The following is a 65,664-nucleotide window of genomic DNA, read 5'->3' as shown; positions in this document are numbered from 1 at the left end:
TGCTACCCTATCCTTACCGGGACCGCTCAATAATTCCTGCACGCTTGCGTCCTGATCTGCGCGCAATTTTCGCCCGCTTGGACTCGATTTTTTATAGCGATCTGCATAGGGCTGGTTTTACGTTTGTCTACTGCTATGCAGGGCTTGTAACGTACGCTACGCGAGTGGTATCCATCAGCGTGCCTCTACACACAGATCTCACCGACACTTTGGATGAAACACTGATTACCCGCACTATGCTACATGAAATGATTCACATTCATATCTTTCGCACATATCCCAATGACATTGACGGTCACAATCCACACGGTCCTGTATTTAGGCAGGAAATGCGCCGAGTAAATCGCTTAGGTCGACCGCACAGAATCTACACTACCCTTGTCCAGTACTTCAACAACATCGTTTTTATTCGCAATCATCCCTATCGCTGGTTGTGTCTCGTTTGCGGATTCGAAGTTCAGCTCGCCCTAAGCCAGCCTCCTGGTTTTCTTCGCGGTGCTCATGCCTATCCACATCCACGCTGGGCTCGCTTGTTTGCCCCATAAGTCATTTATTTGACTTCGCCTTTTCCAATTTCCAGAATTCTTTATTTAGTTTTTGCCACTTTTATTTAAAAGAAATATGACCTACTTCATCTATCTTCGGGATAAACGTTTCTTGCTGGTTTCAGGAATTCTTTAGTTATATATCTTCCTTGGTTATTTATCTTCACATACCCTTATCTTTGTTTCACTGCAATTTATTATTTCTTTGTTTTCTAGTTTTTCTTTATATTTTTACCCACGAATTAAATCTGATTTTTATTTAAAAGAAACATGACATACTAAGCTGTTTTAAGGCGACACTTTAAAACAGCATGCACCAATTTCCACGTCCGGAGTTTTCCACGTGTATGTCGGTAACGCTTAATTGAACTGTCAATTGCGGCTAAGCGAAATTGGTTTTCCTCGTTATTAGTCCTTTGTGTTCTCTAACTCTCTAATCTTATCTTCCTGCTCCTTCAACTGTAACACTACATGGGCAAAGCTTTCAAATGCTTTGATGTTTTTGCCTTTAACCACCTCCTCTTTAATGTGTATGCATCCTACACCTGCATTAACTTTCATCTCCTCTACCAGTTTATTCCTCTCAGCATTCCATTTCGAGCATTCCAACAGCACATGCATACCCGTGTAGAAATTTCGCTGGGGCCCTGATCAGGGCCGGATAGGGCCGACTTATCAGGGAATGAAACGCCGCGCCCGATGTGGCCCTGATCAGGAAATCCACATTTTCTTGTCGCCCCGATCTGGCCCTGATCGGGCGCGGCGTTTCATTCCTTACTATGGCCCTAGTAGGGCAATTTCTACACGGGTACTGTTTTCCTCCATTCCGCAACTACACAAAGGATCCTCTCGTAGTCCAAAACTGTGCAACTTCTCAGCAAAGTTACCATGCCCTGTCAAAAACTGGGAGGTATAGTGATTAGGTACAAGTTTCTCCAACTGCATTCTACGTTTGACATCCGGAAAGAACATTTTTGTCACTTTACCCTTATTAAAGTCTTCCCACGATTTTTGCCACAGTTCCTCAATCACATTACTTATTGTAATTTTAGTTTTGACTCCAATCTTTCCATCCTCCTTCGTTTGTAGATCCCTTTCTCGCCATCGTAGCCCACCCTCCTTCCGAAGTCTATACATAACCCATTTCCTTTCCGCTTCAATTCTTATAGGAACTTCTCCACATAATATCTGCGATGCTTCCGTGGAAACTGTGCCATACGATCTAGATACTCCTATCAACGCAAACCTTTGTTAGCGAGGACAGGCCTCGTGCACTTCCAGCGGGGACCACGCGGAGGTTCTGCTTCCAGACCGAAGTCTCACCCAACCCGTACGAAACAATCGGTATCTCCTCCCTCTCGCGGACAGTCGCCCTATCCACGCGAGGGAAGAAATCATCCATTAACAAATTTGCACTTTCTTCCCATGTTCTCGTATATCTTCCATTCTTAACCAATCCAGCCAATCCATACCTATCTAATTTCCCCATACAAAACTTATAAACCTGATTCCACGGATTACGCGACCCTTCCTTACTAACAAATTCTATCCAATCGCTTTCTTTCGCATCTTTCATCATTCTCTTATACTCTCTCATACTACTTTTCCATTCTTTCCACTTAGATCTATCACCATCAGCAGTTCTTCTTCTCTCATTCTGATAACATTTTCTCTTCTTTCTTACCTCCTTCCTCTTTTCATCCAATTCCGCATTCCACCACAACACTTTCTTTCTACTCCTTTTCACACACCTTTTCATACATTCATCATTCGCGTTTTCAATCCATTCATACATTTTCTTAACCTTGTCCCCTGCCCCGAGTTTCAGGTACCTTTCGTACCCAAAAGTCGAGGCGTAGGACTCCAACAAAAATTCATACCTTCCCCAATCGCATTTCTTATCGTTCCATCTCTTCAATTCGACAACCTGTGTTTCCACCACCGCCGCATTAACGATCATATTTATCCTAATCATATTATGGTCACTCAATCCTTCTTCGTCCAACACCTCCCACTCAAATATACATTCTTCCCCCTTATAAAGAGATACATCTATGTCGCTCTCGCCCTGCGGCCCACTAAAAGTATAGATGGGAGAAGGCTCATTCAACACAGATACATCTCTCCACAATATCCAATGAGCTAATCTCTCACCCCGGTTCAACGTTCGCCCACTCCGACCCTGGACCTTACTATGCCATAGGTCGGAGGAGGCATTCGCATCCATACCGATCAACACACGCTTCCCCCCAATCATACGTAACACCCTACTTAAATATTCTAAACATTCATCCATTTCACCATTTGGCCTACAATACAATGAAACAAGATACACTTCACCAATTTCCCCTTTTAGCCATACACACACCCCATCCCTAAACTTGCAATTCACTCGCAAAGACTCTAGAATCAGACAAGCCACATACTCTCCCAAAATTCACGTACGGTTCCTGCAGAAGGCATACTTGTATACCCTCTGCAAGAACGTACCTCAGCAAGTCACTCATCACCCCATACGCCAAATTACAGTTAAGCTGTAATATGCTAAAATTTACACATCGATTATTATTCCCGTTATTTGATGTACTATCATCCATTATTGCATCTTTGTCTCAACATATTAACCCGCCAAACATACTCCGGACACTCGACTGACATCGCATTATGTCCTACCGACGGAAGCTTTTTCGCGCGACAATTATTACAATCTTGCGGCTCACGGCACGATGCCGCCATATGTCCACTTTTACCACACTTATAACAAAGCTTTTCACTCTTACATTCAAACACTCTATGCCCGAATCCCATGCATCCGAAACAACGCGGTACATGTTCCCATTCCTTCACCTTAAACGAAGTCCAATTCACGTAGACTCTTCCATCCTTCAACAACCTATCACGACAATTTAATGGCAACTGCACAACCACATTACCAAGCTTCGCACCATCCTTACTAAACCGCCTGACTATTCTCGCCCGTTTCTTGAACTCAGCCAAACTGATCAGATCTTTAACGCTCTTCTCATGCACGTTACCCAAAAGTTCAGCCTCCGACATATCATTCGGAACATCAAACACCAAAACCCGAGGGTCCATGGTCCTAGGCTTATCAACCTTTAGACCTGCATGTCCGAAGTTTGGACAGGACGAGAGAACTCCCCTGTCACGATCTGTCGCCATCTCGACAATCACTCCATCCTTAGCTGGTCGAACCTTCCTCACACAAACATCTACCTCATCCACAATCGCCTCATTCATACGTCGCTTGACTTCTCTGGCCGTTAGATCCTCATTGGCTCCCCTTACAATTACTGCAAAACTCTTCGGTTTATCCATGCTCTTCCCTACACTCGCAGCATTCACACTATCACACTCTTTCACTTTTTCCGCTATTTCACGCATCACACTCACACCATCAGAAACTTTACCTACACATTCATCTATCCTCTCTCTTTCAAACAACCTACCCCTTAACGTTGCATTCTCCATTGACACTCTTCTCACCAATTCCTCAAGTCTTCTCACCTCTTTCATAATAACACTCGATTCCTCGCGACCCACATTCTCACATTCATCCAACACTTCCTTAACATCATTCACAATCTCATTTGCTTCCTTCATAATCCGCTTTCTTTCCTTTCGTTCCTTCTCCCTTCGCTCCTTCTCCTTTCGCTCACTCTCAATTCGTTCTTTATTCAGTCTCTCACCCTCCAATTTCTCCTGCTCTTTCGCATCAATCTGCTTCTTCTTCTCTCTTTTCAATTTGGCATTGGCCCTCCTCCTTTCAGAAGTGAGCACCTGCCACCCTTCACCATCACTCTCTACGCAGTCCTTTCCACTCGCAGTCATTTTCTTCTCATCATTCCTTCGAATGGGAGAGCGGGAGTGTGATCTTTCACCAGAGGAAGAAACACTCTCACTCTCCCAGATCACATCTTCCCGCGACAAGCAGACACATACTCTCCTGTAACAAACGCCACACCCATCACCACCACCACCCATTTTGCTTTTGCTTTCCGAGGCTTTTTTATTAGTTTGCATATCATCTGGTCCGTACCCCCCACCCATCAGGCAGTGTTGAAATGCCGACAGACAATATGCACCACTGATCCGGCTTAAAAAGAAATAAAAATAAAATAAATGAGGATGAATGAAATGAAATGAAGATGAAAAGCCGAACCCGCAACACACACCATCTACCGACCACCACCCTTAAGTGAGGGAAGAAAAAATTCATACATTTTAGTTTTAAATACACAGCATTCGTGCTTAAGATTGGTACCCCCAACCATACATCCCATCACCGCACGGCTCAAGTTTAGGATTAGGAAGAGCCTTATAGAGGGCTCTCGTTCTCGTAGCCAGGCGATAAAACCAAGCCCCCGGTTTACAAATACACAACGTTCCTCTATCACGCCTTACAGCGGTCGCTGAAGTGCATCCGCAAATTACGGTATTTAGATATGAGCAGCGCATACTCACACCTAGCTAGGTAGTACTGGGAACGCCAAACCCATTAGATAATATTTCTATTATTGTTTATACTCCTGCCCTATTGGCCTTACGCACTTCGACAAGAGTCCCCGAGAAATACTTTTTTGGATTAAGCATAACCATTCTACTTTAGAAATTTTCTATATATTAACCTAATTTGCGTCTACAGCCGACTTTATTAGGAGTACTCGCATTGCGCCTGGACCACCCGTCAATGGGTTTTCTCGCCAGAGAAGAGGGAAACTGTAGAAAACCTCTCCTGAGTACAACCGGTTTATCGACAGTCGAGTTCTAATGGTGTGTACCGGACAATAATCGACGGTGCACATCATTATACCTCGACGTCAAACCTCCCGCTCAGATTGTCTCACGTGCCGGAAAAATACCAAGCCAAGTGGGCGCGAACCAAGGGTACTTATACCCTTGGTCCTTAAACGACCACCAACGCCAGGCATCTATCCGACTGAGCCAATCTGTCGGTTGATAATATTTCTATTACCTAGACCCTGATACCCCTCCTCCTCCCCCACCGAAATGGGGTCCCGGGCTTGGGACCGGCATAGCGGAGTTAGTAGATAGGGACAGCGAAATTTCAGCGAAATTGGTTTGCCATATTATTCCAAAAGTTTTTGGGACTTGTTGCAAGTGAAATCCGTCGTTCCTACCTTTCGGCTTACCAACGGTTTGACTCTAAACAAGGTTATTTCAAATCTATTTAAAAATGACTCTAAGATTACATTGAATTTTCGGCGCATTGTTTCATGCCTCATATTTACTCATTGCTAACGACATTAACATCGGTTCTGATTTTACTCTTCAGTTATCTCTTTTTAAACTTTAATTATCAGTCCAAGATGTCCACGAACATCTTTTACTACTTTCTAGCTGCACCACCAACGGAAACGCCATTGCAGGAATGGAGAAATTTGACAAACAGAATTCTCTTCTTTCGAGATTTACAGGTTTTAGTTCACCTAGTGTGATCCAGGGAAACCGCGTGGAGGTACCTGCCCTGGAGATAAATCTCCAGGCCCTGCCGCCGTGACTCGACCCGGGATTGCTCCCTATGTCTTTATGTCATACGACTCGCATCCGTTGATATCCGAAGATATGCCGGAGCTGTTAAGTTTCGCCCGCAAAACTTCTCATCTCCCAGGCGACTGGGTTTTGCCATTTTAGTCACCTCTTACGACATGCATGGCTACATTTGTCCTATTCTTCCTCCGGGTAACAGCACGGAGTAGTAGATAGGGACAGCGGGAATCTCGTTAATCCATTCATGCGCGTCACTAATTAGATGACGAGGCATTTGGCTTTTTTTTTTTCTAACTGCCAGCTCATCACCCATAAACAAAAATAATAAAATTAAGCCAGGGTGAAGGCTGGTCCCTAAAAAATATTACGCCTGTATGGCAGGCGGTACCATGAATCGACAACGGCCTCCTCTTCTGTCACCCGATTCCTCTGCGAATTCCAGGGCCAGTCAAATAATAATATTGTAATTCCTCCTGCTAATACAGGTAATGATAATAATAACAGAATAGTTGTTAAAAAAATTGCTCAAACAAATAATGTAATTTTATCTATTGATATTAAATAAGGACGTATATTAATAATTGTTGAAATAAAATTAATAGACCCTAAAATTGAAGATACCCCCCTTAAATGTAATGAAAAAATTACTAAATCAGTTGAAACCCCAGGATGTCTATCTCTAAGAGATAAAGGAGGATAAACAGTTCATCCTGTACCTGCCCCTTGATCAATTATTATTCTTGCTAATATTAAAATCATAGAAGGAAATAAAAGTCATAAACTTATATTATTTAAACGTGGAAATGCTATATCAGGAACTGTAAGTATTAATGGAACTAAATAATTTCCAAACCCTCTAACTATAATTGGTATAACTATAAAAAAAATTATAATAAATGCATGAGCAGTAACAATAGAGTTATAAATTTGATCATTATTAATTAATTGCCCTGGTATTCCTAACTCTATCCGAACAATCAACCTTAAACCTGCCCCCACTATCCCTGATCAAATTCCAAATATAAAATATATAATACCAATATCTTTATGATTAGAAGAAAAAAATCACTTATTAATATAATGACACAATTAATTTTAATTAAAAAATTATTTTTTCAATGTAAATGAAATATTTTTAATTAAATTAAAAATTAAAGTAATACACCTAATTTAAATATTATCTAATTTAAATATTATCTAATTTAAGTAATATGTCTGAGTTAAGTAATAAACTGTAAATTTATTCAAAAATATAAAACTATTTTATTACTAAGAATAATATTACTAAAAATAATATTACTAAAAATAATATTAATAAAATAATACTAATAAAATAATATTAATAAATATTAATTTAACTTTATTTTTTCCTACACTTAATTTAAGAATTCTTTTAGGAGCAAGAACCAATATACTTCTATTTCTTTGAGTAATAATTGAAATAAATATAATCTCATTTATCCCAATTTTATATTTTTTAAACACCCCTTCCAATAAAGATATTTTTATAAAATATTTTCTAATCCAAAGATTTAGATCCTCTTTAATATTAATATCTATATTCTTTTATTCTTTAATAAACTATTCAACCTTATTTTTAATAATAATTTTATTATCCATTTTAATAAAAATAGGAACTTGACCATTTTTATGATGATATATACATTTATTAATTAATATAGATTGATCAAGAAATTTTTTATTAATAACTTTACAAAAAATTTTACCTTTCTATCTATTTCATAATATTAATTCATTTAAAGAAACTCCTTATATAATTAATTTAATTTACTTAATTTTAATTTTTAACTTAATTTCCAGATTCTTTATAATTATAAATACTAATTTGTTAAAACTTATTATTAGATCCTCATCTATAAATCAAATAACTTGATTTCTAAATTTGTTAATTTGAGACTATTCAATATGATCTTATTACTTTATAATTTACTTTATTATTTTATTTATCACTACACTTTTATTTAATTTTTTTAATTTAACTTTTATTCATGATATTCATTTTATTCCATTTTATAACAAAAATTTAATTTTAATTTTAATAATCTTTTTTACCATATTACCTCCAACAATTAATTTTTATTTAAAAGTTTTATTAATTAAAATTTTTACTTTAAATTCATACTTTTTTATTTCATTTATTATACTATGCTTATCGACAATTTTTGCTTTCTTTTATTTAAAAATTTCATTCCCCTCAATTTTATTTTTTAAAACTTCTAATTATTTTTATTTCAACAATTTTATCAAAATTGATAAAATACTTTTAATTTATTTAATAACTATTTACCTTACATTATTTTATTGAATATTTTAAATTCAAATGAATAATAGTTAAAATATTATAACATTTAATTTGCACTTAAAAATTATTTTTATTAAAAAATTTATTTTTAATTAAAACCAAATAGAGGTAAATTAATGTTAATAATTTTATTGAAATTAAATTTCTAATTAATTAAAATGTAGTTTAAAAAAATCATTATAATTTCATTATAAAAATTTATAATTATAATATTTTAAATGCCACAATATTGTCACATGCCACGTGTGTGACCTCTAAGTAACCTTAGACCAGACCTGTTACCAAGCAAACTTGACAAACACCCATCGATGAGCAATCTTTTTACAACCCTATTACGTCGATACACGGATGTGATCTGGGTATATAAGGCCCTAAATTTGGATCCAAAAATCAGTATCTAATTTAAATCAAACCGATCGACATCATCTCTGTACCAGTAGTCAGTGCGAATCTTTACTCGTTACCTACGATTATCCCAGTCTAAGTAATACCCATCTCGTGTGAGACCAAGCCGTTGTCAAATCTCCAAGCAGTAAAAATTGGAAAGGCGGTGCATCTGAACTGACTGTGGACGCACGAGCGGAGAACGGGTTTTCAACTTCACAAAGAAGCAATAAAGGTAATTAACTAAATCTTTTCATCATATTCTTTCGATACAATTTCTATATCTAATAAACGCCTATTTGTTAAAGGTGTTTATTGGAACTGGTCTTCTCTCGGCAACATACAAATAAAGAACTTCAAGAAATCATTATATACTATTTTATAATAAATTTCATTTTAACTAATTCTTAACTTTTATTCATTGATTCTTTTTCCTCATTCCCAAATAAGATTTCTTCGGAATTTCTTATTTAAAACGAGGATAACAAATGTTAAGAGGTGAGTTACTTTTCACGTAACATACCCTCTTTTCTTGGTGCATCGGCCGGGAAAGCCATAAAGAATCAATGATATTATTTTTTCTAATTCTTATTTTTTCCAAAAATTTATTTTGAGATATAAAAAATATACATGTTTTTAACAATTCTAAAATTTTCTATTAAAATTTGAAACATTTAAAATCAATTTTTAACTCTTATTTTTAACAATTCTAAAATTTAATAAAAAATTGAAACACAAACCGAGAGAGAATCAATTCCAATGATTAAATCATTTCTTTTAAAAATTAATGTCTACTTCTAAGGAAAATATTACACAAGATAAACATACAACTCGATCAAAAATCAAAGAAAACCCTACTTTAAAACTTAACCCAGGAATTCCCTATTTTAAACCTTTAGCTACTGGTACACCTAGATACTCTAACGAAAATCCAAACCCTTTTTGCAAATCCGAATTAGATTCAGGAATTTGTCATTCATTATTTGATAACTCTTTCAAAACTGACGAAGAAAGTGACAATACAATTTTAGAAAATAACGGTTCTTTAAATTCTACATTACGAAATAGCTTTAAACAAAGACTCGAAAATTCCATAATTAGCACACACGACAGTGACGACGAAAACAGTCACGACGAGAACAGTGATAGTGAAAATTTTACAGAAAATAACGAAATGGCTCTACCAACAAATCAACAAGTATCTTTACGTGACGCTTTAGAAATAGTTCCTTTGTTTGACGGGACTAACATTCCAATCTCACATTTTATTGAAGGGTGTTTAGAAGCAGAGCAAATGCTTCCAGAAGGAGTAGCTCGAAATAATTTAGCAAAATTATTAAGAGCAAAATTAAGTGGGGATGCGCGAAAATGTATTTACGGAACTCAAATAGCAAATGTAGGCGAATTAATAAATAAATTAAAACGCGTATATTTGCCAGCTAAAACAGTGTACCAATTACAGGGAGAATTAGGAAATATATATATGTGGGAAAAGGAAAATATTACATCTTATGCTGCGCGAATAAAAGAAATTGCTGATAAAATTGAAGATGTTCACAGGTTAGGTAATAACAATGCAGTTGACGATGTTTTTAAAGAAAATCTAGAAAAAGACGTGAAGCATTGCTTTGTGCGCGGATTAAGACCCGAAATAGAAATTCGTTTGAAAGAAAAACCCACATTCCGAGAGATAGTAAACGACGCGATTGATATAGAAAGGAATTTAAGTGCTAGTTCAGATCTTCGAAAAAGCAAAATTAATGAGGATCATAAAGCTATAAAAATACACTCCTTACAAGATTCTGTTTTACCTTGCTCAATTTGTAAGAGACGAAATCATAAAACAGAAAACTGTTTCTTTTCAAAACAACAAAATAAAACATACAGTCCACCAAGACAAACACAAGGATTTTCAAAACCCAATTTTAATAATCAAAATTTCTCAAAAAATAGAAATCCCTTTAACAATGGTAACAATTTTTACAGAAATAAAAATAATAACTCTAACAATTTTATGAATAAACTTTCTAGAAACTTTCAAACTTCACGATACAATAACAATAACGATTATAATAATAATAATTATAATAATAAAAACTATAATAATAATAATAATCAGAGATTTTTCAAAAAAGATATAACTTGCAATTATTGTAAAAAATCAGGTCATTATATTAATGAATGTAAAATTAGACCTCCTAGAAGAGAAGAATCATACAACAAACAACAATATTCTAAACAACAATCACAATCTCAATCACACCATATTCAAAAATCACAAGAACTACAACCTCATTTTTCGGGAAACTTGAATTCAACCCCCAGCAAGGGTGGACTGAGGGTAGAATAAATTTAAAAACACCCGTTTCAAAAGAACAAATTACTTTAAACAATTCGCAAACAAATACAATTCCCTCAATTATTATCTCTGCCGACGGTTTAAAATTTCCAGCTCGAATGATGATAGATACTGGAGTTGGAAGAAATTTATTAAAATTAAAAGCAATTGATCCAAGAATTCCAATTGACACAGAAAATATTTTAAAATTAATCGGAATAAATGATTTACCTCTTTACACTTTAGGGCAAATAAAATTAAATATTTTTGGTCATCAAACAATATTTAATATTATCCCAGATGCAGTTCCAGTAGACGAAGACGGTGTTTTAGGGACAGAATTTTTTCGAGACAACAACGTAAACATTAATTACACTTCAAAATGTTTAGAGATAGATAATAATCTTTATCCTTTTGTTTCCACAAAAATTTTAACAATACCAGCACGAACGATAATAACAACTACAGTTTTTCTTGACGAAACTAATAAAAATGAAGGTTACATACCAAGATTGAATTTAGGTTCAGGAATTTATGCCGGAGACGCAGTAGTAAAAAATTACGATAATAAAACATTTTTAAAATTTGCAAACACTAATGAAACTTCAGTAACTATTTCAATTCCTACAATCAAATTAGAAGAATTTGAAGAAATCAACCCTTATACATCTATCACACAAACTCAAAAATTTGATAACAATGACATGACTAATAATTTACTAAATAATTTTTTAATATCAGAAAATTTTTGTACTTTTAATAAAATGACAATTGAAGACAGAATAGAAGAAATAAAACGACTTCTTCGTTTAGACCATTTAAACCAAGACGAATACGATCATGTAGAAAATCTTATAAAAAATAACGCTGACAGATTTCAAATGCCTGAAGAACCTTTAGAAGCAACTAATATTTTAAGACATTCAATACCAACTACAGATGACTGCCCAATATTTTCAAGACAATACCGTTTTCCTCAAATTCACAAAGACGAAATAACTAAACAAGTAAATGAACTTTTAAAAAATAAAATAATTAAACCTTCTCAATCACCTTATAACACACCGGTATGGATCGTACCTAAAAAACCTGACTCAAGCGGAAATTTAAAATGGCGAATGGTATTAGATTTTCGAAAACTAAACGAAAAAACTATAGGTGACTCATATCCATTACCTCATATAAATGATATACTTGACTCAATTTCTTCCGCAAAATACTTTTCTGTTTTCGACCTAGCAACCGGATTTCATCATATAAGAATGAATCCCAATGACTCACACAAGACAGCTTTTTCAACACCTCATGGTCATTATGAATTTGATAGAATGCCATTTGGTTTAAAAACAGCACCCGCGACATTCCAAAGACTTATGGACTTAACATTAACTGGACTAATTGGAACAGTAACTTTTTGTTTACCTTGATGACATTGTTATTTACGCAGACACACTCGAAGAACATGAAAGAAAATTTAATAATTTAGCTGAACGACTTAGAAACGCAAATCTTCATTTACAACCAGACAAATGCGAATTCTTACGACCGGAAGTAGGATATTTAGGACACATTATCGATAAAAATGGTGTTCGACCCGATCCAAGGAAAATTATTGCGATTAAAAATTTTCCTATACCGAAAACAACAAAGAACATTAAACAATTTTTAGGATTAGCAGGATATTATAGAAGATTTATTGAAAATTTTTCTAAAATTGCACATCCACTAAACCAACTTTTAAAAAAGGATACACCTTTTATTTGGTCAGACAAACAACAATTAGCTTTTGACACATTAAAACAACATTTATGCGAAGAACCTCTTTTACAAAGACCAGATTTTTCCCAACCCTTCGTGCTTACAACAGACGCATCAGGTTACGCGATTGGAGGAATACTTTCACAAGGGAAAATAGGAAAAGACAAGCCTATTGCATATGCATCTCGAAGCTTAAGCGATACGGAAAAGAAATATGACACTTACGAGAAGGAAGCATTAGCTATTATTTTTTGCGTATCTCATTTTCGACCATATTTATACGGTAGAAAATTTACTTTAGTAACTGATCATAAACCATTAGTATGGTTTCAAAATTCGAAGGATCCTTGTTCACGTGTTTCGCGTTGGAGATTAAAATTAGCAGAATATAACTATGAAGTAGTGTACAAGGCAGGTAAAATGAACGTGAATGCAGACGCTCTTTCAAGAAATCCAATTCCTAACGAAGAAGAATTATTTAGAAATCAAAAGGTGCTCGACGATGATACATTTTTAACATTCGGGGATAATAAAAAATCAAGTGAAAATATTCGCGATAGTGATAATAATACGTCTACATTATTACTCTTATTAACTACTCTTCTTAACCCAATACTTAGTGATTACATTACAAACACACAATGGAAAACCATTCTCACTAGGGCACAACGAAAATTAGAAGAAACGGGAATTCAAGAAAAACTTACGGAAAACGTAGAAAAAATATTGCAGCCCATTATCAAGAGGTCAAGAGGTCGTCCTAAAAAATTAAAAAATAAACTTCCCATACAAGAAGACAAGGTTGGTACCAAAAGAAGAGGAAGGCCGAGGAAAGACAAGAAGCCAATCTCAAAAGCTGAAGAAGAAACTGATCCAGAATACTTTGATGAATTAAGAAGAAATAAACGACTTAAAAAGACAAAGGGGAAGAAGAGAAACAAAATCGTAATTCAAGAAAAACCAAATGAAGACAATGAAACTTACTTTTCATCAACAGAAGATGATAGTTCAGAAGAAGATGACGACATATTCGAAGAATCCCTCGATGAAGAATTTTATGAAGAAGAAAATGAAATCTTTCAAGACGCCATGGATAACGAAGAAATTTTTGAAGAAAAAGATAAAATACAAGAAAGTGAAATTGAAGAAAATAACAAAGACAAAGGGCGTAATCTAAGAAGAAAAGAAGAAATTACTCAAGCACCTCCTGTTCAAGAAAAACAATCTACGAGTAATAAAATTTTGATAGAATGTCGTGACCAATTAACAATGCGAAAAGACAATTATTTATATTTTGTAAGTACTAACGGTACCCCTCTCGACAATGGATCTAAAAGTTTAACAAAAAAATCAATTCTACCCAAATTTAATAATTTACAAAAAGGTTTAGTAAAAGAATTTAAAAAGGGAAAATATTATCATTTTGCACTTCCAATTCAAGAAAATGTCAAAGAAAACTTAACTGATACTCTAAATACAATCAAATCATGTTTTAACTCTTTACTTTCAATTAGTGATAAACTAAACATTCGCAGTATTAGTATAGCAAAAACATCTCAAATTAATCACATTCCTTGGGAAGATATTAAAATTTTAATTCAAGATATTTTTTCAAAATCTAAAACAAAATTTATAATTTGTAATGGGATTACGCAATACCCTAATAAAGAAATTAGACAACAGATATTAGAAGAAAATCATTCATCGGCAATCGGAGGCCATAAGGGAGTAACAAAAACTTTAGCTAGAATTCGTCAAAAATATTATTGGGAAAATTTAAAAATAGATATTCAAAAATACATAAACGGATGTTTACAATGTCAATTAAAGAAATTAGTTCGCGTAAAAACTAAAAATCCAATGATTATCACAGACACACCTACAACTGCTTTTGAAAAAATTTCTATGGATATTGTAGGACCTTTTAACCCTCCAACTAAATCTGGCAACACGTACATTTTAACAATTCAAGATAACTTTACAAAATACTCTTTAGCAATCCCTTTACCTAATCATCAAGCTGCTACAATAGCAGACGCATTCGTGAAAAAATTCATTTGCATATTCGGTTCACCTAAAGGCGTACTAACAGACCAGGGAAGAGACTTTTGAGCAATTTATTAAAAAGATTAGCAAAACGTTTTAGAATTAAACAATTTCGTACAACAGCTTTTCACCCTCAATCTAATGGATCACTCGAACGTTCGCATCATGTTTTAGCAGAATACTTAAAACAATTTATTGAGAAAAATTCTGAATGGGACGATTGGTTAGAATTAGCAATGTTTTCTTACAATACTAGCATACACGAAGGAACAAAATGCACACCATACGAACTTGTCTTTGGAAAATTAGCTCGTGAACCCTCTAGCGAATCTCCTTCTCAAAACGAAAAATTACAAACATACGATGAATATTTAACTACCTTTGTTACACAATTACACGAAATGAGAGCACAAGCAAGGGAAAATTTAATTTCGGCAAAGGAAAAATCGAAATTTTATCATGATAGAAAAATTAATCCCCTAGAAATAAAAAATGGCGACTTTGTATTTTTATTAAACGGAGGAAAAATTAAAAAACTAGAAAACCAATACTCAGGTCCTTATGAAATTTTAGAAATATTAGGAAAAGGTAATGTAAAAATTAACTTTAAAGGAAAACCTTTAATAGTCCATATTAATAGATTAAAGAAATCAAAAATTAATTCTGAGCCTAACAATTGACGTACGAAAATATTTTTTACAGACAAAATTATATGTAATAAAAGGAAAACAATACTGATGACTTATGTAACACTAAAGGCAGATGAATTTAAGGGAGGACTTTTAGACTTCTATCTACTTCCAAGTACACAAAAGAACTTCATATTTGCAGAAGATTTGAATTGTAATTTCTGGAGATATGCTAATAACATCGTATTTTTTTTAAATGAAGAGCCCATAGTATCAATCGGAAGAAAAATGGCCAAAATAGAAGGAAAAAATTTTAATTTCGAGGTAATACTTTCCGACAGTACACTATTTCTTACGGGAATATTAGGTTCAGGGGCAATTTCATATCTAAATTTAGGCAAATTTTACAACCATAATGAGTACATTTATAAGTGCATTTCGCCCGTGTGTGAATTATAAACCAAGAGAACTTCGACAACTCGAATTCCCCTTCATGATAAAGAGAATATTACAAACCCTTGAAAATCCAATGAGAAATCCACAAACGCTATCAAACCTCGCGTACAATGCAATATTAAATGATTGCTTATACATTTCCAACACAATTGAAAATGAAAGAACCCAAGAACGAACAATGATAGTCTTCGACGAAAATGACCACGAAATCAAGGGAAGTATAACAGTAGAAACACCACAGGGACGAAGAAAAATTTTTCTTTTAAAATCTGGAATGGTATGTTTGTACCCAGGATTATTTTCATACCTTAAGGCACTGCGTTTAATTAAAACTGACAACATTTTTTATAACTTTACAATATATTACGTGTTAAGCACTAGAGCAAGAGTAATGAAACAAGACCTCAATTCTGGATTTTATGACTCACTATATTATATAATAAACTACATGAATTGCTGTAAACGACTATTAAAATTTCTCCCAGACGGAAAATGTATGTATGTAACAATACCAATGGGACCAACAAAGCTTCCCCAACGGAACCCTATCACAAAATCAACCTTAATAGAATTAATCAACTTTCATGCTGAACCAATAAGAGTTAGATATACAAGCAGTCTATGTTACTGTTATGACTTTCCACCACTATATAAGGAGGCTGAAGAATCCCAATACCAATTGATAAACTTAATATACCCATGGACTAATTACGATACGTATAAAAATGTGGACATTTGCATTACAGACAACGAACATGATTGGCATAACAGTGTTGTATGTAACTTATTTGAGACACAGTTCCAACGTAAACTTATTATAGGCGGTGAAGATAGAACTATCAATTATTATAAAAAGGCATTTTGTACAATTGACAATGATACCAACGAACAATAAAAAAAATTCTTCTTTAACATATATATTATAATTTACTTATCTTTATTTACCTAAATTCCCAATTTATAATTAACCGGAACCATTTTCTTACAGAAATGGAATTCCGAGGATTAGTTTGGTTAATATTAGTATCAATCTATTCACCAACTGTTTTTGGCATCGTCGGATATGATTGTGGAGCGGCCCAATCTAATATAACAACATTATCGTTATTAAAGGTAGGAGATTGCGATCTACCCATACCTAAACTAAAAATAGATCAGATTCACATACAACTTTTACAATTAAGTGAATTTACACACACAGATATAATCCAATGCAAGGTGGAAGTTCTTAGAACTATACACTATTGTGGAATGTTTTCACACATTTCAGCTGTAACAAACGGTCTTAGTTCATACCTTCATGAAATATCAAAAGATCAGTGTGAAACATTACACGCCACAGGAGCCATTTCAATCAGCCCTAATCTCCAAATAACACAAATAGCAAGAAACGGAACGACACAACGTAGTGTAACACTAGCAGGGGGAATAAAAAATAACGGTGGTTGTTCAGGTACACAATATTCAGATTCCTATGGAACATGGGAAAACGTAGTAGTTCAAGCCGCGTTCACAATAACATTACAAAAATACGAAGCGTCAATAAGCCTTAATTCAGATAAAATACATTTAAATTCAGGCACAGTTTGTACTTTTTCACAAGGTAAATGCACAGATATAGAAGGAGGACAAACATTTTGGAACACATTACCCGAAGACATGTGCGACACTAAAAAATACGGAGTTCTTTACGAAGGTCCAGCAAATAAAACCTTCGATCAATCAACAAAAAATTCTGAAACAATTTATTCACTAACAACAGAAGAAATAGTATTTTCCCTAACCGAAAAAAGTAAAACACCTGTTTGCGGATACATGTTTACACAAACAGAACACCCAAAACTTTTAATTTTAGAAACAACACCCACAAATACATTTATAAAAAGAGAAAAATTAAAGGTACAAAACATGGATATATTCACATATGTAAATTCAAAATTTGTATACACAGAAAGGCACACAAGAAAAGAAATGAAAAATCTTTATCATGACATTCTTCAACACAAATGCAAATTAGAACAAAAGGTACTAACAAATTCTTTAGCTTTAGCAACACAAGCTCCAGATGAATTCGCGTTTCATCTAATGAAAGAACCAGGTCACATGGCTGTAATCGCTGGAGAAGTAGTTCATATCGTAAAATGCGTCCCAATAGATGTCAAAATAAGAAAAACAAAAAATTGCTACTAACAACTTCCAGTAACTTGGAAAAACGAATCATATTTCCTATCACCTAGAACCCATCTTTTATTATCCAAAGGAACACAAACACATTGTAACACCTTCCTACCCCAAATGTACCTTTTAGGTGATTCATGGTATAAACTATTCCCTTCACCAACAAAAACAAGAGAACCTCATATAATGAAACCAGAAACAAAAGAAACCTGGGAATACACGAACCCAGCATCATTAGCAACAGCAGGTATTTATTCCCAAAGTGATATTGATAAACTAAGGTACCATATTATGTTTCCAGCTGAGAAACCTCTGATTTTAAATACAATAGCTAGAGGAATAGTGGGAGAACCTATAAATAAAAAGGGAATATCTTTAATAAATTTTCTTGACGACGAAACTTTAGATAAAATTGCAAAATCAGCGTGGGGTAGATTTTGGGTCATTTTCTCTAATTTTGGAAATACTAGCGCGGGTTTAATCGGAATATTTATAATAATAAGGGGAATAAAACTAATAGCGGATACAATTATACACGGTTACGCATTACATAACTTATTCGGATGGTCTATTCATCTTATAGGTGCCCTCTGGGACTCAGTAACGAATCTCCTATTACATTTGGCATCACAGAAGGCACAAGAAGAAAAAATCGTAAAATTACAAGAATCAAAAACAACAGAAACCGTAAACCAATCAGAGGAAAAAATTCCTTTTAAAGAAATAAATCAAGGTAACGAAGAAAATATTACAATTAACAACACGTGCCCATACTCACAATTAAACCAAAAACTAACAAATCACTATACAGTAAACATTTAAAATGGCATACATAGACTACAAAAAACTTGTAGACCAATATGCACACACACAAAATATTCCTCCCGTACAATACAAAGAAACAATGACTCTTGACAGGAACAACGAATATCAATTTTTTACAGAAATATTCTATAACCAAATTCAAGTAAATTGCTTAGGTAAAAATGAGTTTAGAACTAGAGACAGTGCTGCTCGCGCTTTATACGAAATACTTACTAATGACATACCAGAAAGTCCATACCCTGTTAAACAATTAGAGTTATTTCACCAATGTATTAATGAAAACATTCCTGTCCCTTTTTATATGATAACAACATTACAAACAAAACCTAAAACTTGGATAGTAACCTGCAAGGTTAATGATATAACAGAAGTAGGAATCTCAAATGATGAAAAAACCTCAAAAAATATAGCAGCCTCTAAGGTAATAAAATCACTAGATCGAGCTAGATCTCTGGAAAATCTTGATGCTTTCTTACGAAATTTGCAAATATCTTCCATGAGCTCAGCCTCACCTAACCCCTCTACCTCATCTATGCCCTCTACCTCATCTAAACAAAAAACAAAAAAAAACAAAATCGCGAAGAAAAACCCCCCAAAATAAAATATAAATATACATATATATATATAAAAAAAAAAAAAAAAAAATTTCTAAATAAATTTTTTTTTTTATTAAAAACAGGGGAATGGAAAACGCTTATGCAAATCCACTCAACGACCAAAAGGTTAGAAAAACAAGAAAAAACACATTAGAAATATTAAACCACATGAAAATTTTACAGGACTTTACAATAAGATATGGTCTTCCACCACCCCAAAAATACTCATACGAAAATAAATATTATAATACAAAACAATTTTTTGCAACCCAACTTGTATTATTAGAACATATGGTAATCCAAACAGCAGAATCAAAAGAACTATCAGAAAATAAGGCAGCGCTAAATTTATTAAAATTATTAATGAGACATTACGACTTATGCGATGACGATTATTATACTTACCCGAGTGCAAGTAAGAAAAAAGACCAAGAAGTACAAACTGACCCAAGACAAAAACTAGTAGAATGGCAAAATTCTTGTAAATTTTGTAAAACTATTTCCATAACTATCAGAAAATAAGGCAGCGCTAAATTTATTAAAATTATTAATGAGACATTACGACTTATGCGATGACGATTATTATACTTACCCGAGTGCAAGTAAGAAAAAAGACCAAGAAGTACAAACTGACCCAAGACAAAAACTAGTAGAATGGCAAAATTCTTGTAAATTTTGTAAAACTATTTCCCATAAAACATCAGAATGTAGAAAAAACAAAAAGAGAATAGTAAAAAACCAAAACAAAAGTACTCAAACCCCAAATAAAACATTTTCTCTTTTTCCTAGCTTTCTTAAAACCAAAACTAGACCAAAATCATTACCATTATGAAAAAGTAACAACTATCTAATACTTTTTTTTCTTGTTACAGATCTGAGAAGCGCTATGTATATTCTACTTTCAACAGGAGTACTAATCATATATTTTTTCAATTTTATTCAAACCCTATTTAGCAATATCCCTTTTTCTCATCTCGGAGGAATGTATTTCGAAAACGATATTCAATTCCAAGTAATCTCTGATAAATTCAACTTCATATCATTTTTTGAAATTAATAAATTATATGAAACCCAAGCTAAGATAATTGACACTTATGAAAATTCACTAATACCCTGTTCAAATTGCAAATATGCCCATAATAAACAATTAGAATTTTATACAAACATGAAAATCATAAACAAAGAAATAGAAAAAATTCTAACTTTTATACCACATAAAACAAATAACGCAATATCTAAGAAAATTGATGAATTATTTTCTAGAGTAGGAATTAATGAAGACTTAATTTATGCAAAAGAAATCAGTTCTTTAATTTATAAAAATAACATATTTTCAAAAATCCCAGAACTAATACCATTGAAATTTTATACAAAAAACAATGAAACAAAAAACGAAATAACTATCCAAAATAGTATCACAAACTGGTTTGAAAACACCATCGAAATACAAAACTCATATCTTAAACTTCTTCTTGACATCACACATGGACTAATACATATCTCAAACGGATTATGGGATCCAATATTTTTCCCCAATTATTTATTATCACCTCTAATTTACAATGCCACATTTAATATCGAAAATACATTCCTCCATATATCAGAAATTCTACCATTTTCAAAAATCGAAATGGATATTTACAAAAAATATGTAATTTTTTACCTTATTACATATATACCTAGCTCAGAATTATTCCAACTATACAATATTCATAACTTACCAAATTTCTATGAATATTCTACAAATAAAAGCCTATCAATTTTTATAAAACCAAAATTTCATAAATTTGCAATTTCTAAAAACAATAAAACTTATTTCGAAATACAAAATAACAATTTTAAGAAATCCTGTTATAAAACTACAAAAGGAATATTTTGCAACATAGATCAACCAAATTTAACAATTTTTAAAAATCCAACTTGTGAATTAGAAATGTTTCTATACTCAAGCAGTAAAAAATGTAATTATTATATAAAATTCGATGTTGAAAACACATGGATTTCATTACAAAAACATAATACATGGATTTATTCAATTCCTTCAGTGGAAAAAATCCATTTATTATGTCAAAATATAAAAAATTATACTTTATATCTTACAAGAACAGGATTATTAACCATTAATCCTTTATGCAAAATAACTCCTAAAAAACCATTAAGCATTCAAAGTAAGAAAATTGAAGATAAACCACTTCTATTAAATTCCTCTTATGTTACAAATAATTTAACGAAAACACTAACAATAAATTACATAAAAGAATTTCCAGAAATCTCAAACACAATATTTAAACAATATAAAAAAGGAGAAGAAATTCAATTTCAAAATATAAAATTTCAAATATTTATGTTGAAAAAATTAATTACAAATAATATTAAAAAATCAGAAATATCATACATAATTTTGTTAACATTATTAACACTAATCATTATAGGACTATTTATAAATTTAATGAAAATAAAAAATATTTTAAAGAAAGGTATCAAATCACGAAAAATAGATAGAGAAAAAATACCACTACACACCATTAACGAACCACTAGAGATAAATTTTCAATTCTATACAGAATAAAATAAAAAAAAAACAATGTCATTTATACACAGAGAAAACCTTTATAATGCTAAATAGGAAAATTATGAAAACGGTCGATCTCTCAAACCTCTCTAATTAAATACAAAATCACGAAAAGACCTTCTTTTCTATAATTCTCTTAACAAGCAATACAATAAAATAGAAAACGTTATAATGACACAAATTTCGGCTATATAAGAAATTTTTTTTAGATACATATTACACTCTTCAACAAACTATTAGTGAACAAACACAAAAAAAATAAATATATATATATCATGATTCCCGAAACTAAACCAATGCTTGAGGGAGATGTAATTATCACAACCAATACTGCTCTAGATGACGAATGTTATAGCGAACTATTACAGCACATATGTTGTAAAAAAATAACCGAAAAAGAAGTTATTATGAGTGATAGCTTCATCTTATTCTGTGAGGATTGCTGGATAGACAGCAGGCGAATATATGGCTATCGACAAGGTGACCATATAACTTTACGCATGCAATGAATACCCGAATGCGTAAGATGTAAAACATTATTGTATAGAATTATAGGTAGAGCAGATGATTGTGAACAATGCGGGGAAAACATAAAAACTGTAATTTTACGATCACGACAAGAAGACGATTAAAAAAAAATATATATATATATATATATATAAATAAATAAATAAAAAAATAAATAAATAAATAAAAATAAAAAAAAAAATTTAATAATAATAATAAAAAAAAAATAAATAATAATAATAATAATAATAATAATAATAATAATAATAATAATAATAATAATAATAATAATAAATAAAAACAAAAAAACAAAAAAAAACTCATATACTTATTAATTAGTATCACTTTTAAGCAATTATGCCTCATGAATTACTAATCAATTAATACTAAACAACCTTATTTTTAATATATTCCACGGTATACCGAATACTTAATTACCTACGACATGTTTAATGAAAACTATATACATTAAACAATTACGATAATGTATTATTATATTAACAAATAATCGTCAAAATAAAATAAAAAAAAAAAAATGCACTACAAATAAATTGTCAAAATATTAACAAAAATATATAACAAGTTAATAAACTGTTAACACTACAAATAATTTTCAAAAACATTAACAAATAATGTACTTTTTTTTTAAAACAAATAATGTTCTACGAATAATTTAAAAATATTAACAAATATTATTAAACAAATTATTTTTAATTAACAATTACTAAACAAAACTTTTCTTTTTTCTACGATTATTGTTCTACGATTTAAACAAAACTTTTCTTTTTCTACGATTATTGTTCTACGATTTAAACAAAACTTTTTTCTACGATTATTGTTCTACGATTTAAACAAAACTTTTCTTTTTCTACGATTATTGTTCTACGATTTAAACAAAACTTTTCTTTTTCTACGATTATTGTTCTACGATTTAAACAAAACTTTTCTTTTTCTACGATTATTGTTCTACGATTTAAACAAAACTTTTCTTTTTCTACGATTATTGTTCTACGATTTAAACAAAACTTTTCTTTGTCTACGATTATTGTTCTACGATTTAAACAAAACTTTTTTCTACGATTATTGTTCTACGATTTAAACAAAACTTTTCTTTTTCTACGATTATTGTTCTACGATTTAAACAAAACTTTTCTTTTTCTACGATTATTGTTCTACGATTTAAACAAAACTTTTCTTTTTCTACGATTATTGTTCTACGATTTAAACAAAACTTTTCTTTTTCTACGATTATTGTTCTACGATTTAAACAAAACTTTTTTCTACGATTATTTTTCTACGATTTAAACAAAATTTTTCTTTTATACAAAAATTTTTTTTTTCTCTTCAAAAAATTGTTCTACGACTTACACAAATTTTCAAAATAATTTTTATTGTCTTACAATTAATTTTCTAACAAATAACATTAAACAAAATTTGTTTTTTACTACGATCTACTAAAATACTTTGTTAACACTTCATGTTTTCTTGAAATTCTTTTCTACGATTTTGCAAGATTGTTAACTTTGCGACGAGAATTCTAGTCAATCTTCTGCCGAAGCTTCAAACGCAAATTTTCAATTGTGCGATTGAATTAAGAGGGGAGGTGTCACATGCCACGTGTGTGACCTCTAAGTAACCTTAGACCAGACCTGTTACCAAGCAAACTTGACAAACACCCATCGATGAGCAATCTTTTTACAACCCTATTACGTCGATACACGGATGTGATCTGGGTATATAAGGCCCTAAATTTGGATCCAAAAATCAGTATCTAATTTAAATAAAAGCGATCGACATCATCTCTGTACCAGTAGTCAGTGCGAATCTATACTCGTTACCTACGATTATCCCAGTCTAAGTAATACCCATCTCGTGTGAGACCGAGCCGTTGTCAAATCTCCAAGCAGTAAAATTGGAAAGGCGGTGCATCTGAACTGACTGTGGACGCACGAGCGGAGAACGGGTTTTCAGCTTCACAAAGAAGCAATAAAGGTGTTTATTAGAAAAGGAACTGGTGTTCTCTCGGCAACATACAAATAACGAACTTCAAGAAATCATTATATACAATTTTATAATAAATTTCATTTTTACTAATTCTTAACTTTTATTCATTGATTCTTTTTTCCTCATTCCCAAATAAGATTTCTTCGGAATTTCTTATTTAAAACGAGGATAACAAATGTTAAGAGGTAAGTTACTTTTCACGTAACATATTATTTTGAGTATGTTTACATAATAATCTATTTATACAAGTAAATTAGCTCATTTTTAACAAATATCAATCAAGAAATTTGTATTATCTAAATTATTTCCATGCTTTTTTATTAAATTTACATAACTGTCAATCTAACCTTTTTTCTGTGCAACTCAACTTAAAAATTAAAATTCTAAGTTAAATTCAAAAAATTTTATAAAATAATTCTCAAAAATGAATTTTATGGATATTAAACATCATTTTTACAAATTATGAGATTTTTTTAAAAATAGGCCGCAACGGCTTCAAGTGAAATATAATGGACTGACCCAATTAATGTAATTGAATTTTGTAGATAAAAAAGTATAATTCTGTTAAATTTAAAAGTATAGGAAATTCAAAATAATACTCAATTGAGTACAAATGTACTGAAATAAACACCTAAATATGAAAAAGGCTCGGCTGACTCAAGGCCAAGGTTATGAAAGAAAAGAGAAAATTTAATATTTGAAAAGTATAAAAATTGTTTAGAAATTTGAATAAATATTAAAAAGATAAATTATAAAAAATTTACACAATGTTAATTTTCTATTTAAAGTGTATATTTAATTTTTTATAAATAATATTAATTTTATTAATTAAATTATTTAATTATATTATGTTAGAATGAATAAAGTTATAGTAAAATTTGTATCAATAAAAAGATAAAAATTGATAGATATTGTTAGCAACATTTAAAATCATTATAAGTTTATTATTTAAAGAATTATTTAAAGAACGATGCTGAAAAATGGTCAAAATTTGCCCCCTAAGGGGATTGTAAAAGAAGTATATGTTTTTATAGATTTTAACCTGCTGAATCCGAAAATCAACCTAAGAAAGTTCTAAACCTTGGGGAAAGGGTTGAAAAACCACCCTTAACTCAGAGACACAATTTTCAATAAAAAATAGTAAAATATGATAAAATTATTAAATAAGAAATGTTTACACTATAATTTAATAAACTAAGGTAACAGTAATAATAACCGCATAATTTAAATCACGATTACGGCCCTTGCAGTTTAAAAAACTACCCCCTCATACATCAACACTTATGCCAAACCCCCAAAAAGGTATATAACGTCAATATATTGATACATAACAAAGCAATATTTAATCCTTTAAGAATAAACAACGTTTACCACTACTGCAGGAATATCGGCCACCCTAAATATGTTAAAAAACCACCCCTAAACAACCAAAATCGAAAAAAAACTTAAAATGTTAGGACTAAGTTTCTAATGTTTTTGTTAAAGAGTTATCCCTACCAATAACAAATAAGCAACTATTGTTACATCTACCATTAACTCAACAACCCTTAATCATGATCAGAAACTACCCCTATATCATCCTTAAAAAATAACCTCCTAAGTTACAAATTAAGAACCAAATTATTTTGCTATTTATGACTCTTTAAATATATATTTGATATGGTGATAATCAATTTATTGCAATTAATAAAGAAAACACATAAAATATTCAAACCTTGAAGGTACAGTCTTTAGTGGTCCAATCAATAATAATCAGGGCTATTGGATCCAACCATTGAAGGTAAGAAACATTGTGGACCACTCAATGAAGATCAATGTTATCAGGTCCAACCACTGAAGGTAAGAAATATTGTTGACCACTCAATGATGATCAGTGTTAACAGGACCAACCACTGAAGGTAACAAACATTGTTGACCAATCAATGAAGATTAGATTTATTAGGTCCAACCACTGAAGGTAAGAAACATTGTTGACCACTCAATGAAGATCAGTGTTATCAGGTCCAACGACTGGAGGTGAGAAACATTGTTGTCTAATCAATGAAGATCAGGGTTATCAGGTCCACCCACTGAAGGTAAGAAACATTGTTGTCCAATCAATGGAGATCAGGGTTATTAGGTTAAACCACTGAAGGTAAGAAACATTGTTGAACAATCAATGAAGATAAGGTTTATCAGGTCCAAGCACTGAAGGTAAGAAACATTGTTGTCCAATCAATCAGTGGTTGGACCTGATAACCCTGATCTTCATTAATTAGTTAACAATGTTTCTTACCTTCAGTTGTTGGATCCCATAACCCTGATCTTCATTGATTGGACAACAATGTTTCTTATCTTCAGTGGTTGGACTGATCTTCATTGAGTGGTCAACAATATTTCTTACCTTCAGTGGTTGGACCTGATAACTCTGATCTTTATTGATTGGACAACAATGTATCTTACCTTCAGTGGTTTGACCTGATAACCCTTATATTTATTGATTGGACTACAATGTTTCTTACCTTAAGTGGTTTTATCTGATAAACTCTGATCTTTATTAATTGGACCACCAAAGACTGTACCTTCAAGGTTTAAATATTTTATGTGTTTTCTTTATTGATTGCAATAAATTGATTATCACCATATCAAATATTTATTTAAAGTGTCATAAATAGCAAAATAATTTGGTTTTTAATTTGTAACTTCGGAGGTAATTTTTTAGGGATGATATAGGGATAGTTTCTGATCATGATTAAGGGTTATTTGTTATTGGTAGGGATAACTCTTTAACAAAAACATTAGAATCTTAGTCCATGACATTTTAAGTTTTTTTTCGTTTTTGGTTGTTTAGGGGTGGTTTTTTAACATATTTAGGGGTGGCCGATATTTCTACAGTAGTGGTAAACGTTGTTTATTTTTAAAGGATTAATTATTGCTTTGTTATGTATCAATATATTGACGTTTTATAACTTTTTGGGGTTTTGGCATAAGTGTTGATGTATGATGGGGTAGTTTTTTAAACTGCAAGGGTCGTAATCGTGATTTAAATTATGCGGTTGTTATGACTGTTACCTTAATTTATTAAATTATAGTGTAAACGTTTCTTATTTACATAATTTTATCATATTTTACTGTTGTTTATTGAAAACGGTGTCTCTGAGTTAAGGGTGGTTTTTCAACCCTTTCCCAAAGGTTTAGAACTTTCTAAGGGTGATTTTCGGATTCAGCAGGTCAAAATCTATAAAAACATATACTTCTTTTACAATCCCCTTCGGGGGCAAATTTTGACCATTTTTCAGCATCGTTCTTTGAAAGAAATAAAATAACTTCCTGGAGAAAAGTGATTGACAGCTATACAATGGCATTGTTCTCGGGAAAACGTTAGACATTTTGGAGACCAAAGAGAGAGAAAATATATTGCTTTTCTTACTGGTGAAGTTTAAATTGTATTGGTCAAACAAAGATGACGCGTTATGAATTTCCATAAGTAGGGAGAACGATAGCTTCGCGAAACGGAAGTCACGCGGATTTTCATACTAACCGGAAGGAAATAAGGGCGAATATAAATTCTAGAAGGTTCTAGAAGGTTCGATAGCGTCTTTTGCAGGGTATATAAACAGTGAAATCAAAGGCTTCGCTCTCTCATTTCTATTCTGACACTTGAAAGGGTAAGCATGTACACTTATCATACAAAAACACTTAAGAATATTATATACTTGTAATATTCAGGAGTTCGTTGTTTTTCAACTTCCAACCTGTTATTATAGGTTGTAATTATTACAATTACAAATACAATATTATAATCTGGAGATATTCAAGAGTTCGTTGTTTTTCAACTTCCAACCTGTTATTGAAAGTTATAATTATTAACATTTAATATAAATACACTACAAATCGTAAAAATTAACAAGAATTTGTTGTTTTACAACTTATATCTTGTTTATTATAAAATAATCTTCAAAGTCAAGCCCTGGAATTAAAATTTGAGGAGCTCGTTAAATTCTTTTTAACTGTCAACCTCTGTTTTAATTTCTAAAGGGGTAACAAAAGCAAATCGTAAGTTTATTGAATATTCTTATGAGCTGTGTTCATATAGTAATAGGCTATATCGATGTGGCAGTTTGAAAGATTCAATAAATATTGATCCCAGACCACCAAAAATATTATTTACAATAGGAAATAATTAATTTACTTAAAATTAATTATTTAGTTAATTTTTCAGAGAAATAAATAGATTTTATTATATAAATTGAATAAGTTTTGATCATTTTTCGATATTTTAATTTTATCATATCCAAATTAAATTAGAATTTAGTAAAATTTATAATTTTAAAGAATATTTATTTATTAATAGAATAGTTAATTAAGGGTTTAGGGAAAACTTAACCTTTTGTAGGCAGGTAAATTGTGTTGTAAATTTTTTAATAAAATTTTATTATTAAATTTTATTTAATTTTTGGTTGTAGATTTTTCAAATTGTGAGTATTTACATATTGAAATTGTTAAGGTTATTGAGCGAAGGAAGAATACTTACAAAAGTGAATGAACATTATTATTTATTTTTGTTTTGTTTATTACTGGGTCGGTTCGTATAGATTATTGCAAATGATCTCACAAAATTATTTATATATAAAAACTATATCATAAGAAAAGATTTCTATATAGTTTAAAAATTGTGTTAATTATTATAATTCAACTTTAATTTATTATTTAATATATTTATCCTACGAACAGAAGATAAAAAATTGTCTTATTTAGTAGTGGCTAAATTACCGAATAATTATTGGAGCAGATTCCTTTAATTTGGTTACAAAGCGACAAATTTTCTCAAAAATAAAATATAATATTAAATTAAAGAGAAATACAGATTACATAATTTCATTTATAAAATATATTACTATATGTTGTCAAAACAAGATCTTATCAGTTGATATAGTTTGACACGTACCTCATTGTTAGAGGATCTTTAAATTTGGGAAACAATATCCTTTTAAATTAAACAGTAAAATTCTTTCTATTATATCATTCACATGATATAAGAATGAGAATTATCAAATACGTATGTGTGAGATAGTTTTCATGTTTTGAAACACTTGGGTTTACAGATTATCACCGTGCAGTGGGCTTTTAAATAAAAAATAAAGGAAAAATATATAGATATACACTTCCCTCGGTCTGTTAACCAATACACATATGTTTCACTTTCTAAAACAGATTCTTCATCTATGGGAGATAATACAGAAATTGTTCAAAATCATAAACTTTTAAGCATTGGATATTATCTCAAATGTAGTGAACAAAAAAGTAATAATACAAAATCTATATACAAAGCATCTCCCATTGATGAAGAAAATGCAGCGAAATAGTTTGCTCATGAATTGAAGCAAGTTGCTGAGACACTTGAACCTGTATTTAAAACTATCATTCCGATGGGAGTTTTAAGTGATAAGCAAGAGCATCTTTTTCAAAAAATTAATAAGTGACACATTTGTAGGAAAGTGATTAATCAGGGTGAGATTAAGGTAAGGGATCATTGTCACCTAACTGGTAAATACAGAGGTGTAGCTCATCAATATTGCAACCTAAATTATCAGGAATTGCATACTATTCCTGTTGTTTTCCATAATTTGAGTGGTTATGATGCTCACTTCATTATAGAAGCTATTGCGAATGAGTTTGAAGGTAAAATTGATCTCCTTCCTATTACTAAAGAAAAATATATTAGCTTGACAAAACACCTCCCAGAAAATAGTATAAAATTTAAATTCATTGATTTATTTCGTTTCATGACATCGTCTTTGGATAAATTGGCTTCATATCTGTCAAAATATACAATAGTACATTCCGAATTTAAGTCTTATGATGTTAATAAGATTTAGTTATTAACACGCAAAATAATTTTTCCATATGAGTATTTAGACAATAGATTGAAATTAAATGAGACACAACTACCTCCAAAAGAGAAATTTTACAGTACCCTAAATGATGCTCATGTAAGCGATGAAGATTATCGTCACAGGTCTCCTCAGAGATGGGCAGGTTATTCTAAAATGTAACGCTACAAACTTGGTGGGGAGTTGTTCCAAATTACTTCCAGATTTCAAATTTTCAAACCAATAAATCGTACCTGATCCTCTTTTCGAATTATCTCTTATACAGATAGTCGGAAACTTGAAAAATTTATTATCTTAATGTGGAAGCTTTGATTCAGAAGACTGCTGATTTGTCGTTACTAAAAATTTTTTAGACAAAGATTTTATAGATAATTATGGTTCCGAATTGTCTCTTCTTCAAGAAACTTTTTGGTTTTTTGAATTTAAACACGTCTGTCACATGTTAAAATGCTACATATATGAATATATATATATATATATATATATATATATAATTTCAGAAGCCTGCAAAATATATATATATATATAATTTCAGAAGCCTGCAAAATAATAAAAATTTCCGTTGTCTGAGATCGAGAAGTCATTTACCGTAGCTTTTGCTGCAGTAAATCCGAATTAATATTTAACAAAAACCTCCCATCACGTCAGGATTTTGGGAAAATTGGGGGTAAAATACCCAAAAATCATTTCTTAGTAGTTTTTGAAAATTTCTAGTGGGTAAATCCGACGTGGTAGAGACTTGTCATATGAGTTAAATTAAAGCTTAAACCCTCTACTTTACGAAAATATAGCGATATTGCCAACAACAAACTAAATTAACTGTCAACATTGATTTTTCAACAGTTGTCCTGCATACAAATTAACCTAAATACAACAATTTAAAAAAATGATTGAATTCGCTAAGAATTTGTTACTCGGGGGTTTTCGGGATCGTTGATTACGAATATGACGTCAGATTTTTAAAACTCAAAATGTTGGATCCAATATGGCGATCGACTTTTAAAAATCGATTCAATTTGCCTGAAACTCGTTACTCGAGGGGTTTCGGGGTCGCTGATTAGGAATCCGTCCACAGATTTTTTTATTTTGACATCATATTCGCAATCAGCGACCCCGAAACCCCTGATTAACAAATTTTAAACCAATTCAATCATTTTTTAAAACAGTTGTATTTACAAAAACTAAAAAGTGATTTTTGGGACTTATAGGGGAGTGTGGGGCAAGACGGGGTACCGGCCCTATTTGACAAACGAATTAACCAATCGCGATTATATTTTACATAATACTGCACCGAGACGATAGCTTCTTGTTTACAAAACCTAAAAGCCATGAGAACAAATTTTTTATCTGTTTTACTAAAAAAACTGTTTTCGACGATTTTCTTGTGAATTTTTCACTTTTTTTATGAGGTGTTTATTATTTAATAATAACAGTTAATGAACTATATAAAATTTTTTATAACTGGCAAGGGTTACAGAAGAAGGGAAGCATATGTTTTTTTCTTTGTTGAATCGTAAATTGTAGTAATTAATCATTTTATTCAATTTCGTAGGTGCGGGCAAGTTAGGGTAGGGAAGAGTGGGTGAAGACGGGGTACACAAATGAAGCAAAAGAAAAGAGAAATAAGGGAAGTTAAGAAAACTACTTAAATCAAGACTGAATAAAAAAGAGTGACCAAAAGGAAAAAAGGTTGTCAGGTTAAATCAATAATTAGCGATGGTAAAGTGGAAAATACACTTTGTCTCTATAAATTGTAATGGTTATTATTTAGACTCAAATGAATGCTGGGCTGCTTGTTCTGTCTGCGGCCAATGGGCTTTGTGCAGTTGTGCTGGTGTCTATGACGAAGATGAAGATGCAACCTTTACTTGTAAAATTTGTCGACAGAAAAAGGTTGCTTTTTTAGTACCGCGCCGATGGGGCAAGATGGGGAGATTTACAATTTTTTCCATATTATTAATTTTATGATTTTTTAAGAAACAGATGGCCTTTGTACGCCTTTATTACTAAAGACTGATTCTCAAAGATGGTTATTAAATAAAATAATAAAATATATATTCGATAATTTTCGTTTTTTTTTGCGCTTTAAACCTTAAGTACCCAGTCTTGCCCCACTCACCCCTACCCCCACTTTTCTCAAAATCATGAAAATAATTATCTATAAAACCTTTGTCTAAAAAATTTTTTAATAACGAAAAATCAGCCGTCTTCTGAATCAAAGCTTCCACATTAAGATAATACATTTTTAAGTTTCCGACTATCTGTAAAAGAGATAATTTGAAAAGACGATCAGGTACGATTTATCGGTTTGAAAATTTGGAATCTGGAAGTCATTTGGAACAACTCCCCACCAAGTTTGTAGCGTTACATTTTAGAATAACCTGCCCATCTCTGAGGAGACCTGTGTCGTCATGCACAAACGGTTTAGTCTACTTTTAATTGTCAATATCTCTACGAGTATGTATATTTGTATATAAAAACTGACATTTTACTACTCGCAGATGTTTTTGAGAATTTCAGAGACTAATGTCTTGATGCATATGCTTTAGATCCAGCTTATTATTACACAACACCTGGACTTAGTTAGGATGCCATGTTAAAATATACAGGTGTAGAGTTGGAACTTCTTACAGATATTGATATGGTTATGTTTGTTGAAAGTGATATTAGAGGGGAGATTAGCCAATGTTCAAACAGATATGCTTATGCCAATAATCCGTACATGAAAAATTATAATGAAAATGAAGATTCATCTTACATTGTATATTTGGATGCTAATAACCTTTATTGTTGGGCTATGATTCAAGCACTTCCCTATGGTGGTTTTGAGTGGGTAAAAGATGTAGATAGGTCTTTTAACTTTAATACCGGTAATGATTCAGATTTTGGTTATATATTAGAAGTTGATTTAGAATATCCACATGATCTATATAAAAGTTATAGTGACTTATCATTTTGTCCAGAACACTCAAAGCCACCTGGATCAAAACAAGAGATATTGCTCACTACCCTCCTACCAAAACAAAAGTATATTCTTTATTATCGTGCGCTTCAACAAGCAATAGAGAGTGGTCTTAAACTCACTCAAATTCATCGAGTTTTAAGATTTAAACAATCTGCATGGTTGAAGCGTTATATCGATTTTAATACCGACATGCGAACAAATGCAAAAAATGAGTTTGAAAAAAATCTCTTCAAACTTATGAACAATGCAGTTTATGGCAAGACAATGGAGAATGTACGAAAACGTGTAGATGTAAAACTTGTAACAAAATGGGAGGGTAGGTATGGAGCAGAGGCTCTTACTTCAAAACCGAACTTCCACATACGAGCTATTTTCAATGAAAACTTGGTTGCTGTGAAACTTAACAAAACTGAAGTGCTTATGAATAAACCAATCTATATTAGACTTAGCGTTTTGGATATATCTAAAACATTGATGTATGATTTTCATTATAAATATATGAGAAACAAGTATGGTAAAAATTGTAAATTGCTCTACACTGATACTGACAGCCTTATTTATAAAATTAAATGTACATATATCTACTCTGATATGAAAGCAGATATTTGTAAATTTGATACATCTGATTATCATGCTAATAATATATATGGAATTCCGCAAGCTAACAAAAAAGTCTTAGGACTCATGAAAGATGAGTGTAATGGACGAATAATAACAGAATTTATTGGCTTACGAAGTAAAATGTATAGTATTCGTGTGGACGAAGAAGATTTTTTTAAAAAAGCAAAAGGTGTTAAGACGGTAGTTGTGAAAAAATCTATTACTTTCAATGATTATGTATACTGCTTAAAGAACATTAAAATACAAACTAGAGTACAATATTCTATACGATCAAAACTCCACAATGTACATACACTGAAACAGACAAAAATAGCGTTGAGTCCTTATGATGATAAAAGATATTTATTAGAAAACAGTACAGACACTCTTGCTTGGGGACATTATAAAATCAAAAACGATGAAAATGATTGTGATAATAATAATGTTGTGATGTTAGAAGTTTAAATATTTATTGTTTCATATATTCTACGTATTTATATATTAGATGTTATATTTATTTATAGTGGAGTATTATATATATTGTAAAAGATTGGATTGGTGAAATATGAAGATTATTAATAAACCAAAAAATTTATTACCAATTTTATGTCTACTTTATTTAATAAAACCTTGTACAATTAGCTTACATATTATTCAATATTATATTAACTTAATATTAAAATAAATTTAAATAGTAATACCGATTTTATAACTTACATAAGTAAAAATAAATTCTTAAACCATTTCTAACTTTTTTCTATCTTCAAATCAAGTTAAAACCTGTTTAAAAGTTTCTTAAAAAATGTCTTTGTTCTCATCTGCAGTCAGGTTAAAACCTGTCTAAAAGTTTTTTAGACAATATCTTTATTCTATTCAAGATTCAGGTTGAAGCATGCTTTAAGATTTTCAAACAATACTATTGTTATCTTGGAAAAAGTCAAGTTGAAACTTACTTACAAATTTTTAGACAATACGTTTGTCACCCTTCAAAATCAAGTTGTAACCTGCTAAGTCACGGTCCGTAGTAAGTATACATTCATTTCAATGTAAAAAATATTTAAATAAGAAAAAGTTAACTTTAACTTTTCAAAAAGTTAACTTTGACTTTTTAAAAAATTAACTTCAATTTGACTGGTATCATAGTTTGCTTAATATAAAGATTGTAGTAAAAAGTATAATCTTTGTATTAAAAAAAACAATGATACCAGCAAATTAACTTTAACTTTTCAGAAAGTTAACTTTAACTTTTCAAAAAGTTAATAAACTATTACATGTCTGATTTTTTTATCCAACTATTAAGTGAATTATCAAAACCTAACCATTTTACAAAAACTTTATCACGACGATTCTTGAGAACTTTTTCTATGATATATATATCTGGATATTTTACTTTAGATATTTCTTCTTCATAGAAACCACTTTCGATGGGTTGATCCTGATAATCTTTCAACTTATATGTTACTGGTTTTGTTGATTTAATTTGAGAGATGGTAAATATTTCAGTTGTCCAATTTCGTGTATATCCTTTTTCAAAAATATGTTTATTCTTGCTCACTCGAACTCTATCGCCAACTTTGAATTTTGCTCTTTTAGTTAAAATTTTCCTCTGTTTAGAGATGTGTTTCAATAATTTTTCTTCATCTTGTTTCCTAACATCCTTAGGTTTCATACCAATAGTTCGATGTTTCTGGTTGTTATACTTTGAAATTAGAGATGGTAATATATCTTCCCATTTATAATTTCCTCTTAAATTGAACTGTGGCCACATCATATTTTTAAGTGTTCGGTTAAATCTTTCAATTATTGAAGCCTTTAAATTACTATATGTTGAATACAATTTAATTTTATATGATTTCATTAAATTCTCGAATATTAAATTATAAAATTCTTTGCCTCTATCAGTATGTAAATTTTTAGGTATACGTCCATCTTTGAGTATAGATTTCATAGCAGTAGAAACATCTTTCCCAGATTTACTTTTTACAGGTACTGCCCATGCATACTTGGAAAATATATCTATAACAGTAAGCATATATTTGAATCCTTTGTTAACTTTCGAATATGGTATCATTTCAACCAAATCTGCTTGCCATGTTTCATCCCCACCACGCATTTGTACTTTACGACGTGGATAATTTCTTCTAGCTTGTCTATGTAATTCTGTGACAACTGTTAACTTTTTGTTATCCATTTTTAAGGTATATATGAATACATCAATACTCAACACAATACTGATTCAAAGTTTATATACACATACTTAATATATAATTTTACTTTCACGTAATTCTTCAATAATACTCATAATTTCGTCGTTACGACTTGGATTTCTAGTTTCCCGTGATGCTATAAGTAATCGTAAACGATCAACAAGTTCATTTGGATCATCCCAGTAGATGTAGTCTGAATATGATTCTTTTTTCACTAACATATATTGCGGTAATAAATTCTTTTTCTGTAAAGATTCTCCAGTTTTCTGATAAAGCTTTGCAATAACATTTGTGTATTTAAAACTGTTGTTTGTACGATTAGGTTTATTTGGAATGCTGTTTGAAAATAGACATCTATGACGTTTTACACCATCATCCTTGTTTGGAAGAAGGTTATCAACATTCACAATTGGGAGCTGAACATCTTGTACATTAAACCGCATCTTGAAATCGACTGAAGGTATAGGTATAAATATAGCGTTTATATAGCTGTATCCAATCAGTTGGTTGTGAACCACAGTCGAGTGAGGAATGATTACTCATGATAAAGTGAAAAAGAATAAGAATAATAAAAAAATTTCTTGTTGTGGTCAAGGCTTTCTCAATACTATAATCAATAAATTACCATTCGAGTTTCATTTCCCAGGTTATCAATATTGTGGACCTGGTACGAAGTTGGCAAAACGTCTTGCACGTGGTGATTCTGGTATAAACCCTTTAGATGCAGCTTGTAAAAATCATGATATAGCTTATACAAAAGATAAAGACGTGGCTGTAAGAAATTCTGCAGATAAAATACTTGCTGAGAAGGCGTGGGAACGGGTTGTTTCTAAAGACGCTAAATTAAGCGAAAAAGCAGTTGCATTAGCTGTAACTAATATAATGAAAGCCAAGTCTAAATTTGGGATGTGGAGAAAAGTTGATAAAAAATATAAAAATATTAAAACAAAGAAATCAAAGAAGAAGAAGAGAAAGAAGGTTGTTTCTAAAAAACATGTTATTTTAAAGAAAATTGTTAATGCTGCTAAAAAGTCTATTAAATCTAATAACAACTCTTTAGATACAATTAGAACTGCTATGATTGGTGCAACAAAGGCTATAAAACAGTATGGCGGTAAATCCTCTTGTTCCAATTTTTGCTGGACTGAGTGATTTAGGGGCGCTTAGTGGTGGAATTAGCGGTATAGTGAAAGCTGTAAATGAAGCTAATGTTGCTAAGAAAGAACTTTCAGAAGTTCAACGATATAATCATACCATGGAATCCATTGCTTTAGGAAAAGGTTTATACATGAAACCATATCAACAAGGACTTGGCCTTTATATGCAACCTTACAAAGATAAAGGATTATATAATAAGAAAAAAATATCAAAAAACTAATATTGAAGCTACCTCACCGTGTACTAAGTGATTATAATCTTCTAAAATATTCTAAAAGTTTAAAAATATCATATTTTAGAGGAGTCTTTATGAGAAATGAATTACCCATAGGAGGGCCATTTCAATATGAATCAGCAATAATAAATCTAGATAATAAAGAAGGTCCTGGAACTCATTGGGTTGCATATAAAAAGGTAAACAATGAAACCGAATATTTTGACAGCTTTGGCAATCTTTCACCGCCATTGGATCTAACTGTTTACCTAGGTGTTGGTAGCTGTACAAAATATAATCATAATAGATATCAAGACTTTGATACATTTTTATGTGGACATTTATGTCTTAAATTTCTGTGTAATCAACTTATAGTGAAGAATAACTTTATTCTATATAAGAATGTGTAAAAAATTTCAAGCTTCAGTATACAACTAGACGCTCAACATGAATTATTCTATTACTCTCACGTTTTCGGGGGATACTTCAACCCTTGAGGCTTCATACTTTCCACCAATTGAACTATCACCTAACAAAAATTATGTACTTGGCCTTGTTGAACTTCTTACAAAAATTATGTACTTGGTCTTGTTGAACTTCTTACATATAACTCAATACCCAACGTTGATGAAGGTTGTAATAAGTTTTATATAAGTGATTACGTTATGACAATACCTACAGGTAGTTATGAAATTGAAGATATTGTAAATCATATTAATTCTAGAGTAGGTAAAGAAATTTTTTTAAAAGTGATTGTTGATAAAAATACATTACGTTGTAAGTTTATAAGTAATACTTATATTGACTTCACAAAATATGGTACTATGGAAGATATATTTAAATTTTCTGACAGATTTTTTGAAGGACCTGGACGTCTTGGAGGACCTGCACAACATAATTCTGATTCACTTTTATCTATAATAAGAGTGAATGCTATACGTGTTGAGTGTAATATTACCACAGGATAATATATTAATGAAGAGAATAGTACATTGCGTAACAAGTGTGAACTAGCGGCCTTTTTGGAACGAGCGCTAAGTTTTCGTAACGAGTCGTAGGTGAGAGCGCCGAAGGCGCCCTCACCGGAGACGAGTTACGAAAAAGAAGCGCGAGTTCCAAAATGCCGCCACACGTGTTGCGCACGATACTTTTCATAACAACATCATAAAAAGGCATTGACACTTAAAAACAATTCAGATTATAACAATTCAAATATAACTGAAAAGAATGTTGAGAAACGCATACATAAGATTCGGAAAGCAGAACCACTGTCAAGCGTACTTACTAGCTGATCGCGCGCCCCCCGACCACAAAAAAACCAACTCAAAAGAATAATAATAATGATTTTCGACATTTCAAAGAATCGCATTTTATAATACCTCAAGCAACCGGTCGCGTCGGGGGGCGAAGCCCCCCGAAACCTAGTCGTATACTTCGACGTATTAATAAAAATAATATCATTAAAGAATAAAAACAGAATTTTTCACACAAGCGATCTCGACATAAATCAAAATAGTAATAATCAACTAGGTATTTCTTTAGTGTGCACTAAAAAATTAAGGGAAAATGTTGGTTATTTATATATTAATAAACATTTTTTTTTATTAAATTAGAACAGTTTATTTTATCACATGTTTCAGACTTAACGCAATATTGTATCTTGATATTATTCTAATCTCTTATTTTACTTAATTTAGTAAATTACTCGAATACTTTATCACATTTTTCAGTCTTAAAATAATATATTTTAAATTAGAGAAAGTGTTTTTTATTTATGGTAATTAATTGTAACGTTGCTGTAATTATTGAAGACAATAGATTTTTTAGGCGACGATTCTTTTACAGTAATATTTTGAGACGTAGTAATTTTGACTTTCTTTGCGGGAGTCATTTCAAATGCAGACGATTTTTCAATTACAGGTCCGACTATTGCAGTAGAAATCCTTTTCGCTGTCATTTTTTTGAATTCGGTCGATTCTTCGACATAGCTTTGGGCGACTGTTGCTGACTTCCAGCCCCCAAGCCGTTGTAGGTCCATCGTACTAGCTCCTGCATCCGCGTAAACTGTGGCAGAGGAGCGCCGAAATGAATGGCCGGTATACTCCTCGGGATTATCTAGTTTCAAAAATTGCGCAATTTTCTTTGGCACGCTTCCGATAGTGTTTATTCCAATAACTTGGACGCTACATTTTCCTCGATGAAACTGTAGAAAAAAGTTTTCTCTATCCGCTTTCGGAGGACGAAGGGCTTGGTATTTTTCCACAATAGGGACGAATTGCGGATCAATTACAAATCTCCTCTGAACTTTGTTTTTTGTGTCTGGCACAATTACTTCAAATTACTTTTTAAATGATTTACTTTAACTGAATGTAGCTCACACTTACGACAACAACCGCTGATCCCAAAAACCAAAATGACCTAAAAATAGAAACATATTCGTATATTTTAATTCAAAAAATTATTTAAATTATTTAGAAAAATCGAATTATTTTCACTCTTTTAATAAAATTTTAACAAGAATATTTTATTACTTTATAATAATATTAATAAGATTCAATAATCAAAATGTTTAATTAAAATTATTAACAAACACGATTGCTTTAAAAACTTTAAAAAAAATTCGTCATAAGATTCAGTTATTTAAAAAAAAATTTCAATTAAATATTATTAAAGAAACCATTATTTTAAAAGAAATTTCAAAATAATTCAATTATTTTCAAAAATTTTAATAACATTCTTGACAAGAATTCAATTTTTTCATAAATAATAAAATTCTTCATGAGAATTCAATAATTTTCAATATAATTATAATAAAATTTCTCGAAAGAATTCAATTATTTTCATGTTTTGTTTTACATTCTCAAACAGTAAATCGTTTCTTACCTTCATCGCCAAGTAAGTCTCATCGGGAGCAGTTTGTGAAAATGTGTTAATCTCATCTGATGTAAAGACCTTGGCTTTTTTTCCCTTGTATCCCCGTGAATTTTGGCTTAAAAGTGCACTTAACTCTTTATATTCGGCTATTGAAATTTTTTCCTTTATTTGAATTGTGCTCTTGAGTTTCGAATATATTGACCATACGATAGTTGGCTTGAATTTTTGCATGAGATCTTTAAAATAAACCTTCAAGCAGTTCTCCGATGTAATGGCGTTTTTTTCGGTTTTCCACTCAACGAACTTTCGATAAGTTTCCAAGTAGACATCTTTCGATTGTTTCGGCAATAAATCAGATGAAATTTCTTCAGCCTTTTCTCTCAATTCTGGCGGCGTACACATTTCTTCTTCATCACTCGACATTTTTTCAAAACACTTTATATACTTTAATAATAACAAATTAAAATTCAGATTCAACAATTTTCAACACGAGCGAGCGATCTCGAAAAAGAAGGTTAGAAACTCTCGGGATTTGAGAGACGCTGCGTTGCAGCTGTAAGTCACAGTAAACATAGATAACTGAACGAATACTTAATTACGCCTCTACTGGACGGAATTGCAACTACACGAGCGTTACGAAAATACTCGAACAAGGACAAACAAAGCTCTTTTTTGAACTGAACTGTCATTCGCAGTATTTTCGTAACTACGTACTAAAAACACTCACTTTACGTTCACCTACAGAGGGACAAATAACGCCATTTTTATGATTGCGTTATGAAAAGTACATACCATACATCAATTTTTTCCTTCTGTTCCTACAGGATATAAGATTATAGAAGTTCCAAATAATGTAATTTAGCTTCCAGTCACCGTAAAGACAAAACATAATCTTCAGCTGCGTTTAGTTGATCAGAATGGTAAATTAGTTAATTTTAGAGGAGAGACAATAACAATACATTTACATATAAAATCAGTATAATAGGAATTATTTACAATAAAAAAAGAAAAATTGGGGGTATTTATAAAAGTCAAGCAACATGTGTGAAGAAGAACAGTATGAATATAACTCGCAAGGTGTTAACACCTCAGAATCAAATATTTCTAAAGAAACTTGGTCTACGGATCAGACATCAAAAATAAAGAAAAAGAGAGGTGATAAATTCTTTATATTCATTTGTGTCGTTGTTATAAGAAAAATGGACGAAATTCTCAGCATTCCAGCTCCAGTGAACTTTGATGAATCTATAGCTAGTTATGAAAATCATAGTCATCAACCATATGCATCATCATCTTTTAACAATAGTGATGAAATTCGGATTATGGTTCAAAATCAAGATTTATCTATTTTACCAGCAGTAGTTCTTTACATATATTTGGACGTATGACGAAGAATAATGGAGAGACTTTAACAGAAAATGTTGCTCTTATTAATAATGCTATAGCTCACTTATTTGATGAAATTCGTTATGAATTAAATGGTATCGAGATTGATAGATGCAAATATGTCGGTCATACTTCAACAATAAAAAACTTGCTTTCCCTAACTCCTTCTCAACTTATGCGTGTTGGAAATGCAGGTGTCTTTGAATATTCTGCTTTGGATTTAAAAATGAATATAGAAAATGGTTATTTTAATGTGACAATTTCACTCAGTATGATTTTCGGTTTTGCAGAAGATTATAAGAAAATTGTTGTAAATGCTAAACATGAACTCATTTTGATAAGATCAAGAAGTGATTTAAATGCTGTTATTCAAACAGGAAATCTTGACAATAATGAAGAATTTAAAATCACAATTAATAAAATTGAATGGTTAGTACCATATATTTTACCATCTGACGGTAATAAAATTAAATTATTAAAATTTATTGAGAAGGATCCATTAATTTCTATGAGTTTCCGATCGTGGGAAATGTATGAGTATCCTTTAACAAGCTTAACAAGCTTGTAAAATTTTGAAAGCATTAATATCTTTTTCGTCCCACTGAAATTTCGCATCTTTACGTAATAAATTACTCAAGGGTTTTGCAATTTGTGAAAAGTTAGGAATAAACCGACTTTAATATCATCCTGCTAGACCTAAAAATTGTCAAACATTCTTAACTGATTTAGGAGTCGGAAATTTCATGACAGATTCTACATACTTTACGCGGATCTGACATTATTCCATTTTTACTAATTAAATGTCCCAAATAGCTGAGATTGTTTTTAAGGAATTCGCATTTATCTAGATTTAATTACAAATTTGATTTTTTTAAACATTCCACAACTAAAGTGAGTTTTTCCTCATGTTCCTCTAAAGTGTCTGCAAATATTATTATATCGTCAATAAAAATAAAAATAGTTTTTCCCTGCAAACCTTTGAATGTTTCATCAATGAATCTTTGAAAAGTGGGTGGAGCATTCTTTAAGCCGAAGAGCATCCGAACATATTCATAATGTCCAACTGTTTTTCAAGTTCTGGTTGAAGTGAAATAGGGATTTTATATTGTTTAATATAAATAGGTTCATCGTCAATAGTCGGTATTTTATGAAAAATATTAGAAGCTGCTTGTAATTCTTGACCTACTTCAAAACATCTATCTTCATATTTAACTACTTAGTGATGCATTCGATCGACACGATACAAAAAACGATCGATATTTGACTTTATATTATGTCAAAAAAACGATATGAGAATAAGTCTTGTTTTTCGAACGATATTATCGTTATTCGAGCGAAAGTACCGAGATTCTAGGAATTTTTTATTTGGACATTATTTTCAAAACAATAAAAACAAAATTCTTTTTCAAATACATTTAAATAAATAATATTTGCTTGATTAGAAGTTTGTTGATGTTTAATATAATAGTTGACTACATTTTTTAGTTAATTTATAAAATTTTATTTTGAATTAAAAATTGATAATAATTAATGTCTTCTTAATTTAATAAAATTAAAAGTCGCATATAGTTAACCTCCCTACGGTTTAACCCGAGTATAATCGTGGTGGAAATTGATAAAAAAAATGCATGTACCTTCCCCTGGCGCCTAGTTTTTTACCTAGAGAGCTGAAAATTGGCATACTTATGTATTTTTTTTGCGTAGATTACAGGAAAAATATAGCGGAAGTGATTAGAATTGATCTTCATTTGCAAGCTCGAAAATTCTTTAACCCTTGCTGGTTCTCACAATTCTTAATCTAGTGGACTGGCGTTATAGATTTTTAAATTTATTCTTACGTGTAGATTTCAACCAACGTACAGAAAAAATTATTGGAGTTCATCTTCATATTTTTTTCGAAAAACTAAAAAAAATTCATTTTAGAAATAATAGTGCAGTTTTGCTTATTTAATGTAGTTTCGTGAGTAGATTTCAGGAAGAATATAGCGAACATGATTGGATTTGATCTTCATATTTTTTTCAGCGAAAAACTCAAAGTTTTTAAAAATTTCGCCAAAAAAGCGTGTATTTCACCCTAGCGCTCACAGTTTTTTACCTAGAGAGCTGTAAATTGGTACACTTTTCTATTTTTACGTGTAGATTACAGGAAAAATATAGTAGAAATGATTAGAATTGATCTTCATTGCGTTTTGAGCTGAAACCTAAATTTTTTTTTTCAATTTTTGATAATAATTATACCTATGCTAGTTCTCCCAATTCATAGTTTAGTTGACTGGCGTTAGGTATTTTTTAATTATTTTCACGTGTAGATTACAGAAAAAATACAGAATAAATTATTGGAGTTCATATTCATATTTTTTTAGCGAAAAACTAGAAATTTTTTTTATTTAGAAAAAAAGTGTGTATCCCCCCTGGGTTTTCACTATTCTTGGCCTATTGGACTACAGTTTTGCTTATTTTATATAGTCTCGTGAGTAGATTTCACGAAAAAAATAGCGAACATGATTGAATTTTAATTAAATAGGGGAGAGTGGGGCAAAGGCGCTAGGTTTACATTTATCGATGTATATTTTTTAAATTAACCAATTAATTTATGCGGTCTTTGTTTTTCATTATTCTAAAACTAATCAACAAGAAATTTTAATAGTTGTTATTTAGTATCTTATAATTATAAATACATTATTTAATGAAATTTAAAAACAATGCAAAAATGCCTTTGCCCCACACGCTGGGGCAGCGACGATTTCGCTTATATTTCTAAAAGAAAGCATTTATAAGCCTTAAAAACGAAACATAAGGTTAACAACATATTATTAAAAGAATTAAACTATTTAAATAAAAAATAAAAACTTTTAGTGATTTTAACCTTATATTGTGAATTAATAAGGAGAAAATGGGAATATTTAATTGTTTTTAACCAAATTATGTTTAATATTGCCTTTGCCCTACATAACAAACTTTTTTTTTACTTTAAATTTAAAATATTTAGATACAAAATTAAACTAAAACACCACGCTAGTTGTGTAGAGAAATATTTATTTATTTACATGTTACGTTTTTAAAAATTAAATACTTAAACTTATGTTTTAAAAAATAAAAGTTTGTTCAGTAAAATTATCATTTTATTTTTGCAAAACAATTTTTTTGTTATATTTCTTAAAATATTTGATATTTTTTGGTTTTTCTTTTTTTAATCAATTGGTCTGATTGCATTGCAACTTAATTTTTAATACCAATTGGAATAGACAGAAAATAAAGGAGATATTTTAAAAAACATCTTTGCCCCGCATAGCGCCTTTGCCCCACTCTCCCCTAAATAATTTATGTAAATTCTGTTATATCCTGTGAATTCTAACCAATGTTTTTAGTTTCATATCTACATTTAATTTCTGTATCTTTCTTCGTTTTTCTTTTCATTTTCCTTTTATTTAATTTTCCCAGATGTTAAAATTCTTGGGACTGGATAAAATTTATGAGTGATAAAATTTTCTCTCAAGTTCAAAATCTTAATCCCTAAAATCAATATTTTCGAGTTTTCTACAATCTCTTTTAAATAGAAATAATCAAAAAATTTATAACACCATAAATTTATCCAATCCCAAAAATCAACACTTCAGTCTAAAAACGATAAGTACCCTAAATAAGATATATATATATATATATATATATATATATATATATATATACTCAAAATTCTAACTTGCAATATATAATTTCCATATATTTTATTTTTAGTATTCAAAATTAATTATTAACAACGTTAAAAATTATTAATTGTTAAAAAATTATTGTGTATAAATAATTACTACAAATTTATTATTATAAACTAATTAAAATATTTTAACCAAATCATTAAATAATAACAAATGGAAACTATAAATCAACTATTAATTAACAAATGTTAATTAACAATAATTATTGAGCAATAAATAATTAACATCTTATCAGTAATAACGAAATAATAAATTTAGCTATTGGTTTTATTAATTAATAGAGTATTTCAAAATAATTGTTCATAACCTAAAAATTAAATAAATGTTAATTACCAAATTAAATAAATTATTAACTAACTATTAAATAATAAAACTAATAATCCGAATATTCACTAAATTAGTTATAAATCAATCAAAACCATTCATTTTATTGATAATAATATTAGTAATAATAATTTTAAACATTTTATAAACAATAAATATTTAAACAATGAGTTAATCAACAAAATTAATAAAATTATTATAATATTTATTAAATAATACAATAATCTCCGCCGCTGGTTGTCCACTGCCGGACATCATTGATGTCTTTGATGTGTTGGGCGAAGCGGGCCCACTGTCAAATGTCATTGATTTCTTTGATGTGCTGGGAAAAGTGGATCCACTGCCGAACTGACATTGATTTCTTTGATAGGCTGGGAGAAGTGGGTCCTCTGCCAGACACGACTGATTTCTTTGATGTGATGGGAAAAGTGGTTTCGCTGCCAGACACGACTGGCATCTTGGATATGTTCGGTGGACCTTGCAGTGGTGGCGGGGCTTTCCACTAAAGGACAACTAAACAGTACACTATACACCTACACTTCTCTACACACATATGGGTTACATACAATTTTATCGCTTTTACACCAATTACAGCACACATATTCACAAAATGCTAATATCACACCCATATAACCGATTGTCTCTCGTTACGGGACAAACAGCAAGACCAAAATGAGCAATTGTGAAAATAAGGAGTACCTGCGGGGTAATGCTTCGGCTACATCCCTCACTGGTTCCGACCGTCAACCGCCTAGCGCGGGGGCGGTGCACAGTGGCCTAAGGATACAGGAGGGCAACAACGCTTTATTTGTACCAAGAATAGTCTTGGACAGAGTTGATAGAAGAGTCTGGGCAGAAGAGGCACGGCAGGACCGAAGACGCAGAAGAGACAGGATTGTACCAAGGTTACCGCGACAATCAACAATGATTGTCAAGGTGGCCAAGGGATTTAGTTTTGCTGATGTATTGGGAAAAATTAAAAAAGAATCCAAACCTGACGCCAGACAGACAAATGTGGTAGGAGCAAGACCTACAAAGAAAGGTGACCTTCTTATAAAAATAGAAGGATCAGAAGGTAAGGAGAAGTTCACTGAGGAGGTGACAAGAATTGTAGAAAGCTTGGTAAGGTACAGATGGCGGATCGAAGGGTCGTCAGCTGCAATAGATGCAATAGATGCCTGGGATACGGCCACATACGAAGAGGTTGTAAGGCGGTGGACAGATCGGCTGCGTGCTTTAAGTGCGGTGAGGTTGGTCATAGGTCTGCGTCTTGCAAAATCAGCCCAACTAGCTTCTTATGCAAGGAAGAGTGCGGCGACAAGTCAACCTTGTCGCCGCAAACCATATCGAAGGCAGTGGTGGATGCGGAGTCTTTAGGTCGGCCCTTGAGGAGGCCAAAAAGACTCTCGCAAGGACCAAAAATAAGAGTGCGTAAGAAAAACGGCACGTAAGGGTCGCGTGAGCGGCATAATGGGACCTTCACCCCACGAAGTTCGTAGCCAATAGGTGGTTCCGTGGGTTGAACAATAGTCCGGAAAAAGACGGAAGTGGTTTTTAGTGGGTCGACGAGAACAAGAGCGGTCAGACCCACATATCCTGGGATTCTTTTATCCAGGTATCTGAATTCACAGATTTTCCACTTCCGACTACAAAAAAAAATAATAATAATACAATAATTGCCTATATATTGATTAATTATTATAGAAATTATCAATTTTATTGTTATTAACTATAACAATTATAACTTCTAAACAAATTATTAATAATTAACCTCAAAATATCTTGTTAATTAACAAATTGACTAAATAATTATTGAATAATATAATTTACATCGAATTAATTGTGAAATTCACTAATTCACTATTTTATTGTTATTAACATAAATAATCGTCATTTTTAAATAATGTTTAAACAAAATTTCCAATTTTTTTGTATAAAATATGTTAAAATCAGAAATATGTTAAATTTAGGGAAAATAGTCATTTCTGTAAATTCTATAAATTGGAAGTGGAAAGGGAGATGAAGTTAAGAAGAGTCAAAACTCAGCCCCTTTTTAAGGGATCCTCCTACGCGTTAAACCCTTCAAAATGAGACGGACCCAAAATTAACCAATTAGGCCCATTTTCCTAATACATTTTCTCTCCATTTTCTTTTCTTAAACCAATCCTAAAATAGCCAACCTCTTTTTCCCTTTCTACAACTTTTCCTTCCCTAAATTTTCCTCTATTAAGAAAATTGGTACTGGGAACACTGACATAAATATACGTGTTTCTTAAGGAAAGGTAAGTTCTCAAAAAATTATCAATTCAAACTAGAGTTCTCTCTAAGTTCTTAAAGTCATCAACTCAATTAGGAGTTCTCTCAAATTTTTAAGTTCCAGTTTCAAATATTTTCAAGTTCAAGTTCTATTCTTAAGTTTTATTGTTTTAATTTGAATATCTTAAAAATTATCAAATTTATATTATTGGACACATCTCATCTTCAATCTCCAGTTCCAGTTTCAATTGTTGTTCAACTTTAATTATATTAAAAAGTGAGTAAAATTAATTAACTGTCTTTATTTTTTTCTTTTTCTAAACTCTTTCATAAACCCCAACTTTCGTCTGTACAAATTCTCTCTACAATTTGATTTGATTCCTAAAAAGTGATACCCATGAATCCGTGATCAAGTATTGAACTTATGTTAGTTCGACAAGGATCTCAATCCTTTTAAATTCAAATTCCTATTCAGCGACCCAAAATACATAAGAATAGACACTCTACTCGACTTTTTTGAAAACTGAAATGTCAACCCCCTCACTCTCATGTGGGGTTGTAAAGGGGGTGGTAGCAGGAAAACTGGCAAGTACAAAAAATTTTCATGGTCATATTCGGTTTCAGCGACCCCTGAAACGTAGGAATATAATGTTATATTCTCTGGGTCACGAAAAAAAAAAATTTTTGTGTGCCTGTGTAATTAAATAACGAGCTTTAATATAATAAAATGCAGTCATTATTAGATTTATACCTGGGTAGCGAAAAAATCGGGGAAAATCCCATTAACCAGACAGGGCCTCTTTGAAAGAGGCCGGAACCAGGTCTGGTTTCCAGATCGTGAACCGGTTTGTCCCGATATGGCCCCGACATGGCCCAGGTCAAAATTTTTAAAGGGATATAACAAAATAGACAAAACATATTAATGAAATATAAATTTAGTTAATTTCAATAAAGAAAACAACTTTATAAAAATTTACATTTTGGATGTTTTGAGATATGAATTTTATGACACTCTAACATTTAAAACTCTTAATGGCCTTGTCTTTGATGGACTTTAAAGTTAAAAGAAGAAAAGAAGATAAAGAAAATATTTTGACAATATTATTTGAAGTCATTTATTTAATTTAGTAACGTCACTAACATTTTATTTTTTATTCAACAGATGTTTTACTTATTTATAATTTTAATTTATTAAAAATTACATTTAATAATTATAAAAATATTTTTTCTTCTATTTTTTTGTAATACGGGAAAAAAATTCAATTATGTAAATAGAATGTAGAATGGTTTTATAGAAATTAAATTTTGTGCACAAAAATCTGTCGATTCTGACCTTGGCTACAAAAGAACCAAAGACACAATATAAACAGATTTATTATTTGAATAAAAAAATAAAGTTCATTATAATGATTTTAAATGTACATTTTTCGTAACTTATTAAATGTAAAAAAAATTTTAAGATTAATTTATTTTTAAAAATTATTATGAAACACGAAAGGGATGAACAACTCGTAAATTATGTTAAATTGTAAAAAAATGTAGTGTAAATTTATAATGTCAAATGATAGAAATTTTTTTTCACCATATCCAACGTGATGACTATACATAACCTAACATAATAATTTTACATCATATTTATTTTTAAAATAAAATAGTTTTTCAAAATACACTGTTTATATTTTAAAACTGCGTGTTGCATGATGTAAAATTACCATGTTAGGTTATATATAATCACCACAACGGAATAGTGGCAAAATTTTACAGCATTGAACATTGTAAATTTATACAAGATATTTTTACAGTGTATACACTTGCATTGAATTAATAATGTAAATTACCATTAATTAATGTAAGTAACTGAATTATTATTGTATTAAGTGTACAGAAAATTGTAGATTAAAACAAATTTTACCCTATTAAAAGTACCCACATGGGATCTAACGTTGGTTCTTATACAAAAACCTGTATAAAATCCCAGATCCCACGTAAGAATCCACATGGGATCCCATGTAAAAGCACATGTATATTTGGGACACGAGTTGAAGCAGGAATTCATGTGGGAATTTGAGTTTGTGTATCTACATAAAAATCCACATGAATTCCTATGTAAGAATTAGAGATGTGCAAAAAGCTCGAAAAGTCGAGCCGAGCCGAGCCGAAATTTTTTCGGGCCGAGCCGAGCCGAGCCCGAGCCGGCTCGATGTATCGAGTACTCGAAATTTTCGAGTACTCGAGTGACTTCGAGTACTCGAAAAATTCGAGTACTCGGGTAAATTCGAGTACTCGATTAAATTCGAGCACTCGAGTGAATTCGAGTACTCGAATTTTTCGAGTACTCGAATGGATTCGAGCTTTTGACTTACTAAAAAAACTATTAATAAGTAAAAAATTTCGAATTTTTTTGAATTACTGAATCAATATTTCTATTTGCTAAATATAATAAATGCGAAAATTCTATGAATTTTCTCTAGAACTCGAATTTACTCAGAGCTCGAAAAAATTCGAGTACTCGAATTCCCTCGAGTGCTCGAAAAATTCGAGTACTCGAATTAACTCGAGTACTCGAAACTATTCGAGCTTTTTACACAGCTCGGCTCGGCTCGAACTCGGCTCGAGCTCGAACTGATTAGGCTCGGCTCGGCTCGGCCCGAAAAATGAAAAGCTCGAAAAAGCTCGCTCGAGCCTCGAGCTTTTTGCACAACTCTAGTAAGAATACATAAAAGATTCCATAAAGGATTTCATATGGGTTTTCATGTTTCATATATAAGATTTCACATAGGATTTCACAAAAGATTTGATATGTGTTTTCATTAGGGATCCATTGTGAGAATTTTCAAAGGATTAAAAATTATTTAATTAAAAATTAAATACTAAATTGTATTAGCATTTCAAATCATCAGTAAGAAAAAAAATTCGATAATTTGAAACACTTCTTCTGAGCTATAAACTATCAGTTATATAGTGTTAAAAATCATGTTAACAGGGGAAGAAGTCGCTCTCGCCACCTGGCGGTGAAAGTATATGAACTGTGTTAATCTGTATCAATAATAAAAAAACCACGTGAGATCCTATGTAAGATCCCATGTGGAAAATTATATGGGAAATAATATACAATGTTACCTGGGATTTCATATAATTTTCATTTCTTCGTAAAATCCTACGTAAGGTCCCATGTAATTTCCTATGTTATTTCCCGCATATAAAATCATATGGGATCTTACGTAGGATTTTACATAGGAATGAAAATTATATGAAATCCCAGGTGACATTGTATATTATTTCCCATGTAATTTTCCACATGGGATCTTACATAGGATCTCACGTGGTTTTTTATTAATAATACAGAATACCACAGTTCATATACTTTCACCGCCAGGTGGCGAGAGCGACTTATCCCCCTGTTAACATGATTTTTCAACACTATATAACTGAGAGTTTATAGCTCAGAAGAAATGTTTCAAATTATCGAATTTTTTTTCTTACTGATGATTTGAAATGCTAATACAATTTATTATTTAATTTTTAATTAAATAATTTGTAATCCTTTGAAACTTCTCACAATGTATCCCTAATGTAATCACATATGAAATCTTTTGTGAAATTCTATGTGAAATCTTATATATGAAACATGAAAACCCATATGAAATCCCATATGAAATCCTTTATAGAATCCTTTATGGAATCCTTTATGTATTCTCACATAGGACTTCATGTGGATTTTTATGTAGATACACAAACTCAAATTCCCACATGAATTCCTGTTTCAAATCGTGTCCCAAATATACATGTGCTTTTACATGGGATCCCATGTGGATTCTTACGTGGGATCTGGGATTTTATACAGGTTTTTGTATAAGAACCCACGTAAGATCCTATGTAGGATCCCATGTTGGTTTTTTCAATAGGGTACTATTTAGAAGAAAAATTTAAAATTATTAATAAAAACGCCCAATCAGCACATAAACTACCCACAAACTTGCATTAAGATTGCTGTGCACGGTGTGCAAACTTACAGAGTAAGCTTGATGACAAATTTTTGGCAAATAACAAAATGTCCTACTGCTGCAAGCTTGCACTATAGAGGTGTGCATTTAATCGAGTCGAACCGAACATTAATCGACTCGAGAACAGAAAATTCGAATCGGAGATAATTCGATTCGAACTAGTCAATTCGAAGGTTCGAATTTCGAATTGCTCAACTCGAATCGAGAGAAAATTCGATTTGAATCGGCCAATTCGAAATTCGAAACACATTTTCTTTTTAATTTAAGTTGATTACAAGAATATATGTCCTTTTCGTTTGAAAAGTAACTTATTTAAATTGTTACAAACAATATTAATTTACAAATAGGTAACTTTGATTCCTTTCCACTAAAAAAGGTTTTTTTTCTACATTTTCTTTTTAATTTAAGTTCATTTCAAGAATATATGTCCTTTTTGTTTAAAAAATAACTTATTTAAATTGTTATAATCAATATTAATTAACAAATAGATAACTTTAATTTTTCTTTGATAAAAAAGATTTTTTTCCACGTTTTCTTTTCAATTTATTTAAGTTAAATTAAAGAATATATGTCCTCTTTGTTTAAAAAGTAATTTATTTAAATTGTTTTAAACAATATTAATTAATAAATAGTTAACTTTGATTCCTCTTAACTAAAAATTTTTTTTTCACGTTTTTCTTTATTTAGATTCATTTAAAGAATATATGTTTTTCTTGTTTAAAAAGTAACTTATTTATATTGTTATAAACATTATTAATTAACAAATAGTTAACTTTTGTACTTCTTTGCCAAAGACTCAAAAAACTGTTTATTTAAAATAGCATTAATTAAAAGAGTCCATCTTGTTTTCGTAGAATTGTCTAAATTTTCTTCTGTCATTGTAGAATAAATTTTTATTTTCTAATAAGAACCGACATTATCGTTCGGTGTCGATCGATATTTCAGTACGATACGATAAAAAAGCAAATGAATGAACGATATTTACTTAATTTTATCATTTTTTGAAAACGATCAATATGAAGTGAGATAATTGAAAATCTCGTATCGTTATGCATCACTCATATTAATAACATGATTTTTTTTTCGTTATCTAAATGATCAATTCATTTAGATAATTTTATTCATATTATTTACAACTTCATTATTTTCTTTAACATGATAAACTACAGTATTGTCTTCTAGTTCAGTTTTAAATAAAAAATTAAATGTTTCATTTACTTCAGTAGTTGAAGAAGTATTAATTTCTAAACCTTTAGATAAATCTTTTAAGTTCTCACACACTACATTTGAAATAAGAGCATTTTCGTAAGATTCATCAAATTTTAACTGAGGATCATCTTCATTTTCATAATTTTCGACAGATAAATTAACTATTTCACTCCATTCAGACGTGTTACAAGAATCACAGTCTTCTACACGATTTAGAAAATGTGTGGGATTATTCTGATCTAGGTTTTCTTTATTAAATATTATGAGTTTTTCTGAATTATCTATTATTAATACTTATCGCTCATAATCAATTAGAGCATCAGTTTCAGTTAGATAAACAGAGCCTAGAATTCCTTCACAAGGTATATCGAAATCAGAAGGAACAACATGAAACGTTGAAGTTCTATCGTAAATTGCTAAATCTATTGTTTCAATAGTAACGTATATGTTTCCTTCTATACCTTTTAATAATGTAGGTTTATATTTGTTTATGCAAATTTCTTTTGGTAGCAGATGTTCTTTAATTAAATTAACTTCTGCACCAGAATCAATCATAAAACAACCTGTTTTCGCAGTGGGAGGGTTAAAAATACTAATAAAAGGTAATACTTCTTCGCGTTTACCTCTTTCCCAATCTTTTATTTTGCCGATACTATTACATGAAGAAATACCATCTGATTCTTGGAATTTAATGAAACCGCAATTATTAATTATTAAACTATAATAATCGTCGTATTCTGTCCATTCTGTTCATTCTGTCCAGTCTGTCCAGTCTGTCCACACTTGAAGTTAGACTATTGTGCATGCTTTTGTTTTTTTGATATATTCTAATAGATAATATTATACGTCATTATTTTTTCACTAATTTTTTAATTTAATAATATTATTTTTATTTCTCAAATAATTCAAAAATATTTTTCTTAATTTAAAAAAATTAATAATGTTATTATATTATACATTATTTCCTTTGTTTCTAAAAAAATAAATCCTGCAAAATATTTTCTTTTTTTATATGAAAAACTTAATTATTTGACAAAATTTTGACTTCTTCCCTAACCCTAAAGAAAATTCTGATACACTCTAACAATGATTAGACACTCAAAAAATGTTCTATTACCTACATTTATTTACCTATTTCTGAAATTATATGAAAACATCAATAACTTTTTTTCTAAATAAATTTTAATCATTATTATTTTCTCACAAAAATAAATTATTTTTAATAATTTTTTAAAAAAGTTCTTTGAGAATTTTAAAATCCATTTGTTTACTAATTAATTTTACGAAATTTAAATTATTCAGAAATTCTTTAATTAAATACGAATTAAAATATAAGCACTTCAAATAATTTCAGGATAAAATTCAATTAAACTTTTTTAAAATAATTAATTCTACAGAATTGTTAGTTAGAAGTATGAAAAATACAAATTTTTAAAGAATTTGATTTGAAACCATTTTAAAATTTAATTATTTCTTAAAATTCATGCTATAATAATAATGCTTTTAATATTAAATTATTATGTAAAACTTTAACTGAAATTCATTATGAAATAAATTTTTATTAGATAATTCAATAATTTAAATCCAAAAATAAATAATTTATTTAATATTCAAAATTTCTTAAAATGGGTCAGAATTCGTGAAATTTTCACAGAAAATAAAAAGTATTTTTTTTAATCGAAATGTTGAAAAAACATTTCTATTTGGCCTTAAGAATGTGTCTACCAAAAAACAGAAAAAAAAATTATTTTTTATAAAAGTTATTGCAAAATTAATTTTTTTGCAACTTTTTAAACAAGATTTGATTTCTCCTAAATGAATGAACCGATTTAAATGAACCAAGCGGGAATATAAAGGGGATAAAATATACTTTCGTTCAGAATTAAAAAATTTTTAAAAACTTTATTTTTTAATAATTATTTAATAAATTTTTTATAAACAATTAATTTTTTTTGATGTTCTACGCCTTTTAAAAATTTGAAAAAATATTAACATACACTTAAAACTGTAACAAATCAAAATCCGTTGAGAAAATTTAGGAGCGACAATTATTTTAAAAGTTATAATAAAAATTATATTGAACGGAGATGCGATTTTGATGATTTTCAAAATAAAAACATTATTTTTAACTACGAAATGAACAAAACACTGTCAAATTAACATTTTTATTCAATTATATAGCCATAAAAATTGATAAAAATGATCAAAAACTGATTTCAGCGTTGATGCACTACACAGCGCCAATATAATTTTCATTATAACTTTTAAAATAATTGTCGCTCCAAAATTTTCTCAACGGATTACACAGCCCCACAAAAAAAGAAAAGTACCCTGCGCGAAAGTCCACAGTACCATACCCCTATGTATTTTGATGCGCTGAACACGAATCCGAAGTCAGATTTGCTCCATCACGTCAGGATTTTTTTCTAACCTCAAAAAACATGTCAGATTTTATGAAATTTATGTAAAATACAAAATTTTTTAAAAATTGATTAGATTTGTCTCAAACTTGTTTCTCGGGGGTTTTGAAGATCGCTGATTACGAATCTGCAGTCAGTTTTTAAAAATTCAAAATGGCGGATCCAATATGGCGGACAAATTTAAAAAATTTGTTGGATTTTCACTTTACTTGGTATATAGGGGTTTTCGGGGTCGCTGATTACAAATTTGCAGTCAGATTTTAAAAATTTAATATGGCGGATCCAATATAGCGGTCCTTTTATTGAAAATTGATTTATTTTGCTTTAAAATGGGTACTCAGTGGTTTTTCGGATCACTGATCACAAATTTCAAATCAGACTTTAAAAATTTCTAACAACTGGTCCAATATGACTTGATATGCAAGCATTTTGGGAGTCAGTGAATTTAAAAGTTTCGAAAAGTTTGTTGGTAAACATTTATGCAGCAGGAAATGCAGATTTTTGGTAACCTAAATGCCTAAATTAAAATGTGTTTATCGAGACGACATCTAGGAACATTTCTAGAGAATTAGGCATAATTTCTGGATAAAGTTCAATTCAACAATTGCAGAATACTTTTCTCTTGGACTCAGGTCTGCTAGGACATAATACAGTACTGTATTTCCGTTGTGCTTTGGCACAATAATAATCCTGCTGCTTCGATAGATGAAGTAGGCGATGACAACTGCCCCGAAAGGGGATGTGTAGAATAATTTGCTTCCTGGCTATCGAAGTAACGAAGCTAGCAAAGGCGCGCTGCCTTGCAGGGAGACGTTAGGGTGTGAGGATGATACCGTAGTGTGTCCGACGACGAGTTGACAATGTCCTCGTCAAAGTCGGAAAGCCTCTCATACTTAGGCCTAGGGAGGTATGAGAGTTATCAAACGCTTCAAAAGTTCTTTTTGGAGTGTCAACCTCACAACATACATGTGACAGCAATGCAGATGTATTTTGTTACGTATGCGGACAATTTGATATTCCGAAAAATCGCAAATTAATTAATGAAAACATTAAACAAATTTACAAAGATTGTTTTGATTTTGAGATAGTCAATCAGAATGAAAAATGGGTTCCACATACAATCTGCAGTTCCTGCTACACAATGTTAACTCGTTGGAATGATATGAAAGAGAATAAACACCTGAATTTTTAAAAACCAACATTGTGGAAAAAACCATTGAATCGAGGAGATTGCTACTTTTGCATGACCAATGTAAAGGGCTATAATAAAAATAATAAAAAGAATATAATTTACGCATGTATAAAGAAGGCTTCACGCAAGAAGAGCTTAGCAACCTCATCAGAGATTTGAAATTACCCAAAGATGGAGCAGAATATCTAGCTTCAGTTTTAAAAAAGAAAAACTTGTTATCTAAAGGCACCACAGCTTACTTTTATCGTGACAGAGAAAAGCAATTTCGGAAATATTCTACAAAAGACGATGAGCTTTTATTAGTATATTGTTCTGACATTGAAGGACTAATTAATGAATTGAAACCAAACGTATATGAAGATCAACATTGGAGGTTATTCATTGACTCTTCTAAAAGAAGTCTATAGGCAGTGCTAATTCATAACACTATTGTTTTTGCTTCAATTCCCGTAGCCCATTCCACTGAACTTAAAGAAGATTATGAAACTGTCAAATTAGTTTTGGAGAAAATTAAATATAAAGAACACAATTAGCAAATTTGTGGAGATTTTAAAATTATAAGTATCATGTTGGGCCAACAAGCAGGTTTTACGAAAAGACCTTGCAACACCTTGCTCTTTATGTTTGTGGGACAGTAGAGATCGAAAAAAACATTACGTACAAAAAGAATGGCCTAAAAGAACATCCTTTACACCAGGTTCCAAAAATATTATAAAAAAACCTCTAGTTGAACCTACAAAGGTAATTCCACCACCATTTCCGCCATATTAAATTTTTAAAATCTGACTGCAAATTTGTAATCAACGACCCCGAAAACTCCTATATACCAAGTAAAGTGAAAATCCAACAAATTTTTTAAATTTGTCCGCCATATTGGATCCGCCATTTTGAATTTTTAAAAACTGACTGCGATCTTAAAAACCCCCGAGAAACAAGTTTGAGACAAATCTAATCAATTTTTAAAAAATTTTGTATTTTACATAAATTACATAAAATCTGACATGTTTTTTGAGGTTAGAAAAAAATCCTGACGTGATGGAGCAAATCTGATTTCGGATTCGTGTTCAGCGCATCAAAATACATAGGGGAATGGTACTGTGGACTTTCGCGCAGGGTACTTTTCTTTTTTTGTGGGGCTGTGTTATGATTTCTTACAGTTTTAAGTGTATATTAATATTTTTTTCCAATTTTTAAAATGCGTAGAACATTAAAAAAAATTAATTTTTTATAAAAAATTTATTAAATAATTATTCAAAAATAAAGTTTTTAAAAATTTTCTAATTCTGAACGAAAGTATATTCTATTCCCTTTATATTTCCGCTTGGTTCATTTAAATCGGTTTATTCATTTAGGAGAAATCAAATTTGTTTGAAAAGTTGCCAAAAAATTAATTTTGCAAAAACTTTTATAGAAAATAATTTTTTTTTCTGTTTTTTGGTGGACACATTCTTAAGGCCAAATAGAAATGTTTCTTCAACATTTCGATTTAAAAAAAATACTTTTTATTTTTTGTAAAAATTTAACGAATTCTGACTAAAATTGAAGTCTCATAAAGAATTTCATCAATACATTTTTAAATCATTGATTTCTTTTAACGATTTTTCATAAAATTGTTAAGAACAATGACATTTTTTGATGAATTTGATTAAAATTGTATTAAAAATATAATGGAAATTTTGCGATAAATTTTATTATTTATAAAAAAAATGAATTCCTAAAAGAAATTTTATTATTTATAAAAATAATATAATTATTGCGAAGAAATTTATAAAAATATTGTAAATAATAGATTTCTTATTAAATTTTAAAAAAATAATTGACATTTTGACGAGAATATTGAAAAATTCTTGAACATAATTGAATTTCTGCGAAAAATTTTATTGCTTTTGAAAATAATTGGATTTATGCAATCAGTTATAAATTTTCAAAAATTTAATTTATTATTGTGAGGCTTAATTAACTTTTGCAAAAAAGAACATGATTGAAAAAAATTCAATTTGTAGTATATTTATTCGAGTTTTTTACCCGAAATTTAATGGGTAATTAACATATAAACATTCAGTATTAATTTAATGGATTTTCAAAATGTTTAAACAATTTTTTATTGTTAATTGTAAATTTTTTTCAACATTAACCAACAAAATTGTTTTTTACATTTCTCAACATTTTACGCAGTAAATAATTAAATACAAAAATAAAAGGTATTGTGTAAATATTTAACAATTGTTTAAACAAATTAATTATTTTATTAAATTTTATTGAAAAAAATTTAAAAAATTTTTTCTGAAATTTTTTCTATTTAAAAATACTAAATTCAAAAGTGTGGCTTGCAAATGATAATTTTTATAATTATTTAAACAAATTATTAATATTTTTAACTTTTAATAAAATCAAGATACTAATTTACATTTTACCTTGATTTATAAAACGTTTATATTAAGAAATTGTAAGAATATATAACTATGAAAATAACTTCCTTATATCTAATTTCAAAATTGTTTAAACAAATTATTTTTGTTATTTTAAAAATTTTGAGTGGTTAAAAAAATATAAATTTTTAAGTTTTTCAGTTTTTATATTTTTTTCTCAGTTAAAGCTCGAAATAAAAAAAATTGCATGTTACATACGGGGCATTCCAGGCCAAGTCGGAAAATTTACGTAAAAAACGTCATTTTTCAAAAATCTATATTTGCTGAACCGCTTTGTGAAAAAATTTGAAAAAAATCAAGGTAGCTCATTTCAAAGAGTACTAGAAGAAAAAAATGTTTAAAAAAAATTTGAAATGCAAAAGCAAAATGATTTCCGATTTGGCGTGGAATGACCCATATATAAGTACCTCGATGCGCATGCGCATTATTCAATATTTCTATAATCGTAGAGTTAGTTGTACTAATGCTCGCAAGGTGTCGAACGCTCTTTTACTCGCAAATAACTTTACGCAAAGAATGGTATAAGTAAAGGTGCTCTATACATTCATCTTATTTTTTCTGTTTTCGTCCACGCAGGCTAAGGTAGGTAATATAAGGTTTTTATTTCGTTCTTAACAATGGATACCATAAAAGTTCCAAATATAGATTTAGTAAACGTAATATTTGATGCGATTAATACGGAAAAGAAAAACTTAACTGATATTAAAAATGTATCACTTGATTTACTTTCAACATTTTAAAACAAAAAATTTTCTTTAGATTCAAACATGAGTTTAGCAGTTCGAAAAAAATTGAATCAACATTTTCTACCAACTTTTTATAAAAAAATAAAAGAATGCTTTTATCAAAAAGATCAATTTTTAAAAAAAAATGAGTCATGGCTTGAGAGTTTTACTTTTCTGTATCCAAATCAAAGAAGGAAAATTTAAAACGTTTCTATGAATGCTTAAGAAATACCAAAAAAAAGAGATTAAAAAAAATTTGAAAATATTCCAGCAGCTGATTTGATTAAGGCTTGTGCTTCGGAATTTAAAAAATTGGGGGGCAATGTTTTATTAAATGAAGATGGAGAAGATGAAGCAAAATTAAGAAACGTTAATGAACTAAATCCTGATGAAACTCTAGCTTTATTTATTGACGCAAAATTAAAAAAAGCTCAATATAAATTAATAAGGGAAAAATTAATAGAAAGAAATTGCTTCTTATTCTCATCTTATAAAAAAATCACTGATGCAAAAAAAAAAATGTTATCCACCTCTTGAAATAACAGAAAATAGCGCTTCAATTTGTCTTCTGGATCTTCTTGATCACACTGTAGAAAGGATGATAGAAAGGGAAGATGTTAATAACTTGATTTCAAATTGTGATGGTAAAGATTTTTTAATGATAACAAAATATGGTGGTGATGGCTGCTCTGGTTTTAACCCGTACAAGCAAAAGTTTGAAGATTTAAATAATTCAGATAGAAGTGTTTTTATGTTATCAGCCGATCCATTATGCTTAAAAGTTAATAAAGAAGATCCATTTGACGAAATTATATGGCAAAATTCACGAACTTCTTCTACCAAATTTTGTAGACCAATTCAATTTGAATTTATTAAGGAATCTAAAGATGTTATTTTATTGAAAATTGGCAATGTCGTTAGTCAAATCAAAAATCTGAAACCAACTAATGTATCGTTAAACGCAGGAAACAATGTTATAAACGTAAAACACAAGCTGTTATGCACAATGGTAGATGGAAAAGTTGTACAAACTTTGACAAATACTTCATCGGCAAGTGTTTGTGTCGTTTGTAAAACAAAACCCTCCAAAATTAATGACCTGGAGGCAATCTTAAAAAAAGAACTTGATTTATCAACTTTTGAGTACGGATTACAAGGATTACATGCTTGGATTCGATGTATGGAAATGGTACTCCATATTTCATATAAATTAGAAATTAAAGTTTGGTCAGTTAGAAATAATTCTGATAAGATTAAAGTAGATGCTGTTAAAAAAGAAATTCAAGAAGAAATTCGTAAGAAGTTAGGATTGCTTGTCGATATGGTAAAGCAAGGAACTGGATCAACTAATGATGGAAATACTAGTAGGGAATTTTTTGAAAATTACCTGGAAATTTCTCAAATTACTGGTTTTGATAAGGAATTGCTAAGAAGGCTTTATGTGGTGCTACAAACTTTGTCTTGTGGAAAAGAAATTAATGTTGAATGTTTCTGTAAATATTGTTTTGAAACTGCTAAGCTGCTTGTTGAAAAGTACCCATGGTATTATATGCCTGCATCAATCCACAAAATCCTCATGCATGGAGTAGACATAATAATTTCTTTAGTTGTTCCTGTTGGCCAATCATCAGAAGATGTGCAAGAAGCTAGAAACAAAGATCTTAAAAGGTGGAGAGAAGAAAAATGTCGAAAAACTTCAAGAAAAGACACTAATAAAGATCTAATACATATGCTTCTATGTACATCTGATCCCTTCATAGCAAGCAAAAGAAAAGATGTGAAAAAGATTGAAAAATAATTACTTCCTAAAGCAAAAGAATTGCTTGTAAAATAAATAAAGATATTATTTTGTTTTAGACATTTCCATTATTAATTTGTTTTTAATAAGAATTGGTCACCAGATTTCGATAGCGAATAATAAACATTGAAAGGGCCACCTAATGCAATGTTTACGAATTTTCCACTAAATTTCCGACTTTCTATTTAATTGGTCACCAGATTTCGATAGCAAAGAAAAAACATTGAAAAAATACCAATCGGCCCTTTTTAGGGCCACCTAATGCAATGTTTACGAATTTTCCACAGATTTTCCAACTTTCCTGGCAATAAGAAAACCTAAAACAGTTCCGATAGGAATCGAGCTCTCATTAAGTTATCCAAACTGAGAAAAAAATATAAAAACTGAAAAACATGAAAATTAATATTTTTTAAGCCACTCAAAATTTTTAAAATAACAAAAATAATTTGTTTAAACAATTTTGAAATAAGATATAAGGAAGTTATTTTCATAGTTATATATTCTTACAATATCTTAATATAAATGTTTTATAAATCAAGGTAAAATGTAAATTAGTATCTTGATTTTATTAAAAGTTAAAAATATTAATAATTTGTTTAAATAATTATAAAAATTAACATTTGCAAGCCATACTTTTGAGTTTAGTTCATTTAAATAGAAAAAATTTCAAAAAAAAAATTTTAATTTTTTTAAATAAAATTTAATAAAAAACATAATTAATTTGTTCAAACAATTGTTAAATATTTACACAATACCTTTTATTTTTGTATTTAATTATTTACTGCGTAAAATGATGAGAAATGTAAAAAAAAAATTTTGTTGGTTAATGTCGAAAAAAATTTACAATTAACAATAAAAAATTGTTTAAACATTTTGAAAATTCATTAAATTAATACTGAATGTTTATATGTTAATTACCCATTAAATTACGGGTAAAAAACTGGAATAAATATACTACAAATTGAATTTTTTTCAATCATGTTCTTTTTTCCAAAAGTTAATTAATTAGCGTATTGTTTATTTAATAAAAGTGTAATTATATAAAAAATTTTACTTCAGGAATACTAAAAAATGATTTCTAATGTACTTAAAAGTTTTGTAAATGTTAAAAACTTTATTTTATAGCAAAATGTTGATCTTTTCATACTTTGTTATAAACAAATAAATATAAATAAGCAAAACTTAAAAAATCGGCCTGGATGAATTGATAGAGAATTTAGTAACGAAGATTTAAAAAAAATTGTTTAATTGCAATGAAAATTTTGACCTCTAGACTGATTTTGACACAAAAAGTACATTTGGCCCTACTGTGCTCCTGCACCTTGCTTTAATGGGGTAATAAAGCAAAAAACTTAAAACTTTTTTCTAAATAATTCATTAAAAAATTTGTTTAAACAATTTATTTTTATTTTTTAACTTTCGAAAATCCGTAAATAACGCAAAAAAATTTTTTATTTCTTGCATTTCCGTATACTAACGTAGAAATAGTGTCTCTTCTAAATCCAAGTTGTCCGATTAACGTGTGAATTTTTTTACCTGAGTTATGAGCTTACAAACACAGGGGCCTATACTTTTTGAGCCGATAGTAGTCCTGTTTACTGTGATAGCGGCATATTCATCAAGCTTGTAAATGAAGCAAATACTTTCAAAAAAATTTAGAAAAATTGAAAGTTTTATCTCTTATCATGCACTAAAAGAACCCAAAGTTAGAGAATTTTAAATAAATAATTTTTTGGGGTGAGACCGAAGATTTGGAAACATCGCCCAAATAAGAACCACCCTAGTAATCAGCGACCCCAAAAACCCCCGAGTAATCAGTTTCAAGTGACTTCGATAAAGTTTGGAAAAACGTGTCTGCCATATTATTCGTCATTTTTAATTTTTAAAAACTACTATCATATTCGTAATCAGCGACCCCAAAAACCCCCGAGTATATATAAGAATTTACAATTATGTAAATAATAGTACAATTCTTAAAGTTAACTAACAAAATTTATAACTTATGTATAACTAATATAATGTAAAAAAATAATCCTAAAACAATTCTAACTCCTCATATACAATGATTTAAAAAGTAAATAAAATAGTAAAGTAAAACAAAATGATTCTCTAATAACATTTGGAAGTTTGTTCCATAATCTAACACTTCTGACAATAAATGATCTCTGCATGATACCAGTACGATGAAAAGGTATACCTACCTAAAATATTTTTCCTTTCTCGGAGTTTAGCATAACTTGATTGATTAACATTTTTAAATTTTACAAAATCGAAAAGATATAAAGGAGTCTTATTATTAATAATAATTGAATACAACAAATTACCAATAAAATATTGCCTTCTAGAAGGGTTAACCCTTTAAGGACCAAATGTACAAAAATTTTATCCGAACTTTAGGAGCAATTTTTATTATGAAAACGGATTGCTAAAAATTTTTGAATAGACATTTCTTAAAGCTCAGGAACCGCTCTTTCGAATGCTGCAATAAGAAATATTGAAAATTTATAAATAAACAAATTACATACAGTTATTTAAAAAAAACACAATTTTTTAAAGATTTTTTTTTGAAAATCAAATTTTTTTATTATTTATGGCGAAGGAATACGTCTTAAAGGTAAAAATATCGCGTCAAAAATGTCTAACCTAAAATGTTGTAAAATAAAAATTAGAAAAAACAAAATGGCGGATCAAAAATGGCGTTCAAAGTTGACTTTTTAATAAATAATATACAGCAATTGCACATTTTTTTAAAAACCTCACAGATTCGCTTGAAACTGGTTACTCGGGGGTTTTTAAGATCGCTGATTACGAATATGATAATAGTTTTCATAAATTCAAAATGGCGAATCCAATATGGCGGACATTTTTCAAAACCTCACAGATTCGCTTGAAACTGGTTACTCGGGGGTTTTTGGGGTCGCTGATTACAAATATGATAATAGTTTTTAAAAGTTCAAAATGGCGAATCCAATATGGCGGACACTTTTTTCAAAATCTCATCGGATTCGCTTGAAACTGGTTACTCGGGGGTTTTTAAGGTCGCTGATTACGAATATGATAATAGTTTTCAAAAATTCAAAATGACGAATCCAATATGGCGGACACTTTTCAAAACTTCATCGGATTCGCTTGAAAATAATTACTCGGGGGTTCTTGGGATCTCTAATTACGAATATGATAGTAGTTTTCAAAAAATAAAAATTTCGGAGCATATACATTTATTTTTGTAATGTTTTACAGTAGTAACTTCAGAATTGCGTTAACTTTATTTTGTTGTAAAATATTTCAATTTTTATTTATTAATTATTTAATAATTCGAAAAAAGCGTCATTTTTTCGTTTTAGATATTGAAAGTACACATCTTAAGCTTTTTTTTGGTACAAAAAAAAGAAAAAAAGGGTCCTTCTTGAAAGAAAAATCAAAAAAAATTTATACCAAAAAAATATAGGTCTATATTACTTGGTGGTTAATTACTCATACATATTACTAACTACTGTGAAAATATTAGCCCGATCCAACAACTTGCAATTTTGACTTTGGTACACTCGATAAAATTTGCCCCTTAAACATAATTAATCTTTAATTATGAGGCTTCAAAGACAGACAAAACTCGATAATCACAAAGAA

At 30.3% G+C, this 65,664-nt stretch overlaps 3 protein-coding genes and 1 long non-coding RNA gene across 4 annotated transcripts; 3 read left to right on the top strand and 1 right to left on the bottom strand.

The window, feature by feature from the left end:
- Nucleotides 1–8,634: 8,634 nt before the first annotated feature.
- Nucleotides 8,635–9,185, top strand: LOC122511985. The gene is made up of 2 exons (XR_006302579.1): nucleotides 8,635–9,016; nucleotides 9,090–9,185. It is a non-coding gene; the product is annotated as an uncharacterized LOC122511985 (long non-coding RNA).
- A 3,359-nt stretch (nucleotides 9,186–12,544) lies between these two features.
- LOC122512011 lies at nucleotides 12,545–14,989 on the top strand (the record flags this gene model as incomplete). Its single annotated transcript, XM_043627615.1, has 1 exon — nucleotides 12,545–14,989. A coding segment is annotated over one exon (2,445 nt), but the record flags the coding sequence as incomplete, so codon positions are not given.
- Nucleotides 14,990–35,395: 20,406 nt separating this feature from the next.
- Nucleotides 35,396–35,899, bottom strand: LOC122512010. Its single transcript, XM_043627614.1, has one exon. It carries the CDS (start codon nucleotides 35,897–35,899, stop codon nucleotides 35,396–35,398), a length of 504 nt encoding a protein of 167 aa, XP_043483549.1.
- Nucleotides 35,900–41,965: 6,066 nt separating this feature from the next.
- LOC122512009 lies at nucleotides 41,966–42,535 on the top strand. The gene has a single exon (XM_043627613.1). The coding sequence runs from the start codon at nucleotides 41,966–41,968 to the stop codon at nucleotides 42,533–42,535; it is 570 nt and encodes a 189-aa protein (XP_043483548.1).
- Nucleotides 42,536–65,664: the final 23,129 nt, after the last annotated feature.

The sequence above is a fragment of the Leptopilina heterotoma genome, unplaced genomic scaffold (genome assembly GCF_015476425.1).
Source record: "Leptopilina heterotoma isolate Lh14 unplaced genomic scaffold, ASM1547642v1 Lhet_92, whole genome shotgun sequence".
NCBI classification, from domain to species: Eukaryota; Metazoa; Arthropoda; class Insecta; order Hymenoptera; family Figitidae; genus Leptopilina; species Leptopilina heterotoma.
This window is presented reverse-complemented; position numbering and strand designations above follow the sequence as displayed.

Excerpts from the sequence above, each read along its gene's own strand:
- LOC122512010 (XM_043627614.1), bottom strand. The coding sequence starts at position 35,899 with ATGATGTGGCCACAGTTCAATTTAAGAGGAAATTATAAATGGGAAGAT.
- LOC122512009 (XM_043627613.1), top strand. The coding sequence starts at position 41,966 with ATGACGAAGAATAATGGAGAGACTTTAACAGAAAATGTTGCTCTTATT.